Source organism: Cygnus atratus, chromosome 14 (assembly GCF_013377495.2).
Source record: "Cygnus atratus isolate AKBS03 ecotype Queensland, Australia chromosome 14, CAtr_DNAZoo_HiC_assembly, whole genome shotgun sequence".
Classification (NCBI taxonomy): Eukaryota; Metazoa; Chordata; class Aves; order Anseriformes; family Anatidae; genus Cygnus; species Cygnus atratus.
The window spans coordinates 11,393,867-11,464,895 of record NC_066375.1 but is presented as its reverse complement, the minus strand read 5'-3'; the positions used below and the strand labels follow the sequence as shown (position 1 = coordinate 11,464,895).

The 71,029-nt window shown below is 49.4% G+C and overlaps 2 protein-coding genes and 1 non-coding gene across 3 annotated transcripts in view; 2 read left to right on the top strand and 1 right to left on the bottom strand.

The window, feature by feature from the left end:
- NRG2 (neuregulin 2) overlaps positions 1-13,876 on the bottom strand; it is a 174,378-nt gene extending 160,502 nt beyond the window's left edge. Inside the window, exon 1 of the mRNA XM_035559706.1 lies at positions 13,444-13,876. Within this exon, the coding sequence (XP_035415599.1) occupies positions 13,444-13,876 (433 nt within the window). The remainder of the gene's footprint in view (positions 1-13,443) is intronic.
- Positions 13,877-46,074: 32,198 nt separating this feature from the next.
- On the top strand, positions 46,075-47,067 carry PURA (purine rich element binding protein A). The gene has a single exon (XM_050713594.1). It carries the CDS (start codon positions 46,075-46,077, stop codon positions 47,065-47,067), a length of 993 nt encoding a protein of 330 aa, XP_050569551.1.
- Positions 47,068-47,096: 29 nt separating this feature from the next.
- On the top strand, positions 47,097-67,411 carry LOC118254520 (uncharacterized). Its single transcript, XR_007708850.1, has 4 exons — positions 47,097-47,295; positions 64,037-64,102; positions 64,189-64,244; positions 65,250-67,411. It is a non-coding gene; the product is annotated as an uncharacterized LOC118254520 (transcript).
- The last annotated feature ends 3,618 nt before the right edge of the window (positions 67,412-71,029 follow it).

The window sequence follows — 71,029 nt, the reverse complement described above, 5'->3', positions numbered from 1 at the left end:
CTGACCCTGCTCCTCACACCCTCAGCCCAAAGGAGACAGAGGAAGCTCTTTGCCTCCAGCTCTGCACCACTGTCATCTCTGAAGTGGCCCCCAGACCAGCCCACCTAAGAAATACCCGAGTGGGTCAATATGGACCCTGCAGCCTCTTGGGGCCAGAATCAGTGACTCTGCAGAGATCTACGTGCTGCATTTCAGCACCTCACAGGCTCAGGAGGTGAAGTGCCAGGGACTTCAGGAAACCAGGATGGCTGAGCAAGGACCTGCTGGTCAAAATGAGTGTAAGAAGGAAATGCACAGGCAGTGGAAGCAAAGAGATGTGGCCTGGGAAGAGTAAAGGGATGCTGTCCAGATGTGTAGGGATGGGATCGGGAAAGCCAAGGCACAGATGGGATTAAACTTGTCAAGGAATGCAAAGAATAACAAGAAGGGATTTTATAAGTATGTTGCTCAGAAAAGAAAGGCCAAGAAGAGTGTACCCCTTCTGATAAACAAGAAGGGAGAACTGGTAACGACAGACATGGAGAAGGCTGAGGGACTTCTGTAAGGCCTTTGACATGGTCTCACACAACATCCTAATCTCTAAATTGAAGAGATATAGATTTGAAGGGTGGACCATTCGTTGGATAAGGAATTGCCTTGAAGGCCACACCCAGAGAGTTGTGGTCAACGGGCCTATGTCCAGGTGGAGGCCAGTGAGAAGTGGTGCCTCTCAGGGGTCCATCTTGGGACCGGTACTCTTTAATATCTTTGTCAATGACACAGACAGTGGGATCGAGTGCACTCTCAGCAAGTTTGCAGATGACACCAAGCTGAGTGGTGCAGTTGATACAATAGAAGGAGGGGATGCCATTCAAAGGGACCTAGAATCATAGAAACATAGAATATCTCCAGATGGAAACATAGAATCATAGAATATCCCAAGTTGTCCCTGACCTGGACAAGCTTAAGAAGTGGGCCCAAGTGAACCTAATGAGGTTCCACAAGTCCAAGTGCAAGGTGCTGCACCTGGGTCAGGGCAATCCCAGACATGAGGACAGACTGGGAGAAGAATTCATGGAGAGCAGCCTTGCAGAGAAGGACCTAGGGGTTCTGGTGAGTAAAAAGCTCGACATGAGCCAGCAGTGCACACTTGCAGCCCAGAAGGCCAACTGCACCCTGAGCTGCATCAACAGAGGAGCGGCCAGCAGGTGGAGGGAGGTGATGGTCCCCATCTCCTCTCCTCTTGTGAGGCCCCACCTGCAGCGCTGCATCCAGGTCCCCGGCACAAGGAAGATGAGGACCTGTTAGAGCAGGTCCAGAGGAGGCCACAAAGATGATCAGAGGGCTGGAGCACCTCTCCTATGAAGAAAGGCTAAGGGAGCTGAGGATGTTCATCCTGGAGAAAAGAAGGCTCCGGGGACACCTCATTGTGACTTTCAGTTCTTTAAGGGGGCTTATAAAATAGATGGAAAGCGACTTTTTACTTGGGCAGATAGAAGTAGGACAAGGCAGATTTTAAACTAAAAGAGGGGAGATTTAGATTAGATGTTAGGAGGAAATTCTTTTCTTAGAGGTTGGAGAGGCACTGGAACAGGTTGTCCAGAGAAGTTGTGGATGCCCCAACCCTGGAATTGTTCAAGAACATGTTCGACAAGGACCTGGGCTACCTGGTCTAATGTGTGGCATGCCTGCCCATGGCAGGGGGGTTGGAACTACATGACCTTTGAGGTCCCTTCCAATCCAAGCCATTCTGTGATTCTATAACTCTCTGAGCAGAGAAGGAAAGGGCTAACACTCCTCTCCTGGCTCTGTGGCACAGTCTGACCACTGTGTAAGTTAGAGGGGTGGAAAATTTCCCAACGGCAGGGCAAAAAGGGCTTTGAATTATGAAAGAGCTGATAGGAAGGGAAACCCTACAATGAGTCTCCTCCCAGCAAGTTGACATGATGCTTTCTAAACTCTCAGTAAATCTTTTGCAACATAAGAAAACATCCAAGAGGGAGACCAGCCCTATCCACAAAGCCTCACCATCCCTCATCCCAAACAGGAGTCCAGCAGTGAGCTGTGCAGAGCAGGGACTAAGCAGCCTTTCACAAAGCCTGTCCTACACTGCTGCACCCACAGCCACACGTGTGCCAGGAGCAAAGGAGAGAAGAAGACCTCTCTCTCCAGCAGCAGAGCTCCCCAGCTATGGCTTGGGGAGCCACCTCTAGCCCCAGCAGCGCCTTGATGGCACAACCCCAGGGCTCAGCACCAGCACTTGCAGCTGTGCAGCTGGCACCCAGCACAGGCAGCTGCAATCCTGCAGCCACCCAGGGCTGCCTTGGCACCAGCCACAAAAGGGAAACCATGGCCACTCTCCTGGCAGGAAAGTTTTAGGTCACAGTTTCCTACTAGAACCATCATATGTGCCTATCTGCCATTCTGAAGCCAGAAACCACTTAATGTCTCTGATTTAGCAGTCACCAGGCCATTTCCTGGATGTTTTAACATCCAAATCTGAGGTTTGCTGCTCTCATCAGATCATTGGCCAGTTTCAAAGCTCACCGTGGAGTTCTCTCCTTTGGAGAGATGGAGAACCATCTGGAACCTTATTCCTGCAATGGCCATAGTGCATGGCTACCAGTGTGATTACAGAGACAGCATGCACTTTGTTGGCAAATTCAGCTGTTTTCTCTACAGGTGTGTCAACACCACGGGCAAGATTTCCTCTACTTTCTTGCACCTGTGTTGTCCTGATGTGACTGCTCTGGTCTCTGTGCTTTTGCTCTGATGACATTGAGAAGAAGGCACTTTAGCCCACAGTGCCTTCTTGGGAAGGAAGGAGAGGCCAGATATCTTCTGCAACCTGAGGCAGGAGGACTCTGGATAAACTATCTCAGCACAGGTGGTGAGCACCTTTTCTCTCACCAGGAAGTCTGCAGAAGTCAACCAGCACACACAGCCCTGCCTGTCCGGGTTTGGACCACCTCCCAGTAACATTTACTGACACGTAGCATCCCAGAGGGCTGCAAAATGAGCCTTGATGGCAACTTTCAGAGTCATTTCAACACACAAGACAACCTAAATTGCTCAGACCCACACAGCAGCTACAGATTTGCAGAATTTCACAAGCATCAAACAGACCAGCTGCTCAGCCCCCATTACCCAAGCATCCTCCATCACAACACACACCACAAAGTTGCTCAGCCCTCCAACAGCTTGGGAAATCACTCCACACCATCATGCAGGATCAAGTGCCCTCGGGGATCAGTGCTCGCTGCCAGCACTCCCAGCTAGTTCTGAGAATGAGAAAAACAGTCTAGATGCCAAGAGCCTGCATGTCACCACGCGATGGACTGACAGAGATCATCTCTTGACACGTCACAGCTCCCCCACACAGACAGAGCGTGCCGCTGCAGATCAGAGACAGGTCTGGGGACCACAAGTTTATGTCTTTGCAAATGTAGCACCTTTGCTGTGCACTGAGCTTGGCTGGGAAAGCTAGATGGCCACCCATGGAGAGTCGACAAACTGCTGGCTGGCAGCAGGCAGGTCCCTTGCAGACCTGTTCTGGGAACAAGCCAGGGCTCCTCCACTCCTAGCCACCCACTCAGATCCTCCCAGCTGCGTGAAGTACCACCACAGGATCTGTCCTATTTTGAGCAGGGTCTGCTATCCCCAAGGAGGAGCGGTCAGCTGCAGACACAGCCCTGCACCCAGGGGGATGGATCACAGACTACTCTGAGATCCATCAGTGGCAGGCACTGGAGCAAGGACAGGCTTTCATTGCTATTTCTGCTGATTTCCAGCACTGATACACTGATACATAATCCAGTACATGACCAGTTTCCGCCTGCTCCCTAGCAGAGCATGCAAAGCAGCATCCTGCCTGCTAGTCAGGCAGGGAATCACAGCATGAGGATGCTAAGAAGCTTTCCTACTGTCAGTGGCACAGATGGGAAGTGAACCCAAATCTCCATGCACGGCTCCCTTGCCTGCACCCATTCCCTTCAGAGCACAAAGACACACAAACACAACTCCATGCCATGTGTGCAAAGGCACAGCCACCCACACACAGGGCTGGGACAAACCCACACAACAGCAGCTGGCTTTCTGTGCTGCAGCCTCCAGGTAGACTGACCATCAGGTAGAAACAAGGCAGATGCTCTACAGAGCTCTTTCTCTGGAGCATGGCCCAGGTGAGGGAGATCAGGCTCCACAAAATAATTACTGTTCATTAAAAGGAGAAACATGTCACTGCCTTACTGCACCGCACAGCCCTCCTGGGGCTGCAATCACAGCACTGCTTGACACCCATGTTGTGCCTCTCCCCTGGCACCCCACCACTTCTGGCAGTGCTGTATCTGGGGAAATCCAGAATCAGTGGCTGCACCCCAGCTATCCCATACACGCAGACACAACCCCTGGGAGCCTGCATAATACTTCTTCCCTTTGGCCTCAGCAGCACCATGCAGCAAGGCAAAAAAAGAACATTCTTCGGGTGACCCTGTGCCTGTTGCTTCCCATCACCCTAGTTCTTGTAGGTAGAGAAGAATACATCCCTGTTTTCTACCCAGATTAAGCTGTATCTCCTCGTACGTCCAATTCAGTGCCCCAAAACCTCAGGGCCTTTCCCAGCTTCTTACCTGCAACTCATCATCCCAAACCTACCAGGCCACCTCACCCCCCTCTAGGTTTCCCCTTGGGCTATGAGCCCATCTGGACTCTAGGGCATGGTCAGGCCTCGGGCTCCTACTACATTTGCCAAGACCTGCAGTTGCTGTTGTGCCTGAACATCCAAGAAAGGACAGCTTAGAGAATCAGCCTACAGACCCAGCCTCTCCTGTTCACCATACCAGGGAAGACCAGCTTAAATCACCAACCTTGGAAGAAAAAGTACCCAAAGAGCGATCCCGCCTTATAGCAGACCTCCACTCCAGCTGCATCCCCACTTTCTGACATCAAGGCATCTTTCTGGGAGTGCTCAACATCAGGGCAGCACTGGGATGGTGGGACGCACATTTGATGTCTGCCCCATTTGCTTGGGGCCAGCAGTGCTGCTGGAGAAGCAGGGTTGGGTGTGCAGACACTGAAACAGGCACTAGCTCCTCCTGCCATGTACATGGAGCATGCCAAGCCAAGCCAGGAGCTGCAGGAAGGTCCAGAACAGGAATCCCTGTCAAGCAATTGTCAGCTTGGCTCAAGGCAAAAAACAGCCTAGGGGAGACTCAGCCACTCCTCCACACCAAGGCACGCAGAAGGGCAGCCAAGGAAGACTGGTGGGGAGGAGATAGGAAGGAGGGAGCACCCAGGGCAGTGAGCCCAGGCAATGGCTGGAGGCACCTCTTCCCATCACTGAGGTTACTACCACCCCACAGACCACGGCGAAGACCCAAGCCCCAAGGAAGACATCCTCACAGCCCACTCATACTCCTTGTCAAGTCCCCAAGGCAAACAGACGTGTTGCTGATTGTCACACCCAGTGCACTGCATGTTGGGAAAGGCCACTTTACATTTGGTAGAGGCTTACAGTACAGGCCATGCCCGATCCTGACCTCACCTTGGCTTGACCCAAGGCCACCAAACAGCGTCAGCGGATGGCACAGCAGCAGGGAGCCCGGGTCCGACTGGGCCAGGCTCCTTTGAGTGCAGCAGCCAGGGCTGGTGCATCACTGCCAGCTCTGAGACAGCCCAGAAAGCACAGCTGATTCCAGTCCCCACCCTCCCACCAGCAGATCCCACCAGCTCATTTCCAGTACCTGAGACCATTTGGGTTCCCAGAGCCCTCATCTTCATCAAGAGGTCAAAGAATGGTCTCCTCCCAGCCAGGAAGGGTGAGATGGGATGAAAAGGGTGGGAGCTGGGGGCTCTGTCATGAGCATGACACATCCCCACCCATCGAACATGTATGTCCCACCCCAGAGGGATGCTGAGCCTGGACACCACAGCAGCCAGCCTGCCACCAACCATTCCTGCGAAATCGGGACACACCAGACAACACAGCTGCCCTCCACAGGGCAGCAAACAATAAGAGTTGGGAATATAGAAAAGTCTGGCACTGTCCTGCTGTGGCCAACAGGGCTTGGGGCAGGTGGGGGGAACAGTAAGAATCATTGATGCCACACAGCCCAGGCAAAAGATTTTAAAGGACTGTCCTGGCCAGGGACAAATTGTGAGCTGAAGTACCTTGTCCCTGGGTTACAACAGAGCGGGACTGGATCTGAGCAGCTCTCTAGTCCCTATTCCTGCCCGCAAGGAGGTCCCCCATACCAGGGTAATTACTGATGGTTGCCCACTCAACCTACTGTCAAAATGCTCTGCTGATAGCTCTCACACAGCTCCAGACCAGGCTACCATTGACAAAGGGACAGATACCTCTTGTTTGCAGTTCCCACAGCCTTGTCAAGGCTGTTGCCATCTTCTAGCCTCTTTTTTGCACACAGCTTCTTCTCATCAGCCCACCCAGCTCCATCCTCAAGGTGCCACACCAGCTGGGGCCACTGGTGGCTGAGCCCATACCAACACCGTGAGGCCGAGATGACTTTCAACCCTTGATTCATCCTGAGCAGCATTTCTAGGAGGTCATGCTTTGGTCATGGTTGGGACTGCAGAGATACCTTAAGGGAGCAATTGCTTGCCTTTACTACCTCAAGGCAGTAAAGGCAAGAAAACCAGAAAGGATTCCCTGAAACAGGAAATCAGCCAGTAATACCAAGACATGGCTGCAATCTCAGCTAGAGCTGGTTAATCCCAACACACAGAGAGGCAAGAAACCCCTGCTCAGCTGATCACCAGTGGCATGGGTCTCCAAGGTGGCATCTCCTCTCTCTCACCAGCCCACTGAGTATCTTTTCCTGTTTCCTTTTTCTTCCCCTAATATGAACCCTCCCCACAACATTTTCAGTACTGTCTGCTGCGACTTTCATACAAAATTTCTCTTCAAATCGTCTGAGCACAGAGGTGAACCCCCCCTACCTGATCACATCCCATGTTTGCCTGTCTGTAGTTGCACACATTATTTTGATTCAAGTTGCAAATCATCTGCTCCCCTCTAGTACCCCATGTTCTGGTGAGCCTCACATTTTGCCTCCTCCACATTGGTCACCCTCTTATCCAGGACAGAGCTGGACCACAGGAATTAAGTGAAAGTAGTTTTTACTGACCCTTCTGGCCAAGCTTTGCAGCACACAGCCCAGCATCTGAGGCCACAGCAGCCAAGCACTGGAAGCACGGTCATTCAGCAGAAGAGCAGCACAGTGATTCATCTTCCTTTTGATCTTTACCCCAGCTTTGCCAGCTCCACACACTGTCCCCAAAATTTCAGGCAATTGGCAGACCTCTCCACATCCTCCCAGACCTGAGAAGAAAGCACCAAGAGGTGCTTGCACCCGTTGTGGGGGGCGGGGGGCGAGTGCTGCATATCCAATTCAGTAAGCAAGCAGATGCCTGGCTACCAAAGTTGCTAGGGAGATGAGCTTATTCTGGAGCCTCCCCTGGCTGCACACAATCTCCGAGCTTCCACTGAGGACCTGAGTCCTCCACCATCTGCACTGGACAGAGCATGGCACAGCATAGAGAATGGCTCCCCAGGGATCCTTCTCCTTTAAACAGTACCACTGGGACATGAAAATGCTCCAGCAGTTTTGAAGGATGCGTGCTCACATCTTGGCAGCCTGCTCTGGTCAGCAGTGAGAGCATGGGGAGAGGCGGAATTACTGACATCTCTCATGGCCCTTTGCTACAGCCAGCCCAGCTCCCCACCAGCATGACCAGCACCAAGCAAGCTGCTGTATCCAGCACAGGCCCCAGCAGAGTGACAGGAGCTGCTAGCCAGCCACGGTGCATCCTGGTTCAGTGGACACACTTTATCCCTTCTTGTCACTTTATCACTCAGGTTTCTCCACAGAGAGAATTCCTCAGGCAATCAGAGTAACCCAGAGGCTCACAGACTTGCAAGCCCTTTGGAAACCTGCTGCCCACCACTGAACAACTTCCTGCAGCTCCTCTGGGCCAACCACACCTCTCACCTGTGCCCTTCTCACTGCATCTGCACTCTTGCCTGTCAAAGGCAGGCACAGATCTCTGGGGAATCCTGCACACTTGTTCCAGGACAGCTGAGCTCTCCTCTACGCTCAACAGTGCCACACAATGACTCAAGATGGGAGACAGAGACAAGGTGCACTCCAGCACCAACATTCAATGTCCCAAAACCAGCAAAGCAGCAGCCATTCTCCATAGGACCCAGGCCATGCTGCTCAGGGAACCGGCAACCCTGTCTGATTCGGCTGGGAGAGGCTCCCTCACCCCAGCAGTGTGGTACCAAAATTTAGGGTGTGCTGCCTGTGCTGCAAAGCCCATATACCTTGAGGGACTTTATAGCAGATTTTGAGGTGTGCCAAATGCTTTAAGGCCCCAGACCCTGGTGATCATGGTGCATTTTGCCTTTTCCAGCCCAAACCAAGTGGGGAGCTCAGCTGCAGTAGAACATGGCTCCCTTTCTGCCTAGTGATGGAGTTTATTGCCTCTGTGCTCCCAAGCATGCACCAGTTTCTGATCCAGATCCAAACCCAAGACAAGGTGTTGCCTGTGATTTAGAAAGGCCGTTATGCTTCAGGGCCCATATCTAAGGGTTATTAGCTAGCAGAGCACAAAGACAGCCACTGGGCAGCAGCTGGTGTCCAGGGGCTATGTATGGGGAGACCCTCAATACAGAAACCAGAACTCCTGGGATCATTCAAGAGCCTTTTTAGTCTCCTGTTACTTATAGAGATCCTCGGGGAGATGCTTCATTTAAAGTGTTTCTGAAAGGGGGACCGAGAAATCAGCCAGGTTTTGCTGTATGCACAGCATGTGTCCAGGTGGGTGTATCCTCGGGTCTTTCAGGTACAGCTGAACCTGCAGCACCAGCTGAGCAAAGCTTCAGTTGCCAGTTTCCCTCATGGCTGATTCAGCTGGGAGACAAGGAGATGAACTGGCCATGGGGGCACAGCTATCCCAGGCCCATGCCCAGGCAAAACCCCTTGTGCCAGCAAACCAGGAGCAGAGAGCAAACAGAAGGGTGCCACCCTTGGAAGGGGTAAAAGCTTTTCGCAGCTAAGTGACCACTCCCCATCTGCAGAAGCTCAAGGAAAGAAGGAAACAAGTTTTCACTCCTCTGTGAGCCTAAGAAAGTGTGACTTTTCTGAAGGTGGTGAGAAAAAATTTCAGACAACTCTAATTAGCAAGGTGGCACAGGAGAAAATCCAACTTTTTTGCTCCCCGCCTGGGATAAAGGGAGAGCCCTGGCTGGAGCCCACATCCTTCCCCTGCACCTGCCCCGTCTGGAGCAACTGAGATGATTTGCAGGATAGAAGAGAGGGATGTTTTTGCATGAGCTTCGCGTCCAAAGTTGCCGGTGCTATTTCAGGCAGCAACACCTACACTATAATCCAGAGGGCTGTATTTTCCTGCGGGCACTTCAAAATCAGTCCTCCCTACTCTCCTCAAAGGCCAGCTAAAACCACCCTGGCTCTCAGAATCAACAGATAAAGCTGCCAGCAATGTGTGGTCCCCAAACCCAATGACACAGCCACAGCATGTTCCTGATTCCCATTGAGTTCAAGGTACCTTCTGACCAGGAAAAAAAAAGAAAGGGGGGGGGGAGGGTTGATCAGGGACCTCATCTTATACAAAGTACCTGCTGCAACAACAGGTCCTGTGCCTGCAAATCCTCCCAGGGATCTGCCACCACCAGATTACCCGTTCAGACTAAGCTAACTAATCCTACAGGCTAGTCGTGTACTTTGTCCTGGAAATCTGCAGCATTTTCAGTGAAGTGCTCCAGGAGATGTACAAGATCTAATTAAATCTACTTTGCAATTTCCTGCATATGGAGGCAGGAAGATATTTGTTCCTCTGTGGAAGCAGAAATCAGTGCCCAAAGAGGTTAAATCTCAACCATTCAAGAGCCCCTCCTGTATCCAAAATACCTACCAGTACATCTTTTTCACAAGAAACATCAGTTCATGTAGAGTGGAAAGCAAATTATGACACAAGAGAGCCTTGAGGGCGAGGAGGATCAGGACCACAACGCCCTTTCTGGACTCAAATCAGGAGTGGTCCAAGCAGGGATATCATGCCACACAGACACACCACTTGTGAAAGCCAGCGCTGGGTTTTGCACCTATTCCTTCCTCCTGATCTGTGCATTTAGGCACAGAGGAAATAAGAGACCATCCAAAATTAAGGAACTGAAGGATGTAAAGAAAAGAGACAGGAGGAGAAGCAGTAACAGGAAACATTATATAACAGCATGAAAAAAACAATACTGCCAGTGCAGAAGAGGTTTTAAGATGGCCAAGTGAGTGGTGAGACCCATACAATCCTGGGACCACAGACCAGCAGTACTTTGCAGGTTGCTCCTTGTGTGCCAGGGGAACACAAACACTCACTCATTTCACCCATGGCTGTGCAGCAGAGATGCAAAGGCTGCAAACCTCTGGATTTTGCAAGTAGGAAAGTTCCAGCCTCCAGAGTCTGCCCAGCAGTGAGACTGTCCAAAACGCGAATCCCCCTTTCTGGACCTCAGCATGGGGGAGACAGACACGAAGCAGTCCAGCTGAGACCCGCAACAGATCCCCAAAGTTCACTGGCTTCCTGAAACTCTGCACGTACCAGCTGCACAGACTGATTTTCCCATTTTGCCTCCCATACCCCATGCTGTCCTTCCCTCTCCTTCAGCCTTCCCAACACTGCCCAGCAAGGGTCTGGACCCCTGAAGACCCTCACCATCTACCTTCTCTTCTCCAAGCAAGAAGAGCAGGCAACAGTAGAGATTGTCCCTTGGAGAGAGACATAGGTGCTCCAATCGCAGGCCTGGTGCTGCAACGCATCCTGGACCTCAGCAAGCAGTGAGAGCAGAGGACACAGCATCTTAGCCTGTGGGAAGGGTATGAATCACTAGAAAACACCCAGGCACAGAGCCAGAGCAGGGAGAAGACGGTCCTGCAAGGCCTCCATCTTTTGGAAGTGGAGGGATAGCGATCAGAGCCATGAGGTCCCTCTCTGCTCGTTCAGCGGTGGCCCCAGCATCTCTCCCCCTTGCTCTATAATATCATATGCAGGCTGGCTGCAGCCTGGCTGTCCCTCAGAGATCACTTTGTGTCTGGACACTTCACCTTCTGTTAATTTTAGAGTTGTCCACTGCCCCCATCTGCAGCAAGAATGAGAAATAGACTGGTGTCTCTTCAGATTTCTTCTCCCAGCTGAAACCAAGGAGCAAGAAAGCAGACCATGGCCTGGTTTCCCAGTCCATGCACCTTCCCAGCGGCTCAGATGCCACAAATCAGAAGATCCTGCCAGGAATGTCACCTTCAGGACCAACCTCCTGGTGCCCCAGCCGAAACAAGAGCATGAAGTGCTTGGGGAACTACAAGTGCAGCATGCTGAGGCTCCCATTTAAACTTCATCACTTGACAAAACCACAGTTATGACAGTTCCCAACCACCAGCTTTTTTTTCTTTTGCATCTGCTGTATAGCTCTGCTGAGATGATGTTCTCGACAACCTGCAGAGTCCCTTAGCCAGGGAGCCTATTCAGACTATCAAAAACACAAAAACAAAAGCATCAGCTCCAAGAAGGTGTCACAGCAGAATGACATCCTTTAACTTGTTGTTACATCAGCCTACATGATAACAATTTGGGCCTGATCCAGAAAGCAACGGAGCAGCCTCCATTCCTCTTAAAGCCATACCCTGCTGCTCACAGATACACAAGTTTGCAATCCTTCCTGCTTTAAAAAAAAAAAAAAAAAGCCATGTACCTTTTGTCGTGCTTTCACCTGACTGTGAGACCGCAAACCTGAGAAGTTCCCCGTTTATCTTTCTTTTAACTTCACAATAGCTATTTCACTAAATCCTCTATGTCCATGATGGCCCACATACAGATGTACATGAAATTAGTGCCTTCCAAATTAGTTTTCTCATACGCCGTCCTAGCCCATTTTCCTCAACAACATATTATGATGTGCAAGGTTCCACCTTTCTCCCAGGAAATGCAATCTTCTAAATTTATCTTTTGGATGGCTAAAAATAGAGACAGGTCTGGCCTTCAAAATCTGGGGTCAGCAGCCCAGAATGGCAAAGTATTTGCTCCAGAAACACCTTTCTGATAACAACAAAGCCCACATATGTTCATTACGGAGCCAAGAATTACCGGTGTAGCACCTTGCCTCTAATGAGGCAAACGGCCAATTAACCCCATGGGCAAGTGCAGCATTCTGTCATTGAGTGGAGAACCAGAATTCCCTGGAGACAGGCCCTGTATATCCTTGCAAGCCACCAAACATGAGAGACTCAAATTTGTTTCTAATGGCACAGTACAGCTCTTGGAGCTCCATTTCACACTGGCCCCGTTGGGGTTTTATGACACAGGATCTGAGCGCTAAAGCTGGACTAAGGGCCAGCCTTGCATTTTTGTAAGCTCAGATCCTAACCCTGGGAAAATGCAGTCATTGTCTCCTCCTGGTCCCCCGCCCCCAGCCCATCGCAGGTATTCACCCTGCCGGAGGACAGCAGAGAAAATCGGGCACAACACGAGTAATGCTGTGGCAGGCATTCCCCTGCTGAAGTAATTTCATAACCGCATTTAGAAAGGCAATGAAGGACCAGTACACAGCACATACAAAGAACCGAGCAGGTACATTAAAGGCAGAAATCTAAATGCACCAAACAAAGAAAAAAAAAATAGTCCAGAAAATGAGAACATTATTTTGAAGGAGGCAAAACTTCCCGGCACTCACAGCACACCTGGGAAGCCAGCATCTGCTCCAGGCCCCTCGGCCAGCTCGGGGAAAGGCCCGTCTCTGCATTAGTAAACACGTCTGGGGAGAGGAATGCACCAGGCAGCACCAGTGCGCGCAGAGTTAACGGAGCCACCACCGCATGCCGGTAACGGCTCTCCCAGCCGGGGGCTGGCCGCGATTACCAAGGAAAACCGGGGGAAGCAGCACCCGACGGGGTGCCCGGGGGGACAGAAGGCGCCGAGAGAGAAGGCTTCGGCGGACCGAACCGCGCGGCCAAAGCCGCCGGTAAGGGCCGAGAGGAGCCGGGGCACGGGCCCTTCCTCCGCGCCTCGCACCGGGGCTCGGGGCTGCGCTGCCGGCGCGGCGCCCGGGGACCGGGGCAGCCGGGGCAGGCCGGGACCTCGAGCCGGGGCGGGGGGGGGAGCGGGGCCGCCGCAGCCCGCACCAGGACCCCAGGGCCGGGCCCGGGAGAGCGCCCCGGCCCGCTGCCAGGCAGAGCCCCGGTGCCGGCCGGCGCGGGGCGGGGGGGCGATGGCGGAGCAGCCCCCAGCCCGGGCGGGGCACGGTCCTGCCGGCGGCGGCTGCCCGGGCCGCCGGTACCCGCCGGGCACTCGCTGCGCCGGCGCCGCCCCGCTGCCGTCCCACGGCCGCCCGGGCCCGGCGCCCCCCGCCGCCCCCGCCGCCCCCGCCGCGGCCCGTACCGCAGTCCGCGCAGAGGATCCGCGCCACGTCCCGCTTGAGGTTCTTGCCGCTGGTGTCGAGCGGGGCGAAGGCGGTGCGGAAGACGAGCGGCTCCTCCGTGGGCTCCAGGAAGAAGATGTAGCGGTGGTTGCGCTTCACTTTGAAGCAGGGCGCCTTGGAGCCCACGCTGATGAGCTGCTCCCGCTGCAGCCCGCCGCTGTTGAGGGGCCACAGGTCGAGCACCTTGACCAGGACCCCCCCGGCGGGGCCAGCGGCGCCGCGGCTGTCATTGCCGCCGCCGGCGGGGGGGGGGGCCACGGACTGCACCTTGCCCTCCAGCACCACGGCCGCCGTGTACGCCTGGTCCTGCACCGACTTGAGGCTGGGCGAGTAGCAGGCGAGCGAGACGCCGAAGAGCAGCATGGAGAAGCCGGGCGCCGGGTCGCGCCTCATGCCGCCGGCTGCCGCTCGCTCCCGCCGGCCCTGCGGCGGCGGCGGCCGGGCTGCGGGGCTGCGGCGCGGCGGGCGGGCGGGCGCGGCGGGGCGGAGCGGCGCGGACCCGGACCCTCCTCCCGGCGCGGCGCCCCTAGGCGTGGAGCCGAGCCGCAGCCGCGCTGCCGCGGCCCCCGCCGTGCGCCCAGCCGCCGCCAGCCGGGCCCCGCGGCGAGCCGAAGCCCCCGTGCCTCCCGGGAAGGACGGGCGGGCGCGCCCCGTGCCGCGCTATGGGGGGGCGGGGGCGGGGGGGCGGCAGTCGGCCCCGCTCCGAGCGAGGGAGGTGGGGACCCTCCCGGGATGCTGCAGAGGTAACCCCCCCCCCCCCCCCCCCCCGCTCCCCCGGGATGCTCTCGAGCCCGGAGCCCCCCGCCCCCCGCGACACGGCTTCCACCGGGCCTCCTCCCCCAGGATGCTCTGGCGGCTGGATCCCCCGCCGTAGCCGTCCTCCTCACCGCAGAAAGCCCCTGCGCCCCCCTCCCGAATGCTCTCGCAGCCGGAACTCCCACCCCCCGGCATGCTCCCTCTGCCGGTCCTTCCCCCACGTTCCCCCCCCCACTCCCGCCCCGGATGCTCCCGCAGTCTGCGTCCCCCGCGCCCCGGGATGCTCTCCCGGCCACTCCCCACCGCCCCTCTGCTCCTTCCTTGCTCCCCGCCCCCCCCACCCGCGGCATTCCCCCGCTCGCCGGAGACCCCCGCATCTCGGGGGGGCGCGGGGCAGCTGGGCCCCGCGGTGATTCCCTGCCCTCGGGGGCAGATGACGGGGAGTCCCCTGGGGATGTCCTCTGCAGCCTCCCTCCCCAGCACCCAGCTGCACTCTGTTCCTGCAGGGCTTGGAGGTCCCCGGGAAGAAGACAAATGACGTTCCCTCCATCTCAGACACGGCGCAAGCCCCTCCCTAGGCCCCCAGGCGTTCGCAGCCCCCAGCCCAGAGTCACCAAAGAGGCGCTCATCAAAGGGTTGCTGCAGGTGGCAAGGGCTTCCGTGACGTGCAGGGCCCGGGAGCAGGGGTTTCTCTGTGCCTGATGCTTTTGGAGGTGGGAGATTTTTGCCTGAGATTCCCTGCACACCAGAATAAAAAGCATTAAAATACTGACAAATGGAGTAAGGTAATAGCAAAGGAGACAAAGCCTCCTTTCATGTCCTGATCCCTGCTGTCGCTTTTTAATAAACAAGTGCTCTTCCCCTGCAGTGGTTTCCAGGAGGAGTCAGTTTAATCTCCAAAAAATGGCTTATTTGGGTTTATTTTCAAAGCTGATCCTAAAATATCTATACTCCTAAAGCCTTGCTGCTCATCTACTATAATGTGGAAGGGATCTGAGATAATTAATTAGCGGCAGAGGACTTCATATTTGTTGTCACAGTAGATTCTGCATTGAATGAGAGCCACTATGGTTCCGTTATGATGGAGGTGACTCGGAGGCAGGAAGGCTGAGCTCAGCCCAGGCGAAGGGCTGGGGCACACAGTTTGTAGCAGGGATACACAGCCATGCCTGTGCTGCAATAGTGACCCAGGTGAAAGGCACAGCCCCTGCCCCAGTGGCTTTACAACCTCAAGGAAACACCCAGCACACCCTAAAAGATGGTGAGACAGGTCTTTGAGCACAGCAGTGAGAGAAGTGGAGCACAGATGGCAGGATGAGGGATCACACTCAATTTAATATAATGAAGCCAGAATAATTGGAAAAATATGAAAGGGAGCAGAGCTGCTGCACCCAGGTACAGACACAGAGCACTGCCTTTCCTTGTGTTGCCCAGGGCTGGAGCCAGCGTCGTCTCACCACTGGCACGTGATGGCACAGCCCCAGCACACACAGCTAGCTCTCCAGCCATGAAGTGACTGTGGCTCTGCACAGCCAATGGGGGCACCTGCATTTCCCCCTCACCTGGGAGGCAAACAGCCATCTGAATATCTCTACCATTGCAGAACCATGGTGCATTAGAAGCAGCGCTGTGTATTAACAGAACGGGTTGGGAAGCATTTCGTGTGTGCATTTTCTTTTGCTAACTGTGGCTTTCTGTTTTCTTATGTTTCTGAAAGCATTCTATTTTGCCATGTTTGGGCGACCATGGGTTGGTTTAAGGTTCAGAGGGATGTTGCATGAAGCTGCAGAGGCCTCAGGTTTGGTTCTACCGGGCTGGGCTTTGTCTCTATATTTTTGGTGAACAACAAACCCAGTGGCAAAGTCCTGCTGGGACTGCAAACCTCCAGGGACAGGCATTACTTAGCACCCAAATGGGGATTCCTGGTTTCTGTCCCAAGTGCCCAGGCAGTGAATTCGACAACAATAAATTGTCAAATTATATATATGTCAAACATATGACTGTAACAAATCCCTGTCTGGATCCTCCCTGCTCATAGAGATGGGGTAAATGCGGCCAGCTCTATAGAGCAGGGGGCTGCCCACCCACCTGCTCTGCACCATCCACCCTCCCCCAGAGCAGTGGTCAACTGGTGGCAGCGCAAAAGCCAAGGTCTTCACCATGGTCCTCACACCCTTCTGTTTCAGGCAACACTGAAGTCTCTACAAGGTCCCCTGTGTGTCCCACATGCAGCTATAGAGAGCAAACCTTCCAGTCCTGCTAGCACCTGACAACCAAGAAGTTGTTCTTCTAAAAACAGCTGACATGAATTGCTGTTGCTTTCAGGAGGCACATGAAAAAGTATATGAAAGAATAGATTAACCATTTAAGAGAGCAATAGAGATACTTCACAGTTGGAAGAGGGGATGCAATAGACAGCCTCGGCATTAGAGACGTGCTGCAAGTGCCCAACATGCGCCCCACCACAGGAGGAATCTGCATGCAAAGATCCTGTGAACAGGGAAGCCAGACAACACGAAGCCACAGTGCTGGGGAAATGCAGTCTTGCGACACAGCCAGCAAGTGACCATGCACAATAGAGGAATACAGGTGAAAGCAGAGGGGGTAAGAAGTGTTTCCCATAGCAGGGAGGATGGGATTTTGGCTTCATCAAACTGCTTGAAGGAGTGGGGAAGTCACCTGTCTTCTCTCTTCTATCGGCACAAATCTCTGTGGAAATACGCCATTCCCTAATGTTTTGTTGAGACAGCAACACAGACTTTGCCTAGGGGCAAAGGCAATACCTGATGCCATAATTTGATCCAGAGCTGTCCTTCTCTACCCTGCACTTAACCAGAAAATATGGTTTAATACCCAGGCATTTGTGTTTGTAACCCATCTCCTTCCTGTTTGCAGGCTGAAATCCCAATGGGACCCCAGTGGTTCTACAGCTGAGTGAAATTCGGCACAAGATACCTGTGAACCCTCTGGGACAATTGTGAAAAGTGAGGTTTTTCTGCCTCTGGAACATTTTGGGGCCTAGGACACATGACCTTACAAAAGGGCACTGTGCATGTGTCCTTTTCGCAGTATTTTTCCTACTGTTCAACTTGGCTGTTTTGGAGACAATTAGCCTTCATCTCCAGAGACGCTTGCAATTCTGTTATCATTTAAGATCAAATTATTTTGGGTTAAATTCCTTCCCCCTTCCCTGCTGCTTCTGGAAAATCATTCTCTTCTATACACCAATAGATCCCTGAGCATTTTGACATGTGAAATGAAGAAGGCAAGGCCCTAGGTGTAGTCACCAAACCAATCTGAACTCTGGTTTTGACAGAATGAAGCCTAAATTTTATATACATACATATATATATATATATATATATATATATAAAAATTTCTCTCTTTAATTGCCTTGCAAATACTGGACCCTCATTCACATGATAATGGGATGGCTAAGGTTGGTAGGCACCTCAGGAGGTCTGTGGCCCAAGCATTTGCTCTAGCATGGGCAGCTGGGGCAGGCTGCTCAGGATCATGCCTAGCTCAGGCTTCTCTGTCTCCAAAGACGTAAATCTCACAACCTCCCTGATGGACCTGCTCCAGTTTTGGCAATCTTCAGTGTGAAAAAACTTCTTCTTATCTTTAATGGAAATTTCCTGCAGTCCAGTTTTTACTTCTCACCCCTCCTTGGTCCAAGAGGAACCTGGCTGCCTCTCTGTCCCACTGGCTGCAGCCACCACCTTCATCTCCCATTTTCCTCTTCTCTTCCAGGCTGAGCAAACCTAGCCCTCTGAGACTCTTCTCCTGCCTATTGGTCTTCAGACCGTGACCTCCGCTGCACTTGTACCTGTCTGACAGCACCAGTGCTGGAAAGCCCCAGGCTGGAGACTGCGTCCAGCAAGGATTTACAAATGCCACGCAGAGAGGAAGGGTCCCTTCCCTCACCCCACTTGTGGCACCCCAACCATACAGCAGTTTTTGTGGAGCCAAGGGCCCTGTTAGAGATTGGTTTGGAGACCTGCGAGGGACCAAAGGACTCCTTCAGTCTGCTGGTGTCAGATGGCTGATCCTCATCTGCAAATCACCCATCAGTTCATTGTGGGTGCCCAAAGGGATGGCTGGCAGGAAAACGTCCTAATTCTCCACCCAGGGCTGGGCTGCCTTTCTCCCAGAGGAATGTAAAGGATGCACAAGGAGACAGCCCAGAGTGTGCAGGGACAAGGCTGGCCATCATGCACTGAGGGCAGCAAAGGCAGGCGGGAGGTGGTGTGATTCAGCTGGTAGAAAGCTGCACAGCTAGAGAGTGATGGCTTCCTTCCAGCGCGCCCATGGGCTGGTGAGACAGACTGAGTCACATCATTTTCTAGTATCTTCTTTCAAGGCCTTGTGCTGCCTGATGGCGTAGGCAGTACTCTGTCTTTCCCTGCCTCTGGGCTGTAGCATGTATGCGGCATCCTGACCACAATCATAGAATCACAGAATGGCTTGGGTTGGAAGGGACCTCAAAGATCATCTAGTTCCAACTCCCCCAGCCACAGGCAGGGATGCCACCCACTAGATCAGGTTGCTCAGGGCCTCATCTAACCTGGTCTTGAACACCTCCAGGGATGGGGCATCCACAACCTCTCTGGGCAACCTGTTCCAGTGCCTCACCACCCTCTGAGTGAAAAATTGCCTCCTAACCTCTAATCTAAATCTCCCCTCTTGTAGTTTAAAACCATTTCCCCTTGTCCTGTCAATATCTGACTGAACAAAGAGTTGCTCTCCATCTTTTTTATAAGCCCCCTTTAAGTACTGAAAGGTTGCAATGAGGTCTCCCTGGAGCCTTCTCTTCTGTAGGCTGAACAGCCCCAGCTCTCTCAGCCTTTCTTCGCAGGAGAGGTTCACCAGCCCTTTGATCATCTTCGTGGTCCTCCTCTGGACCCGTTTTAACAGCCCCACATCCTTCTTGTGCTGGGGGCTCCAGATCTGGATGTAGTACTCCAGGTGGGGCCTCACAAGGGCAGAGCAGATGGGGACAATCATCTCCCTTGACCTGCTGATCACTCCTCTGTTGATGCAGCCCAGGGTGCAGTTGGCCTTCTGGGCTGCAAGCGTGCACTGCCAGTTCGTGTTGACCTTTTCATCCACCAGAACCCCCAAGTCTTTCTCTGCAGTCCTACACTCCCAACTGTTCTACATCCTCCCACCCCAAGCAGCACGGGAGAATGGGGAATGGGGGTTACAGTCAGTCTGCAGCTGCCTCTCTCTTCCACTTCTTCCTCCTCACGCTGTTCCCTTCTCCACTGTGGCCTCTCCATGGGCTGCAGGGCAGACAGAGCTGCACCGCTGGGAGCACCTCCTCCTGCTCCTTCTTCTCTGAACTTGGTGCTCATGGGGCTGTTTCTCACTTTTTCCTCACTACGCACTGCTGTGCATGCTTTGCTTTTTCTTGATTGTGTTCTCAGAGAAGCACCACCAGCATCACTGTCGGGCTCAGCTCCGTCCTGCAGTGGGTTCTCTGCAGAGCCAGCTGGACCCACCTGGAACGCCTTGCAGCCGGCTCTGCCCAGCAAGGGCAGCCCAGGCCTCTCCTCCTAGAGGTGTCTGCAGCCCCTGCTTCAAACACCTCTCCACCTTCACCCGATAGACCGTCCACCCAATAGAGAAATCTTAGCTCTTTTTTGGTGCTTCATAATCAATAAAATAGTATTTTCTACTTTTGGGGTCTGTATATCCTGCTTCAAGAGTCTCTGTGCATGACAAAGCCACCTGAACAGACTGCTCTAGAGTGGTGTTGCTCATGGGTCCCCAGCCTGCACAGTGCAAGAAGTTAGCCTTCCTAGATGTGCCATTTGAACTTGTCCATGCTGCATTTGGTGAGGTCTCCAGTGGCCTGTTTCTCCAGCCCTTCTGCATCTTGCTGAATGTCAGCCTAACCATCAAGCATAATACCAACAAATCCCAGTTTGGAGTCCTTGGCACACTGTATGACCTCCTCAGGTAATTGTTGCAGATTCGAAACCAGAGAGGTCCCACAAGGCTAAGTTGTTAAACAAAGAAAAGAAGCAGGGACAATAATAAATTATGCATGCCAATGTTGCAGTGGGTTGGCTTTCTCTCCCATGACCAAGTTCACATTACTGGGTGAGCCCAGAAGAGAAATGTTGATCCCTGACAGCAGTTTGGGGGCAAGTTTCTATAAGCAGGCCAGGTTGTGCTGAACCAATGCTCTTTTCAAAGCTTTCAGTGATCTTTTTAAAGCCTTCTAGAAAGAGCTCAGAAAAGCTAAAGTGCTGAAGCACAAGGGTTGTGCCTTGATCAGGGACTTGCATTGGTTTTACCTGCATGGGGAGGGGAGAGAGGGGAGATGAAAAAAATATTTGGGGTCCAAAGCATGTTTGCCAGATAGTACTTTTTAAATCTCACCCTTTGCTGTTAAATGCATGTTCTGCATCTCCCATGTCTGTTCCTCAGTGTAGGGGCTCCCACCTGCCTCAGCAGCTATCACATCTTTTTGGCCTCTTCTGCTACTCATTTTGACTCAGAAACATTTTTTTTCCAGCTTTATCACCATGGTTGTTAGCTGACACCATCCCTGCTTAGTCTCAAGGCCGACACGTATTTTCAGATTTTCACCTCGTTTAAGGATGGTCAAAATGGTGGCAAATTTAAAATACTTCCCAGTTTCCTCTCTCTTCTGCAACATCCGCTGCACCTGTTAGTAAAGAGGTTCTGTGTTTATTATCCACCAACAGCCAGACCTTTCTGCACCAAACCATCTCAATGCAACTGCTCTTGAATGCTCGTGTCTCTAACCCACTCAAACTCTTTCCCGACTGGGTTTTTATTTATTCAACTTTCATATTTTCCCCTTGTCATCCAGTAAAGTCAGTTCATTCTGCATTCAGGAACAAGCTGGCATCCCTTGTGAAGACCCACTGTTTCAGAAAACAACTGTTTCATTCCCCATCTGCTTTAATTGCAGCAAAGGCCATCTGTCCCCTACCTTCCCGCTGAAAAAAAAAGTAAAAAATAAAAAAATAAAAAAATAAAAAATCACATTTGCCACCCTACAAGAGAGGGGGAGCCTCTGAGCTCAGCCCAGGTTCCCCCCTGTCTGGAGAATCCCAAGGGCTCAGCAGCATCCTCAAAGGCCTCTACCCCTCAAACAACTGCTGAAGGGGGCAGGTTTTCATTCACTTTTTTTAAAATTTTGCCCCTGTGGTTTCCCAGTGATGCCTTTAAAGCAAATCACTACTCTGGTTTCTGTCTCCCTCTGCAAAGAGAGCTCCTGGCATGAAGAGTCCCGTCCAGCTACAGATACCACAGAGCTCAGCATCTCAGGGACAAAATCCCTCCCTGCCTTGGGGAACCTGTGGCTCTTCTGCCAGGTAACAGTGACCCCCAACAGCATAGGCAGGCAGTCTTCAAATCCCCAGCATCTTCCACATTAGTTGAAAACACATTCCAGCAGACCCTATCAAAGTCCTGTCAAAGAAAGTTGTCTTCTCGTATAATGAGGAACAGATCCTGCAAGGCTTTTCCAATCCAGGGTCCTCCGTATGGGCTTGTGTTAGCCAGCACGGGGCTGTGCTAAGCTTTTTCCTGCTCCAGATGAGGCTCAGAAGCATGTCCCAACTATTCACGAGCCTGCCCCCTACCCCCCATCTCCATCCCTGGGTCTGTCCTGGTGCCAGCAAGGACCCCACAAGCCCTGATAGTGTGAAGACAGCAGGCTCTGGAAATGCCCACCCATACCTCAGTCAAGGGGACATAGCTTTCCTTCACTGTGGGGCGTATCTCCCCTGCAACAGTCAGGGGTTCTAGAAAGGTTTAAAACATATCCAATACCAAATGCACTGCAAACATTTTTTTTCCTACCTCAGGCTTTCATCTGCAAGAAGATGGCTTGTTAAATTTGGGGCAGTACAGCAACAGGGGGTATGTAGTCCACAGAGAGCACCAGTAGGAGGGCAGCAGCCAGCCCTTTGCCAGGACATTCCAGATTCCTGGCACCACAGAATCACATAATCACTGAGGTTGGAAGGGACCTTTGGAGATCACTGGTCCAACCCCCCTGCTGAGCAGGATCACCTAGAGCACGCTGCACAGAATCCCATGCAGGTGGGTTTTGAGCATCTCCAGAGGAGGATCCACAGCTTCTCTGGGCAACCTGTTCCAGTGCATTGTCACCCTCACAGTAAAGAAGTGTTTTCTCATATTCAGATGGATCTTCCTGTATTTCACTTTATGTCCATTGCTTCTTGTCCTGTTTCTGGGCACCACTGAAAAGAGTTTGGCCCCACTGTCTTGACACACTAAACACATTGGTAAGATCCCCTCTCAGGCTTCTCTTCTCCAAGCTAAGCAGGCCCAGCTCCCTCAGCCTCTCCTCATACGAAAAGTGCTCCAGTCTTCTCATCATCTTAGTAGCCCTCCTCTGGACTTGCTCCAGTAGCTTCATGTCCCTCTAGTGCTGGGGAGCCCAGAACTGGACACAGTACTCCAGGTGTGGCCTCACCAGGGCTGAATAGAGGTAGAGGATCACCTCCCTCGACCTGCTGGCAACACTCTTCCTAAAGCACCCCAGAATACCATTGGCCTTGTCCACAATGGCACATTGCTGTCTCATCGTCAGCCTGCTGTCCACCAGGACTCCCAGGTCCCTCTCTCCAGGGCTGCTCTCCAGCAGGTCAACCCCCAGCCTGTACTGGTGCTTGGGGTTATTCCTCCCTAGGTGCAGGGCCCTGCACTTGCCTTTGTTGAACTTCATGAGATTCCTCTTGGCCCAGCTCTCCAGCCTGTGCAGGTCCCTCTGAATGGCAGCACAGCCCTCTGGGGTATCAACCAGTTTGAGGTGGCATCCTCAAACTTGCTGAGGGTGCACCCTATTCCATCATCCAGGTCACCGATGCAAGTTGAACAAGACTGGACCCGGTACTGACCGCTGGGGGACACCGCTAGCTACAGGCCTCCAACTAGACTGCACCTCTGAGCACAACCCTCTGAGCTCTGCCATGCAGCCAGTTCTCAACCCACTTCACTGTCCACTCATCCAGACCACACTTCCAGAGCTTGTCTATGAGGATGTTATGGGAGACAGTGTGGAAAGCCTTGCTGAAGTCAAGGTAGACGATATCCACTGCTCTCCCCTCATCTACCCAGCCAGTCATCCCATCATAGAAGGCTACCAGGTTGGTTAAGTGTGATTTCTGCTTGGTGAATCCATGCTGACTACTACCGATCACATTCTTCTCCTCCATGTGCTTGGAGATGACCTCCAGGATGAGTGATTCCATCACTTTTCCAGGGATGGAAGTGAGACTGACTGGCCTGCAGTTTCCCGGGTCCTCCTTCTTGCCCTTTTTGAAAACTGGAGTGACATTGGCTTTCTTCCAGTCCTCAAGCACCTCTCCTGTTCTCCATGACCTTTCAAAGATGATGGAGAGTGGGCTAGCAATAACATCTACCAGCTCCCTCAGCACTCATGGATGTATCCTATCAGGTCCCGTGGATTTGTGGGTATCAGATTTGCCTAAATGATCTCTGACATGATCCTCTTCAACCAAGGGAAAGTTCTCCTTTCTCCAGACTTCCTCTCTTGTCTCTAGGGTCTGAGATTCCTGAGGGCTGGTATTAGCAGTGAAGGCTGAAACAAAAAAGGCAGTCAGCAAATCTGCCTTCTCTGTATCCTTTATCACCAGGGCACTCACCCCATTCAGCAGTGGGCCCACATTTTCCATAATCTTCTTTTCCTTATTGATATATTTGAAGAAGACCATCTTGTTGTCCTTGAAATCCCTTGCCAGATTTAGTTCCAAGTGGGCCTTGGACTTCCTCTTTGCATTCCTGCATACTCTGACAATGTTGCTATATTCCTCCCCAGTGGCCTACCTATTTTTCCACTTGCTGTATACTTCCTTCTTCTGTCTGAGTTTTGCAAAGAGCTCCTTGTTCATCCATGCAGGTCTCCTGCCCTCTTTGCTTGCCTTCTTGCTCATATGGATACCTCAATTTTGAGCTTGGAGAAAATGATGCTTGAATATTGACCAGCTCTCCTGGACCACCTTTCCTTCCAGGATCCTAACCTATAGCATTCCTCCAAGTAGGACCCTGAAGAGGCTGAAGTTTGCTCTCCTGAAGTCCAGGGTTGTGATCCTACTTTTTGTTCTGCTTCGTCCTTGCAAGATCCTGAACTCCACCATATCATGGTCACTGCAGCCCTTCTTTGTCTGTTAATACAAGCTCCAGCAGCACACCTCTCCTTGTAGGCTCCTCAACCACCTGTGTCAGAAAAACATCAGCAACGCTCTGCAGCAACCTGCTGGACTGCTTGTGCCTAGCTGTATGGTCTTTCCAGCAGATGTCAGGGTGGTTGAAGACCCCCATGAGAATCAGGGCTTGTGATTGTGAGGCTACTTCCAACTGTCTGTAGAAGGCTTCCTCTACTTTCTGTTCCTGATCAGGTGGCCTGTAGCAAACTCCCACAATAGTATCAACCATGATAGCCTGCCCGTTAATCCTTTCCCATAAGCTCTCAACTTGCTCTTCATCCACCCCTAGGCAGAGCTTGATGCGTTCCAGTTGCTCTCTCATATAAAGTGCAACTCCATCACCTCGCCTTCCTGGCTAGTCTTTCCTAAAAAGCACGTAGCCCTCCATGACAGCATTCCAGTCATGTGAGCTATCCCACCATGTTTCGGTAATTGTGATGAGATCATAGTCTTGTGACCGCACACTGATCTCCATTTTGTCCTGTTTATTCCCCATGCTACGTGCATTGCTATACAAGCATTTCAGGGAGGTGATCGAGCCTACAGGTTTCCCAGGAGGGATGAAAGAGGATCCTCCATAGTCATGTCCTGCACTCACTTCCCTGTCAGGATGCCTCCAGTGAGGCAACATACTGAGGAAAGCATATTGAGGAAAAAATAACATGGGATCCCAGGCCCATCATGCCCAGAACTCTAAAGTCCTGTTTGACGGTTTCTAATTTACCCTTGGTGTCATTAGCACCCACATGGAAAAGCAGCAGAGGGCAATAGTCTGACTCATAGACAAGCTTTGGCAGTCTTTCCATGACATCTCTTACCCAAAACCACGGCAGGCAACAAACCTCTCTAGACAAGAGGTGAGGACAGCAGAGAGGTGCCTCCATACCCTGCAGCAGGGAGTCACCCACAACAATCACCCACAGCTTCTTCTAGGCGTTACTGCTGGGCATGGGATCTGTCGGTCCAGTTGTCTCCCTTGAAGTCTTGCCCAGCTCTTCCTCAGCCTGGAGGGTACTGACCCTGTTCCTCAATGGCAAGGCTTCAGAGGAGTAAGAGCCTTTCTCCTTCTATGAGAAGTGACCAGATTCCAGCCCTCTTTTATAGTGTTATGTTGACTGCTTCATGCAGCAGAGCCCTCTGACAACTCCACTGCTGTATGGGGTTGGGACTCCCAGAGCTGTATGGTCTCCATGTACACACTGTCTATCTCTTGTTCATCTTCCTGGACGCTTCACAAAGTGTCTCACCAGGGGAAACACTGCTACAGATGTGGGTGAAACAAGAAGGGCAGATGATAAATGATGAACTCAGAAATTCTGTGGAAAAAGCAAAGCTCAAGACCCAATCTGAAACGCCAATCTGGAGACTGACAAAGCAGGACCACATCAGGCATTTCTCTCAGGTAGACGAGGACTGGGATAGAGGTAGGCCTCCAAAATCTCCAATTCGACTGGCTTGTCAAAGGCTCCAGTGAGCAGCATGTCTGCCCAAAGGAAGCCAAGATTCACTTCAGTTCTCCATCAGCAGAGCTGTCATGGTCTGGGGGTTTTCCTTGGCTTACCCGTCTCACTGTGTTCCTGTATCTCCTGCCTATTAATGTCACCTCCCTGGCCACTGCCAGTAGGGGAGTGCAGAACTGAGTGATGCAGCTGTAGGCACCAGTGCTGCCTCTCCCAGAGGGCAAAACAGTTTGGAGGCCTAATACAGCTCTCTCCTCTGCAGAGAGCCTTCCCCTAGCTGTGTGAGCATTGTCCTACTGTCTTTTTGCAAGATGCTCAAGAGTCCAAAGAAAAGAAGTTGGGCACATTCACTGTTTAGAGACAAAACAGTACTTTCACCAGAGGGATAAAACCCATCATGGAAAGCCTTTTCTCTCTTGGCACATGCCAATCAAAGGGACAAAGACCCAACGAAAGTCAAGAGTTAAGTGGTTTCTTGCACATGGGAGAAAATCTGCTAGGGTTCTCTCTAGCCTCCTTTATATCGTATTAACCTAGGAGCAAGGAAGAAAAAAGCCAGTCATCTTTTGAGAAAATGAGTGCCTCTTTTATTTGCTGCCCTCCCCAGGAAACTCATTCTCTCCTTGTCCACCCACACAAGCAGGAATGATGAATGGAAACAAAATATAAACAGATTAGCCTTTCTTTTTCTTCCTAGCCTTCCCAATCAGATGTTTTGGTCCATGCCTTGGTACCCAAATTTTGCATGTCAATAATTCTGATCACTTGCCTGTGTGGCCTTGGCTCATAGCGCCTTTAAAATGTTCTGTTTGTTAGATATGTACATAGGTATCCATGACATTTATAAGCAGCTCCAGCTTCAGAGGGTCTCACGCCACTCAGTGTGGAGGAGGCAGGGGGGAGCCTGCTGCTGAAGAGCCACTGCCACATCACACCTCTCTGCACTAGGGTATATTTTTTGGCTCCCTGCTTCTACAGCCCCCAATCTCCAGGCCATCAGCCATCAGGCTCTGTGAAAGAGACCATTCAGTCTCAGAGACTCTCCTCAGGACTGGATTTCTCTACCAGCTGCCAGTGCATCAGATATGTCTATGTACCCCTTGGTTCCCAAAGCCTCTGGCAGACCAAACTGCGTCATGGCTCCCTTGGCCTGGAAGTCCTAATCGGTAAGAGAAGGTTGAACCACTGCCATTCACTGGGTCAGGAATCGTTTAGAAAATTCTGCTTTTGGAGGTGTCATTTCAAACACTGAAATTTTTGCTGCGAAAACAGATGGAGCAACCTGGAGGGCTGTGTGACAGCAGGGAACCCTCCCTGTGAAGTAGCACTGTGTACTGACAAGAAACTCTTCATCTGTAGCCCCACCAGTTCTGCTTGGGGCACTCCTACCTCCACCCCAAATTTTCATTAATTTCATTTCATTTCTTTTCAATTAAAAAAATAACAACATCAGGTAAAGGTGAGTATATGTGGGTTTTACTCAACCTGAAACCATTTTCTGACCAACAGTGGTGAAAAATCTTTCACACTAAGCTCCTGCCAGAGACAGAAGAATGCACACAAAGGGCCACCAAGTGATGCTGACACAGGAGCAGCCATTGCAGACAGACCATAGTCCCCAGCATGGGCAGTAACTTCCTTAATATTGCACTTTAACCTCATAGTAACACTCCAAATTCTTCATGGCAACTGCATGTCACAACAGAGCAGGAATTCTTTGCTACTACAGCATCAGCCAGGCACAACAAGGTAGGCTTCTAATGAGTTCAAGGTGGCAGCTAACAACCCAGGCAGTGCAGAGGTTTCATGTTATCAAATTCCATACTCAGCACCTCTACTTCTCCTTTCAGCCCACCCCAGAGTTTGGCATGGGTGACACATTGCAGAGATTGGGTACTGGCTGGGGGGGCAACAAAAGAGGATGATGGCAATGGGGTGATGCCAGCAAGTTTGAAATTGGGGTGTGTGCATAACCACTGAAAGGCTGATGAAAGAATTTACATTAAAACAGCCTTCTGCACTACAAAATACATGTGTCATTGAGGTGAACTCTTACTGAGCGCTGAGGGCTGTCTGCAGAGTCAGGAAAATGTTCTCCCTTCCCACTTCTGCCAGTTTGATGTATTTTGTTGTAAAAATATGCTGAGTGGGTATATACCTTATTACATGTATGGAAAATAGAGGGAAGGACTTGAGGCACCATGAGAATAATAGAGACACAGAAGGCTCCTTGTCTGGCTTGGACTTTGACTTCCTTTTAGGTTTAAATGTTTGCAGGCAAGAGACTTTCTCTGAATGACTTCTGAGATTCAGGAGACCATTTCTGCTGTAAAAAGTTAATGTTTACAGGCACCCCGTGGCTGGAGAACACCCTTGATATTGCGGAAGTGGTGACTTGTTTAATGGATTCAAATAAATTGAAAAGCAAAGCCCAGGAGCTGAAGTGGCAGCATCTAAGCCCTGTACTGAGAGGTGCAGAGACCTTACAGTGAGATTAAATATAGGTCTCACAAACCAGAATAACAGTGCTTTTACTGAGAAGATAATCAAGCCCTGGAGGAAATTACATGATATAAAGCTTAGATTTAAAATAAATGTGAAATGAGTTGGTGGATTCGGGACCAGTTCCTTATGGAAAAGTTTTCACATCAGAAAAATCACTTGATGAAACTGGCTTTTTAATTAGCAGTTTTGGCAGAAAGCCAGGAGGATGAAAGGGGTGGTGGAGCCTCAGTCCTCATCTAGCCCTTTGAAAGGAGGGCCAGGGACAGTGGAGGGCTGGGATCAGGAGAGGGGTGGACTCTGCATAGGCCAGGCCAGGACACAGGCTGTGACTCTGCACAGAAGGAGCAGCCACTGCAGGAGTAGGGTTGACAGTCATCTTGGGTCTTCCCCAGTGTGCCACGTGCAAGCTCTCTGCTCTCGCAGCCTGGCTTGCAGTTCAGCTGATGCAGTATCAAGGAGATGGGTGAAGGGATGAATGTTCTGTCCTGAGACAGCTGCTACAAACATGTTTGTCCTGGCTTAATTATCTGTTGCCTTTGCTATCTTTTAGTCTGCTTTGTCACTAATGATCACCCTAGGATTTTTACTTGTGCCTATGGATGAATCTAAGGTCCCTGGTCTTCTCTCCCTGCCCTATGAACTGTGGGTTGGTTCCTCCATTAGCTCCCCAGTTCCATCTCCTCCCTGCAGGACAGGTTCCAGTGGAGCCCAGGGCTCCTGCAGGCTGGTGTCTCGTCATGCACCCACTGGGGAACCTGAGGTGTCCATTCCAAAGCCCAGCACCAGGCAGGCTGCACCCACCTGGAACAGGCCCTCTGACGGCATCAAATGTTTTGGTAGTAAGGTCCCAAATGCAATCTCCCTTCTATGACGCCCAGTCAGAGACTGGCCACATGACACGGCCACCGTCCTGACCAAGCACTTCTGCAGCCAGTTCAAAAGATACAAATAAAAAAATAAAGACCAAGCTGTTTTTCCTTCTCCTTCTTCTTTCTTTTCTTGCTTCGCATCAGACTAATCCTCTACTTTGCAGTTTGTGTCCTTATGTCTCCTTCTCCCAATGAGTTAATGTGAATGATTTTGCACCAAGGTGGAACATGAAGTCTTGCCCCATGCTGAGCTTGACAGCAAAATGCAGGGCCCAGGAGACACATGATATCCTGCTTCTCTTGTGAGTGGTGAATTGAAAAAAAAAAAAAGAAAAAAAAAAAACCTCCAAGCATCTGAGACTCAGGTTTCAATTTTCAGCTCAATTTTCATCTCTCTTTCCTCCCTGCAAAGTCTGTTCAACAGCAGTGGGAGGTTACAAATAGAGCAAGGCAGCTCATCTGCTGCGTCTCACTTGTGTGATCCATGAGAACACACACATGCACGCAGGAACCATCCTCCACAGGCACTTGACTTTCCACAGTGTATCTGTGGAGTGATCATCATAGGTCTTTCCTGGTTTGCAGCTCCCTCATCAGCCCTTCACTGTGCATCTCCAGGATGGAGTTGAGGATGCAGGCAGCACCATGTGTCTGCACTGAGATTAACCCTGCAAAGTCAGGAACAACAATTTGTATTTCCTCATCCAAAATTCATCCTCTGGGAAGGCTGTCAGGCCAGCTCTGCAAAAGAAAGGCTTCGGTGGTAATATCTGCTCTCCACAGGAGTGATGGGGTATGGATGTCAACAAAGCTTACCTGGGTGAGTGACCACTGTTACTGCCTGCTGTGACCCCTAATGAAAAGGTGGCAATAAGGCATCACACATATAAGCTAGTTGGGTCAGGGATACAGGGACTGGGAGGAGGGATGAAGGGAGGTGATCACATTTAGTCTGGCCAAGGGGAGGCTAGAGGCTGAATTAATGGTGGCATAAAACTACCTGAAGAGCATGTATGAGGACAACAGAGAGAAACTCTCCTTGGTTGGGGCATATCACAGGAGAGGCAATGTTCCTACACTACAGCTTGGGGTGTTTAGGTTGGACGCACAGAAAATTTTCCTTCACAGAAGGTGGTGTATCCCTGGGAGAGGCCACAGCAGGGGGTGGGTCTCCATCACTGGGGGTTAACGAGGATAAGCCCAACGAGGTCGCAGTCATCCCACCCCAGCACTGGCAACAGTCGTGCTGCAAGCAGTCGCTGCCCAAAGGCGTCCCAGGGCTCCCACCATTTCCACTCTGGGCCGCCTCCCTCCCGCCTCTCTGCCAGGCCCAGCCGGCCCAGCAGGAGCCCGGAGGGCGCTGGGACAACGGGGAGCAGCGGCCGGCCCTCCACGGCCGGGCCCCGGGCCGGGCCCTGCTCCGTGCTGAGGCCTCTGCGGCGGCGGCCGGGCCGCGTCCTGCCTGTCCCCGCCAGGTGGCAGCAGCAGCCGCGGCGCCGCCGCCAGCCCTGGGCCCAGTGCGGCCCCTGCAGGGCCACGGCACGCTGGGCTCGGTGGGGAAGGCCCGGCCGCAAGTGGCCCGGTAAAACAGGTGGTTTAATAAAACAGGAGAAAATGGAGAAATGCAGATCGCACACGAATCTTAGCTCCCTCCAGATGCTCCCCCCATTCGTGCAGCATCAGACAGATCCCGGATGAATTTTCCCATGGTGCAGAGCAGATCCCGTTGCTGAAAAGAAGTTCCTCTTTTATGGTCCCTCAAGCAATTATTTGTCCCTCTTTCTATTTTAGCTTACTAAAGCAACTACTTTATTAAGACATTTGTTGTCAGGGCTTTCTCACTGAGCTCCAGAAATAACCCTGCCCCTGTCCCTCCTTCTCTCACCTCACCTCACCTCATCTCACCCCACATCACCCCACATCCCCTCACACCACATCACCTCACCCCCTCCAGTGCAGAACAACATCTCCCTTGCACTTGCTGGAGCCCCTTCCTTTTCCTAAAACATTCCAGTAGCCAATATCCTCAGTTGTAAACCATAAAAACAAAACAGACCCTATATATAGACACACTGTGAGAGGTTGAAACCACCCTAATAATGGTCCCTGGGGAGGGAGAAGGACCTGTTGCTGTGCTGGCTGCATTTCTTATCAGCTCCAGGTGATCCCTGCTCTCCCCAGTGGCAGGATTTGGGTGAGCTATGAAACTGCTGTGGTTCTCTCCTCCTAGCAGGAGCTTGAGGATCTAAAAGCATATGGCCAGCAAACAACCCGCACTTGATAAAAATACCCCCACAGTAGTGCTCAGTGGGCTGCCAGGACAGGGTGCTGCTATTACTCTTTTAGGAACTGGGGCCCCAAAGCGTCCCTTTGTGTTACACCAAGACTCATCCCAGCACATGCCACCCTCCTTTACTCCATCCCCCTCCAAGACACATGGAAATTATTTCATAAAAGTGAAGCTATTTCCCAGCAGACACTATGCCAGCATGGACCCTGCAGCCTCTCTTGCACTGCTGGAAACAGAACATCATGAGTGCCAGTACCTTTACAGGGTTTTTCGCATTGCATCTTGTGGAGAAATGTAAAGGGAGGTTGCCTCTGCAGTGAGGGTCTGGGTTAAGGCCTGAGAGATTTTAAATGTCACACCTCCTCAGCAAGATCCCAAGACACTGAGACCCGTTATGGGGCAACATTCTCCAGCTGTTAGCCTCCACCTATGCTACAGACAGCAGACATCCCAGGTTTTCAAACCTTGACCAGGTCTCAGTGAGACAGGAAGCAGTAAAATCCTGGCAGCTCCCAGGGCCATGACAATGCAACAGGCAACACCCCAAAGGCAGTTCTGAAAGAGATGAAGGCAAATATTTTAAAAATAATAAATTAAAGGAATTGCAATTTAAAAATTGAAGTGACTGCCTTATTCCTCTTACAATGCAACATTTCTTAATGCTCCCCATGGTAAGTCACTTGATAACAATGAAAGGAGGTGTTCTCTCCACTCCATGCCCGACTCTTCCTTGTCACAGCACCCATGTTGGGTACACAGGACTTCTGCTGTCAGTGCATGAACTGGGCCTCTTCATCTCCCCAGGGCTCATAAGTATCCCCATCACAAGTGACCCTGCTACCCTTAGACAATCCCCTTGTCACAGCCGCCTTTCCTCTTGGTGAAGTTTCAAATCATATAATCATAGAATATCCCAAGTTGGAAGGGACCCATAAGGATTATCGAGTCCAACTCCTGGCACCACACAGGTCTACCCAAAATTATAGACCATGTGACTAAGTGCACAGTCCAAACGCTTCTTAAACTCCAATAGGCTTGGTGCAGTGACTATTTCCCTGGAGAGCCTGTTCCAATGTGTGACCACCCTCACAGTGAAGAACCTCTTCCTGATGTCTAGCCTAAACCTCCCCTGCCTCAGCTTGACACTACTCCCGCGGGTCCTATCACTGGTGATTAAGGAGAATAGATCGGCGCCTGCCCCTCCACTCCCCCTCGTGAGGAAGCTGTAGACTGTGATGAGGTCTCCCCTCAGCCTCCTCTTTTCCAGGCTGAACAGGCCAAGTGACCTCAGCCGCTCCTCATACATCTTCCCCTCTAGGCCCTTCACCATCTTTGTAGCCCTCCTCTGGACACGCTCCAACTGTTTTACATCCTTTTTGTACTGCAGTGCCCAGAACTGCACACAGTGCTCGAGGTGAGGCCGCACCAGCGCAGAGTAGAGTGGGACAACCACTTCCCTCGACCAACTAGCAATGCTGTGCTTGATGCACCCCAGGACACGGTTGGCCCTCCTGGCTGCCAGGGCACACTGCTGGCTCATATTTAGCTTGCTGTCAACCACAACCCCCAGATCCCTCTCTGCGGGGCTGCTCTCCAGCATCTCGTCACCCAGTCTGTACGTATAGCCAGGGTTGCCCTGTCCCAGGTGCAGGACCCGGCACTTGCTCTTGTTAAACTTCATGCAGTTGGTGATTGCCCAGCTCTCCAACCTGTCCAGATCTCTCTGCAAGGCTTTTCCACCCTCAACAGAGTCCACAACTCCTCCAAGTTTGGTGTCGTTAGCAAATTTGCTCAAAACACCTTCTAGTTCTACATCCAAATCGTTTATAAAAACATTGAAGAGGACTGGCCCTAAAATGGAGCCTTGGGGGACCCCACTAGTGACCATCCGCCAGCCTGATGTGGCCCCATTTACCACAACCCTTTGAGCCCTGCCCATCAGCCAATTGCTCACCCACCATATGATGTTTTTGTTTAGCTGTATGCTGGATATTTTGTCCAGTAGGATCCTATGGGAAACTGTGTCAAAAGCTTTACTGAAGTCCAAAAAGATCACATCAGCTGGTTTCCCTTGGAAATGGAAAGCCAAGTTCACTCTTCTCTTCCTCCAGGTCCAGAAATAGCCTTTAAATGGTGGTAGCACATCTACTGCCCAACAGCGGTGACCCCCCTCATACCTTGTAGGAGGATTGCAGAGCTGAATGCTGGCCCATATTTCCATCTATCCACAAGGTTGGTCCGTGCTTCCGGTCCTCTTTCTCATTGAAAGAAAACTGTGAATTCTACCCAGGAAAGGCACTGGAGCATGGTTCTAAGAGCAGATTTATCCCCTCAGCAAAGACAGAGTCTGTGGACAGAGGGTCTCCTCCCAGGTGTGGGCAGCACCACTGAAGGACAAGTCAGCAGTCATTAATGTTACAATAAATGATGGATGGCTTCAAACCCTTATCCTGTTTTCCCCCACTCCATCAAACCATACTTAGGGATCATCTCTTAATATCCTCCAAAAGGGCTTTGTTTGCTACCACAGTTGCTGTGAACAGCCTATAATGAGATGCCTTCATTGTTCTCATATACATGATTACATAATAAGTAGTCCAGAAGTTACAAGCTATAAATTCTTTAGGGCCAAAGTTCCCATGTTCTCCAAACTGCCTGCTAGGCAGAGGGGCGACTACTTAAATAGGTTTGTTTACAGTCAACCAAGTGCTTGCATCTCAGGAGATCCAACCAAATTCCTTTCCTGATGGCTGCCAAACACCATCAGAGTGAGCTCCATTAGCACTTGGTGGAGCAGCAGATGTCCTTCTTGAATCTGTGCTCAGCCTGGAGGCTTGCAGGGTGCCCAGAGGTCCATGTCCACTTGAGGGTCCAGACTTCTGGGGAAAGGTCAAGCTCATGGGACAAACCATCTATCTCAGAGAGATAAGACTGAGCCCAGGGCTAGTGTGAAAACTCAGACCCAGCTCCAGAAGCTGTGATAAGTCTTTCTGACTTCAAGCTTAATTCAAGCTTAATCCAAGAAACACAGAAACGATTGGGCATCAAAGCTGAAAAATGCCAAGAGACACAACTGCTTCAGCTCTTACCCACTGATTTGTCTCTGTCCCCTGCAGCCACAATGAGGAGCTAACTCCCTTGTGGCACTGGGCCCAGCATTGCTCTGGGGACAGAAATGGGCTCCTCCCTGTGCAGCTCCAGACCGGGCACCTCTGGCACCCCAGGGCTTCCCTCAGCTCCATGGCGCATCCTGGCCATAAGAAGCTGCAGAAATGCCTTTGTGTCCTTTCTGTTCATCTCTGGGTGGGCATCAATGAGAACTTCCAGGGCAAGAGTTTTTTTTCCACTTTCTTTGGAATTGGGGGGGGGGGGGATTAGAAGTGTTTGTATTGGGCTTGCATGACAAGGTTTTGGTAGCAGGGAGGCTGCAGGGGTGGGGGTGCTGTAAGAAGAGCCCAGAAACTGGGGCTCCCGCTGGCTGCAAAAGGGACCCGGCACCGGCCAGTGCTGAGTCATGAGCGTGTCCGGTTGTGCCTCTGGGAGAGTGGATTTAAGAAAGGGAAAAAATGCTGTGCAACAGCAGCTGGGAGAGAGAGGAATGAGAAACAGGCTTGCATCCACCAAAGTCTGTGAAAGAGGGCAAGAGGTGCTCCAGGCACAGAGCAGAAGTCCCCCTGTGGCCCACGGAGAGGCCCCTGGTGGAGCAGGCTGTCCCCCTGCAGCCCATGGGTCCCACATGGAGCAGATCTCCCCGCTGCAGCCCGTCGAGCAGTCCCCAGTGGAGCAGGTGGATGTGGCCTGGAGGAGGCTGCGGCCCATGGAGAGCCCCCGCAGGAGCAGACCCCGGGCCGGAGCTGCAGCCCGTGGAGAGGAGCCCACGCAGGAGCAGGGGGTCTGGGGGGAGCTGCCGCCCACCCGTGGGGGACCTGTGCTGGAGCAGTTTGCTCCTGACGGATGGACCCCAAGGTACAGGCCTACATTGGAGCAGTTCTTGAAGAGCTGCTGCCTGTGGGAAGCCCAAACTGGTATTTGAGAATGACTGTATCCTGTGGGAGGGATCCCATGCTGGGGCAGGGGAAGAGAGTGGCCATGAGAGTGGCACATAATGAAGTGTTATGGACTGATCACAATCCCCATTCCTCATTCACCTGTGCCACTCAGGGGGAAGAGGTAGAAGAGGATGGATGGGGGGAAGGTGGTTTTAGTTTGCTTTTATTTCTCACTGCTCTTGTCTGTTAATAGTAGGCAATAATTACATTAATCTCCCTTATGTTGAGTCTGTTTTGCCCGTAACAGTAATTGGTGAGCTATCTCTCTGTCCTTATCTCAACCTATGAGCTTTTTTTTTCATCATATTTTCTCCTTCTGTCCTTCTGAGGAGGGCAAGTGAGAGAGCGGTGTGCTGTAGTTGAGCTGCCCATCATTTTTTAAACCACTACAGTGTTTAAATTAATGACACGTGCACAGCCCCACTGCCTCTGCTCTCCTCCAGGCCGGTATAACTGTATTCCTGGTTTTATCTAGCACCCTTTCAAATTACGGCTTTGGATATCAGCTATGTGTCTGCAGGGCTGCATTCACTCACACACAGATACATATATATCCTCGCAACCCAAAAGGCAGGTCCTGAACTTCTGCGATGAGTGGATCTACTAGCCTACACTGCTAGAACAAGCTTTGAACACACCCATTTGCCAGTGCTGGTTGCAGTTTACCTCTGCAAGGATCAAGGATTCGAAGTCACAGTCTGCAGCATCAGCAGATGGGTGCAGGGTGCAAGAGGTGGCAATTATCTGAATGCAACAAGAGGTTCCATTTTAAATAGGGACACGTGAGCTCAACAGCATCAATTACTCTCAATCCAGTAAGGAATCTAAGCACTTGTCTGTTCTGTATAGGTTGATCTGCACGGTTGGAGTTTGCTCTTTATGGTGTGAGTATTGGAGGTTTCCTTTCAGAGCTATGTAAACAACATCTCACAGAAGATGGGGACGCAGCAACGTGCCACACTGGCAGCAGCCAGCCTGCTTGAGAACAGAGGACTTGCTGCATCCTCTCAAAGTTGGAAGCAACAGTTGGGTGAGCATCCTACCTCAAGATCCATGCCTCTGCTACCCTGTCAATATGTTCTGATAATCCACAAGTATTTTATGCTAAACATAAGAGCAATGATTTCATCCGCTCTGTGAGGGATTCATTGCTTTTAGTCCAACATAGCTGATTTGCAGTACCTGGCTGAAAGCACATGCGATGGGGTTATGTTTGATGCTTCCTTGCATGTTTTTGAGGGTGGGTAGGCCTTTAAGACCTTGTGGTGGTGTGTCTTTTGTTTCATGCAGTGTCCTACCCTGCATTCCCACAGCTCTGATGTCTTCTCCAAAGTAACAGGGAACTTGTCCCTCTCTGTCCTCTGACACAAAGAATTGGGCTCACAGCTCAGCATCGTAAGAGCTCCCAACTGAGCACACCACAAAATCTACAGGCACATCTGATGCTTCAGGTGCTTGCTGGTGCTGGACGCCAGATCCTCATCCTGGTAGGGAGCAACTGCTGAAATCTGATTCAGTTCCAGATTATGGTTCAATTAGGCATGTTCCCTGCAGCCCTGCCTTAGCACACACTGCAGGAAACCTGTCCTGCTTTTAGCTGGGATAGAGTTAATTTTATTTGTGGAAGCTCATATGATGCTGTGTTTATGATTTATGATGAAAATAGTGTTGATAACACACCAATGTTTTAGTTGTTGCAGAGCAGTGCTTACACAAAGACAAGGACTTTGCAGCTTCTCATGCTGCCCTGCCAGCAAGGATGCTGGGCGTGCACAAGAAGCTGGGAGGGGACAGAACTAGGACAGCTGACCCCAACTGGCCAAAAGGATATTCCATACCACATGGCATCATGCTAAGCAATAATATCTGGGGTAAAGAAGTAAGAAGAGGGGGACATTCAGAGTGATGGCTTCAGCTTTGGACCCCCAAGGGCTCTAACTTCCATCTATTTACCATCTCATGTGCTGCATTGGATTGGGAACATTCCCGCTAGGAGCAGGAAGAGGCAGTTTCCCCATAGGGTGATGGGAAGCAGTGTGTGGAGACCCCTGGATTGATGAGGAAGAGTGATCCCTGAATGGGAAACATCCCACAGCTTTTGACAAGGTGGTCACAAACTGTCACTGTGGTGTTGGTGCCTGGAGCTTTAATTAGAAGAGCCACTGCGGGCAGCAGAGCAAATCTGACTGCATTTCAACATTCCTCATGGATGAGATGGCCGCAGTAAGCCACAGGGCACAAATGTGCCTTCCTCACACCTCCTTGGCCACAATGAATCAGAGTAGCTCTGAACAAGAGCTGTGGCAGAGCAACATCTGTCCTCCAGTGCCAGTCATAGCAAAGCACCCATCAGGAAAAGCGATGAAGAATCTGAAGGAATGGTTTTACCACCACCAGATCATGGTCCAGCTAGGAAGAAGTCTCCACAGTGCAGACATCCATCAAATTCCAGCTGCACAGCCAGGAGGCTGAAAGACAGGCTCAACCACAAGCTGTTTTCACAAAACAAGCATGTCACCTAGACATCCACAGTTGCTTTGTGCCAGCAGCAAAGCATGCATCGACTACAGGAAACTTCCTCCAAATGGATTTCAAGTTAACACACTGCACTCCTGCAGAGAAAACACTGCAGACAGCAAACCAGAAGGAAAGAAATCCCAAAACTTTCATAGCTTTGGGCTGGCATCTGGGTACCAACCAGATTAAAGTGGTGAAAACATTTTGGATTAAGGGTTTGCATAGCAATCAGCAGGTTGTCTGAACAGTGCAGAACACCACTTGGACATGCGAATGCACTGAAGACATTTCAAAGGACTGTAAAATATCTAGTCCACGATCTAGGAGTTGCTGACACCCTCATGTGCTCTTTAAGCAAAGTGAGTTCAAAGTAGTGGGGAAGAATTACCTGCAAGAAGCTGAAGTGGGGAAGGGCTGTACTCTTACCCTCAGAAACCAGATGCTACAGAAGACCAGAAAGCCCCCCTGGTTTTTGCCTGGACTGAGGAATGCTTAGACCTGGAAGTCTCCAAAGACTCCACTGTACACAATATGAGACTACTGCCTTCTCTCACCCCATGTTTCTGTGAGAACCTACAACGTCTGGACTGCTATTGAGCATGCCAGTGACCTAATTCGTTGTGATCCAGCACCTTTTGGAGGCAAGATAAATCAGGTGTTCTGGCATAGAAATGGGCTGCATTTCTGTCAGATGGGCCTGCCAGAATAGCCTGGCAATATCCTGGGCTGGGAAACCCAGGTGAGCTGCAGACTAAGCCTGACAGTGCTTTTAAAAGCACACTTTCCAAAAATGTGCCTGAGGGGATGAATTCACAGTGCACAAACCCCAGCACATCTGTAAACCCAGAAGGAAAAGCAAGAGTGGAGATTGTGTCAGTGGGCTTGCTGCATGCTGTAGAAATCAAGGACGAGGAGTCATGCTGGTAGGAACAGCACTGCAGGAACGCCCAGGCACAGTCAGCCGCAGCTCTGGACACACCAAAAAGGCAGTTGAGCAGGAATCATCGGCAAAAAAACACAAGACTGACCTCACAATAACAAAAGGAACAGCTGGTGTGCCAAGAGCCAAAGGCGGCTGTCCACAGAGCCAGCTGTGCCATCCCTGGGGACTCAGCACCTTCCCAGAAAACGCCACATGGGAAGAGGGAAGGGAAGCTGGAGGCCCCACCAGGTATCACACCGCTTCAACTAGAGGCAAACAAGCAAGCAGGACACTGAGAGACATGCCATAGTAAAGCGGGGTGTATGTAGCCCCAGTTCATGTAGGGTACATTTGCTGCTGTTGGACAAGGGCACAATTCAGTTTAGGGGATGCAAAACCTTTGCTAACAACAGTACATGATACTGGGCCTTACTTCTTACCTGAGAAGGCAAGGCACAGCAAGCCCTGGTTTTACAAATTTTTGTCACTGAAAACCAGCAAGATTAGAATTTGATGGCCATTTGTTGCTAGTTTTCAAAAGAAGAGCAGCCAGCACTTCGGTCTCTGTTACTGGATTGTCTGAGGAGCTGGAGAACCATGCCTCCCCCTAAATTCACAGGGAACCAAGGACTGGCAAGGCAGCTCCATCTCTGCAGGTGGCAACACTGCACAGTCCTCCGAGGTTGGAAAGAGAAAGATTCAATTAGGTGGAAGACAGCTTGCTGAGAAAAAGACAACAGGAAAACCTACAGGCCAGTCAAGGGAGAAGAGAAAGCATGCTGCATAATTGGAGCAAGGCATCATGAAAACAATCCCAAACTTAATTTACTTGGATGGATCTGCTGATTCACTTTTTTTTTTTTTTTTTGAAAAGTGAGCAACAAAGGCATCTTTATGGCTTGCCATGGGCGCTGCAGCTGTGGGCAAGGAGTGGTTGGTGAGTCCTCAGGACGTCTGTAGCAGGTGGTCAGAAACACACAAACCCTGTACCTGGGGACAGCCTGGACCCCATGGTGCCTGGTACCAGTCTCCCAAGAACCTGGAGGTCAGGCTCCCCTGCAGGCTGTCCCCCAGCACAACAAGAAGGGAACATCACTCCAGTGTTCACCCAAAACAGAGCATCAAAAGAGCTGGAGCAACTTTTCTTAGAGAAGCGGTTACAACTGGAGGGCTGTAGTTAAATGTGGCCAAGCTTCTCCATTGTTATTTTACAATCGCTTGATGTTCTGAAAGATACTTAGAAAAATGACTTTAGCTGTCCTGTGCCAAACTGGGCAAGGGTAAAAAAAATGAAATTTGGCAAACGTTATTCATTCAGTGTGTAGTTTGGATGACGTCCAGTGACTAAGAGTTTTAACGGATCTGGGAGACTAAAAACCATTCACAAATAATTTGATTTAGGGTCATTGTGATTTCTTTTTATAAATAATTTTCATTGAGAAGTATTTTTTTAATTAGAATCGACAGACCTAATAGCAACTCTATTGTGTGCACAGCTCATCATTCCTGTCTTCATAAATGACTTACATATGTGGTGTGCTAGTTTCTTGTTCACTGCACATGATGGGGCTTGTTCACGGGGCAATGAAGTTCTTGCAGACAGTGTACAAGCCATGCTGAACTCCTCTTTCCAAAGGCATTCTCTGAAGAGGACCCATGTGGAAAGCAAGGGAAGCTTTTGCCATTCTGTTGCACACTCCAGCTTGAGGGTTGGTCTCAGCCTTTGCACAAATCAGACACCCCCACACTGCTGTAATTGCTTTCTAACTGCTCCACTCCAAGATCATAACAGCAACTTTGTGTTGACTGCTCTCCAAGCCCCAACATGGTGCAGGAAATACTTGATAGAGCAGAATATATTATAAAGCAGAATATGCTCCCTTTTCCATGGTGGGAGCAGTGAACAAGGACTAGACCCATGCACAGACCTGACACGTTCTGGCATGAGGGAAAAGATTTGTTCAATGGCACATCAAAACTTAATCACCTCCTATTCCAGTAGGTAGCTCAACTAGAGCTCAACTGAATAGATCTGGAAAGACTGAAGGAGAATTCAGACAATGACTGGGAGAAAAATGGCTCCATGGCTCAAATGCATGTTTCTTGGCAACATTCTCTGTGTGTGACAGTCTTCTCTCTTTGACTTGCACATTAACAATTGCATCTCAGCCACTTTTGGTACTAATCTTATCTGTTGTTTAAATGGCTCTTAGATTCCCTCCTGTTATTATAAATGTTCATTCAAGGTCTTCGAGTCAGCAGAGTTGTTGCTCTGTAGTTGAATAACTGGCCTGGACTCCAAACTTTGAGATGCTCACTGTAATGGTCAGGTATGTTCTTAAGAGCCCTCTGAATTGGATTTTGAAACAAAAGTCCCATTGATCTTAAGCCTCAAGTCACAGCCATGACTCTGAAAACTCTATCCTCTGTCCTTCAGAGGAACTGACATTGGTGCAATAAGACTACTACAACAGTCAAAGAAAGTAGAATTTATCTCATGAGGGTAAACTACCAAAAATTTGTCTTATTTAGACTAACAAAACAGAGGCCGAAGGGGATATAATTGCTACTGTGAGATAAGTGGAAGAGGAGAAAACATGAGAAAAAGTTGTGAAAGCTCGAAGATGAAAGTTGTGCAAGAATCAATAGCTGCAAAGAAGTTATTGATACATTCAAGCTGGAGATGAAAAGATTTCTGAGCTCATGAGCAAAGAGGTCTGGGATGGTATTCAGCAGAACCAAAAGAAGCCCAAAGTGGAGTTTTATAAGCATATGGAACGTGTTGGCATGACTGCAACACCAAGATACAGCAGCATGTTACCCAGAAGGTCTCTACAAGATCCTTGTCCAATCTTTAAGCCATCAGTACCTAGACAAGGTACTTAGAGAGTCCCCTGGCTCCTGCAATTTGCCTGTTGTCCACCTTTGCCACCTTGGCTTGCCTTGCTCGAGCAGTCAGTCCAGACTAGTCCACTGCACTGACCTGCCTTGGTCACCTCCTCTTAGCACTGGGCAGATGGACACAGGTCTCCAAGGCACAGCCATAGCCTGCTGCCTGTGAGGTGGTGGTGTATTAAAGTTCCCATCCAAAAAGATTATCTATCAGGAAGAAGAAATGCACTTTTGCTTTGTTCTGTTTATTTAAATAAAAAAGGGCCTGCATTCCAGTCGAATTCAGACTCGACACTGAGCAACGTTGGGCAGACCAGGCCATCAGTACCTTCCTACTGAAGAGGAAGTATCATCCAGTATTCCCAGGTCAGGTGTATCCACTGAGCGCATACACTCTGGAAGTAATAATGCTGACCAGTGTTTGAGAGGAAAATAACCTCTGCTGCTGGCCCTCCTTGAACAGCATCATTAGCACCACCAATTCTCACCCCACCATGGTCAGAGACAGACAGACTGGACACATGCTTCCAGGGCACCAGGTTTTCACCAAAGGAATTTCGTCAGTAGTTATATATTTAGTTATATATTTACAGACCTTCATGCACGGATAATCTGGTGGTTTAGACACCATAAGGGCACCTGCTGGCATTAGCAAGATGGCTTAATGGTTAGGTCTCCGGTGAGGTTGGTTGTTGCCATTCCTCATCACAGCAAAACAGGAGAGAGACTGGCAGAGCACCAGTGCTCAGCCTGCCCCAGGGGAGCAGGGTGGCAGTGCCAGCCTTGCCAGAATGCCCCTTGCTCACTGCTGCAGCCCCACCACCGAGCCCTGCCAGGACAGGCTTTCCCACTGCGCCTGAGGTGCCTGGCTGTCTCAGAGCAGCGTTTGGAAGATCAGACCCAGCACCTGGGCAGCTCTGTGAGTCCCAGGCATGCAGGGCAGTCCTGCAAGCCTAAAAACAGCTTCTTGCAAGCTGCAGCAAACTGCAGCTAGAGACCATTGCTTCTGTGTGAACAGTAAATTGTTTTCCTTTCTTTTTTGGGGATTATTAGCCATGTAGTCACTAATAACTACGGCTTTGATCATAACTATGGGGCAGACTGTTTTTTTTCCCCATGACAGCTGAGAAACATTGAAGACGCAGTTGTTTTAGCAATTTAATCTCTTTCTCCTCGACGAACCTGTACGTTATTTACTCCAGCACAGGGCACGTCCTGCAGGCAACTACGGAATCAGCCTCCTAAGCGGCCACGCTGCATACCATGCTGGCAGGTAGGTTTTTTTGGATGCTTTAGGTAGCGCTGATGTTCTCCACACCAGCCTGCCCTCGCTGTCCTGGGAGCAGCAGGCAGACAGGTAAGGGAATCGCAGCCAAACGGAGCCGGCCACGTTGCTCCCCGGCCCACAGAGCGGGCGGAGCAGAGCGAGGAAAAATCACCCTTCCTTAGGTTGGAGCTGACTTTCGGTTTGGGAGTCGCGATTCAGAACTCGGCGTCTCCACCCCCGCTAATAACGGCTGAGAGGCTCTCCGCAGAGGGCAATCTGACAGCAGCGCTTTACCGAGGAGCTGGCAGGACACCTGCAGCGGGATGCTCCGGGGACTGCCCGCCCGCAGCTGCCCCCCGGGCACGGCCCCGGCTCCGGGTCCCCCCCCGGAGCGGCCTCAGGCCCGCCCCGCCCCGCTCCCCCTCCCCGGCCGCCTTCTACCTGCGCCCTCCCGCGGGGCCGTCGCTCACCGGCCCGCCGAGGCCTGCGCCGCCCTACCGCGGGGGCCGACGCTCGGGGCGGAGCGGCTCGGCCCGGCTCGGATCCGCTGGGCCCGGCTTGGCCCGGCCCCGCGGCGGCGGACGGGGGCGGTGCCGATCCCGGAGCGCCGCGTTGCGTCCCCACGGCCGCTGCCGCCCCGAGCACCGGGGCCTCTCTCCGCAACCCCGGCGGCGGAGCGGAGCCCAGCGGGTGGCTCGGCGGCTCTCGAGACCCCTCTCGGCTCCGCTGCCCCGGATAAATATAAATAACTATATACTTAGTTAGCGGCCCTGAATAAATATATATCCCCCCCCATCCCCAACCCTCGCAGCCCTCGGCCCTCCTACGTGCCCCGGGTCCGGGAAGCCCTCGGGAAGTTCAGGTCCCGCCCGGGCCCTCCGCCCGGTGCCGCGCACTGCCCCCCACGGGAGCACTGGCCCTCGCTCTCCGAGATCTTCTGCTCAGCCTGCTGCCGTCACCCCCAGGGGTTTCCGTCAGGAGCCTGGCGGCTCTTCCCGGTCCTACCTGCAGAGCCCGGCCCGACGGCAGCACGGCATCAGGTCCCCTCACGGAGAAGGCAGCCGTGTGCCCCCGTTGGCTTGGAGCCGCGCCGTCGGGCCGGGCTCCGCCAGGAGCCGCCGATGAATGGGAGAGCCCGAGCGGAGGAGACCCGGGCATCTGCTCAGCCGCAAACCTCCCCCGCTCGTCGGTGTCCGGCGGGCCGGGTCCCGGAGGAGCGCGGAGGGGAAGCCACGGTGCCGAAGTGCTCGTCCGGCACGGCCCCGCCGACCGGCGCTGGGCCCGGGCTGAAATTTTGTTTTCGGCATTTTCGTGCCCGGCGGCGGCCAGCCCCGAGTGTCTCTCCCTGTCGCCTCCGGCCCCGGCACGTTTGCCCCGTCTTGCTACGGGGCTTGGGACGGACGCTGTCCCCGAGCGGACCGCCCCGACGGTCCCGCAAATCTTCTCGCCACAACCTCTTCCCGCTACCTGCGGTCACCGCACACCCCGACCCTGCGGACAGCGGCGCCGGGTCGGTTAGGAGCCGCCGCCACCCGGGACTCGCTCTAGCACCGGGAACCGCACCACCGCCGGCCCCGTTGAGGGGGGAAAGAGGCTCAGGCGCGGTCGTAGCGAGACAACGAATTTCCGTGGGGAAACCACGGGGCATTTCACGTGCGGCCAGCAGGAGCCGTGCGGCGGGGAGGGCCGCCCGCCTCGACTGGGCTCCTCTGGGTGGCCCGGGAGCCCGAAGGAACGGCTGTCCCGTTAAGGTCGGGTGGATGGAGGGACTCCCCTGGCCTCCCGGCCCCGACGAGAGGTGCCCAGGCCGTCTCCCTCCATCTGGGCTTGTCCTTTCGATGATTTCCCAAAAAGTAACCCTCGCAGCTGCGCGAAACGGCGAAAGACGGATTTTTTTCTTTCTTTGGAAAGAAACAGGTGGCAGCACCTGGGCCGGGAGCGGGACCCGGCGCCGGCCCGCCCCGGGAAACCGCAGCCGTGCCCGGCCGCAGAGGCGCGGGGTCCCGGGGAAGCTGCCGACAGCGTTTCCTTCGACGGCCGGGGCCGGGAGCTAAAACGCTCCGTGCAAACCGTGGGAGCGGCCGGTGCGGTGGCCCCGAGCCGCTGTGCCGGGCAGGCGGGAGCCGCCGGGTCCCCAGCTCCCGCAGGGCTGGCCGGGGCGGGGGGGGGTCCTCCGGACCGTCCGCGCCGGCGACCTCGGGCGCCGCGGTCCCGCCGCAGGCACTCGTCCCGCCGCGGGTCCCGCTCCAGCCTCTCCTCGACGGGGCGGCGGCGCTCGGGACTGCCCGCGGGGGGCCGCCACCGCCAGAGCCGGGGAGCCGCTGGGTGCCGCGCCCCGGGGCGCCGCAGCCGGCGGCGGGGCAGCACTCACGCCCGAGGCGAGACGGGCCCGCGCGGCCTGAGGGGCGGGGGGGGGGGGGGGGCGGCTCCGGGGGGCGCCGGGGCGGCGCGGTGCGGCCCAGGCCCCGGGGGCGGCCCCGGCCGGCCGGCGGCGGCGGCGGCTGCGCGCGGTGCGCGGTGCGGCCGCCCGTCGGCGCGGCGCTGCTGCCCGCGCGGCGGGGCGGCCGGCGGCGGGGCCGCTCTCTGCCGCCTCCCGCGCCCTCTCCTCGCTCCCGCAGATCTCGCGAGAGCGGCCGGCTGGTGGCCGCGGGGGCTGTTGCAGCAGCGGCGGCGGCGGCGGGCGGAGCGGCGGCGGCGCGGGCGGCGGCCGGGGCGGCCGAGGCGGCGGCGCGGGCGGCGGCGCGGGGGCGCCGGGCGAGCGGCGGCGGAGCGGCGGCCGAGGCGGCGCGGCCGGGCGGCGGCGGCGGCGGGCGGAGCGGCGGCATCATGGCGGACAGAGACAGCGGCAGCGAGCAGGGCGGCGGCGGCGGCGGCGGCGGCGGCGGCGGCGGCGGCGGGGGCGCGGCGGGCGCCGGGGGGCCGGGCTCGGGCGGCGGCGGCGGCGGCGGGCCGGGCGGCGGGCTGCAGCACGAGACGCAGGAGCTGGCCTCCAAGCGGGTGGACATCCAGAACAAGCGCTTCTACCTGGACGTCAAGCAGAACGCCAAGGGCCGCTTCCTCAAGATCGCCGAGGTGGGCGCCGGCGGCAACAAGAGCCGCCTGACGCTCTCCATGTCGGTGGCGGTGGAGTTCCGCGACTACCTGGGCGACTTCATCGAGCACTACGCGCAGCTGGGGCCCAGCCAGCCGCCCGAGCTGGCGCAGGCGGCCGACGAGCCGCGCCGGGCGCTCAAGAGCGAGTTCCTGGTGCGGGAGAACCGCAAGTACTACATGGATCTGAAGGAGAACCAGCGCGGGCGCTTCCTGCGCGTTCGCCAGACCGTCAACCGCGGCCCGGGGCTGGGCGCCGCGCAGGGCCAGACCATCGCGCTGCCGGCCCAGGGCCTGATCGAGTTCCGCGACGCCCTGGCCAAGCTCATCGACGACTACGGCGTGGAGGAGGAGCCGGCCGAGCTGCCCGAGGGCACCTCCTTGACTGTGGACAACAAGCGCTTCTTCTTCGACGTGGGCTCCAACAAGTACGGCGTCTTCATGCGGGTGAGCGAGGTGAAGCCCACCTACCGCAACTCCATCACCGTCCCCTACAAGGTCTGGGCCAAGTTCGGCCACACCTTCTGCAAGTACTCGGACGAGATGAAGAAGATCCAGGAGAAGCAGCGGGACAAGCGCGCCGCCGCCGCCGCCCCCGCGGGCGCCGGGGCCGGGGCCGAGCCGCCGCCCGAGGCGGAGGGCGCCGCCGCCGTCGCCGCTGCCGCCGCCGCCGCCGCCGCCGGGCCGCCCGGCGCCCTGCTGCAGGCCGAGGAGCCCGAGGAGGACTGACCGCCCGCCGGCCGGCCGGCCGGCCGCCCCCGCCGCCGCGCGGACAGAGACAGAGACTGCGCCCGCCCGGGCGGGCGGCGGCCGCGGGGAGCGGCGGCGAGCAGACGTCCCCGGCCACGACCCCCCGGGAGCACCCCCCCGCCCGGCAGCCTCCACCGACCGACAGCAACGCCTCCGACCCGCCACCCATCGCTGGATGTTCCTCCACTTTACCCACCGTATCAAACAGTAAGCAGCTGCTAAAACAAAACAAAAAACAAAACAAAACAAAAAAAATCAAAAAAAGTAATAACATTATATATGAACTGTGTTTCCTACTTGATTAAAAATATAAAGAACTGAGTGTTTATTTCCCTAATTAACCGAGAACTTTTGTACACGTTTAAGCTATTATTATTAAAAGTGTTTGCAAAAATGGTCAAGATTATAATATTGCTGAATTATATAAAAAAGTCCTTTTCATGTTGAGCTAACATTTGACTTTAGCACAAAAAAAAGAGATATTTTAGAACACGTAAAATAATATTTTTAGTTTTTTCTTCTCATTTTGTTACCAAATTTCGAACCTTACATGGAGGTTACTATAGTATATTTGACACCCTATATACCTGTGATTAGAGATGTGTATATATATATGAGGGCTAGGCATGCTGTGTGTCTGAGCTTTGTCTAAATGTTATGCAGAAGTTTGTAGAGTTAAAAGGTACGTAGGTTTAATTCATGCAAGGTAAACAATAAGTGCTCTCTTTTATACAATATGCATTGCATCTGGACCTTAAACATATAAAAATGGTCAGTGAAACTTCTGTGAACATGAAGAAAAATTATTAAAAAAGGCATTTAAATGAAATTTGCTAACTTGTGATTTTTACGTTTGAACCAAAGTTATTCAAATAGTAAAAAAAAATATATATTAAAAAAAAAAAAAAGAGGAAAAAGAGAGAGAGAAAGTAAAGAATTTCCTCCCATAATATTTTTCTGCACCTGTTTGGTTTACAACTAAGTAGGCGTATTGTCATTATTGTGTATATGAGATGTACTTGTATTGTTCATAATATATTTTTTTTATTATGTGTACTTAAAGTACTTACCTAACGTGCAGCAATTTCCAGTAAACCTGGTTTTGGACAACAGGTAGCAAGTCTTTTCTGTCACCACTGGCACTAGCGCTATCTCCTAAACTTGTAAGAGGTCTGAACCGATACTTTGGTCTGTGCCAGTGCTGTTAACTTCTGTAGGCCTGCTAAAAATCAGTGCAACGCAGTTGTAGAGCGATCCTACTGAGCCATGGGATTCTGAGTTTCGTTTAAAAGTGAAAGCCAAGCTGGTGTTTGTAATGGATTTCCATGTAGCTGTGGTGCTAGCTATTACTGGCTACATACCCGACGAGCGTAGCTGTGACCCTTCCCTCCCCGTGCCAGCCTCCTGTCCAGAGCGCATACTCGTGAGCTCTAGTCGAAGCCTAGGGTAGGGAAACGCAGAGTTTATCCGAACACTAATCTGTCCAGTTTGCGTTCTCCAAAATGAAATTCTTTGTAATAATAGACTTTTACAGTTTTTTTTTCTTTTTAAAAAAAAGTTTGTGCTTTTAATTGACTAACTTCTTGCTGCTGTATAGTAAAATATTAATATATTTTTATCATTAAACTGCTGCATGACTATCATCATGACGAGTGAAGAGAAGATGTTATAAAAAAAGATGCCTTAAACAGTAAAAAAGCAAAATATTATTTTTTTTTTTCTTGGCTGGAATTCAGTAGAAAGCATTTAAGAGAAACTAGGATCTCGTTCCACTCAGAAGTTTTTTGGGATGCAATCATTTTTCTTAACCTTCTTGGCAAAGTTAACCGTGTCATAGACCTAGCTGTTGTATGTAGAAGGTACCATCTGTAGGAAGGGGAAGCTGTCGGTGCTTCTTTGCTAATTGTTAAGGATGGAGTTTCAGAAGGGTGGGGAAAAAAAATCTTTTAAATCATTTTATTTTCTACTGTCCTTTATTTCTATTGAAAATTATAATTACCCCCCCCTTTTTTTTTTCTTGTTTTGGAGATGTACTGTGAGTGTCAAAACAAGCTGTTTCCATTGTACCATGCATTTCCCTTTAAATAAGTTTTCTGTTAGTATTAACAGAAAGTTGAATATGAGATGAACGTAGTTAGGTGTTTCTGTTTCTTTAACAATCACTGGAAATGTTTAAAATTGCTTTAATGTGCACTTTCCTATTTCCAAGTAGTAAAATAAGCTTTCAGAGTGCATAATGTGACATTTGAAATGGTTCTCAATTGCATGTAAACATTGTCTAATAACCTGCTTTTTAATTGGAGGGTCTCGATGAGCAGTTTCGTTTATTACTGTTGTACTTCAACTGTGATGTGTACAGGACTGCATTCTCCATGCTGCTAGACGTAGTTAGGAAATTAATTGCTTTGGTTTTGCTACTTGATTGTCTCGGTTCTACTGTTTACTACAGTTTTAAAAGTTGTACTGCGGATTGACACCCATTGCGTAGAGTTACAAAAATGTTTTGTGTTATCAGCAATAAGTAGCGCGAGTCAATGAAAACACAGCAAAGTGCCCTTCCTGACTCCCGAGCTGGGGCGCGGGGCCGGCTGCTGGCGGGGCAGTACCGGAGCATCCTCCTCCCCGGGCAGCCGGATCCTGCCCGGGATCCGGCTGGCTCGGGACGTGCACGGGCCGCGCAGCTCCAGCCAAACCACTGCAGCGTAACACCCCTCTGGCAGTTTTGTGAACAGTGTCTGAGAGCTTGTGGTCAGTTTTTGTCTCATTTGTTTGTTTTTGGGGGCTTTTTCTTTTTTTTGTGTGTGTGTGTGTTGGTTTTTTTTTTTTTTTCCTTTTAATGCACATTATATATGTTCTAGGACTTTATGAATTATGATAATGAAAGACTAAATGACTGTAAAGGTTTGTGGGATTTGAGCTTGTTTTGGTTTTGCTTTTCTGTTTGGTGTTTTTGTTTTGTTTTGTTTTGTTTTCTCGGAGGTGCTCGGTACTTTACCAAGGCTCTAATATCTCAGTATTTAAAATAAAGTACTTAAAACCCTGTTTAATGTTGGAAGATTAAAGGTATATTTGACCATATGTGTTGTTTTTAAAAAGGACAGTATGCTCAAATGTGCCAAGTTATCTAATTCCTGAGAAGTATGCCTTATATTTTCCTTGGTGATATGCTTTTAAATGTCTTGTAGAATAGGTCCAAGAGCATGATAAAAACTACTTTATAATGACTACGTGCAAGAAAACTTGAAATTCATTGCAATACTGACATTATTTTATTTTAAGTTAAAGGGACACTGTCAAGTAATTTACCGCTAAAATATGACCTCCCTGTAAGTGGTTCTGTACTAACGGAGAAATGTCCTCCGAAGTCAAAGTCTAATTTTTGTTTAAAAAACAAAAAACCAAACAAAAAAAAATACAAAAACAAAACGAAAAAAAAAATAAAACCGCTCTGTCTCTGAGAAGTTCAATAAAAAAAAAAAAAAAGAAAAAGAAAAAAAGAAAAAAAAAGCACCAGCCGCTTGTTGGTTCCTGCCTCTTCTTTGCGGTCCGGCTTGCGGGCTGCTTTGCGGCCGGGAGGCGCTGGGCGGGCGCCGGTGCTGCCCGGTCCCTCCGCGGCCGCGCAGGGGGCAGCGGCCCCAAACCGGGCCGGGAGCGGGTCGGTGCCGGGGCCGTGCCGGGGCCGTGCCGGGGCCGTGCCGGGGCGGAGGGGCGGCGGGGCCCGGAGTCCCGGCGCGACCCGGCCGGCCGCGGCGGAGGGCGTTGAGAGGAGGGCAAGAAATACTTGACAGTGTCGCTTTTCTTGCGCGTCCCTTGCGGGGGGCTGAAAGTGGCTGCGCAGCGCAAGCCGCCCCCCGGCTGCCGCCCGCCCCGGCTCCCGGCTCCCGGCTCCCGGCTCCCGGTTCCCGGCTCCCGGCTCCGGGCAGGGAGCTGCGGGGCGCCGGCCCCGGCTCGGAGCTGAGCGAGCGACCGCGTCTTTTGGGAGCAATGACTTTGTTGCCTTGAAAAATAGCACTGTAACCACCTTTTTTTATGATTAGCTGTAGTATGACCTTTGTCCCTTCAAACTATGCAAGCTCTTAAATGTAAATTAGGGATCACTTAGAGATAGTCGGTTATATTCAATCAGATGGCATTCGTGCACTAACTGGAGTATATACAGATAAAGCTATTAGAGTGACTTGTATGCTAACAGCAAAATATACCTACCTATTCTAAAAAATGGCTATTAATATTGTATAACAGGACTGTGGGGGGTCGGGAGGGGATGTTATCTCTTACCTTCTTAAAAGGGGATTTACGACTTTTATAACTGTTTTTTCCATCAAACTTTAATATTTTTGTCAAATTTTTAGGTATTTAATTTGTAAAATAGATTTTACTTTGTACTGGCGTACAGAAAATAGGGATTGATTTAAACTTTTTGAAGCCAAGTGATCAAGTACATTTGTAATAAAAAGTCAATGGATCTATATCAGTTGTACTCACTGTTTTCATTTCTTGTACGTTCTAATGCAGTGGCGCTGTATGTCTCCCAAGGAAAAAAATCGGGGAGGTGGGTGGAAGGAGAAGGCAAAAATGTCAGCATTGATGCTGCAAATTGATGCAGCTTTTCATATGCAAGTGGCCTGGGTTAGTCAGTGGTGATTTGGTTAATATGCATTTTTGCTAAAAACACCGGCACTTTTTCGAGAATGGTTTGTGAAAACCTGAAGTTTTTGGCATGTCTTCACTCCATGCTTCTTCCGCCTTGATGTACCCGTAAACTCAAAAAATGTCCTTTGGGATATGTTTCCCTGGCATTTAAAAAAGAACAGAGCAAAGCGAAACTCTGATTTCTTATCAGGTGGTGAACTACAGCATGTTATATTTTTGCACCTGCGCACTGTCTCCCTTCCTCCAAGGTCTGCCACTTTCTTCTTTTCTCTAAGTTGAATGGATTAAACTTTTTATTATTATTATTATTTATTCTTATTTTAAGTAAAATTTCCACCTGTTTAGACTGAAGAATTCAGAGGATCCAGTGAGTCTGGATCCACCACCTTCCAGAGCACCAACTTAATTTTTTTGTTTGTTTGTTTGTTTGCTTAAAACCTAGACTTCCCGTTTCCTATTTCAGGGCATATACCAAATCTTATTGACTTGTCTGTTCCAGAATTTGTGGGAGCTGGAGTGGAAATCCTGACATTAATGTACAAGAATGCTAAAACAGGTTTACATTGTGGGGGACTCTCGTGAAATGTGAAAATTCAGAGTATAACTAGAACCAACAAATTTCCTGATTTTTGCTAGTCTAACATGCAGAAAATGAGTCTCCATTTCTCGTAGGTGAGTTGGAAATAAGACAGTGAAAGCAAGTTGCACCGTTACTGTGCATTTTTCATTTTTCTCATTCAAAAACCTACTGCTTCTTACTGGCTTGGATTGCTTTTTGAGAGGTAGGCGTCTGCCTAAAACGTGAGAGAGTTTCACTGTTAAAAGGACACTGTCAATGATTTAATGAATTTTTTAAATTGCAAATTTAAAATCCTGGTTTGTACCTTTTTTTTTCTTTTTTTTTTTTCTCACTTTGCTTTGCTTTTTGTCAGGCTTATTCAAACTTTCCTTTTATTTTCTTATTATTCTCCTCTACTGCCTGTCCGCTTCATGTTAACTCAGCTTGTGTAATTGAAGGGTCACTGTTCATGTTGATGTTTGTACTATTTTGAAAAGGAGTCGAGCATAGTTTTAAGTTTTTGTGCCAGCCTTTGTATTTCTTGCACACGCACTTAAACTTTTGCTCTCTTCGTTTTGTTCTGTAACATGTAAAGATAGGTGGAAGGATCTGAATTTTTGGTAGCAGAATAGAGAAGCTGACTGCATGCAAAGTGTTGTCAAAATGTTTTGACAAAACTGACAAGGTAAACAAGCTAGTTCCATTTTTATTCTTGATTCCTTAAGCTGTTGCAATCTCCTGTGCCACTTGTAACAATGAAAGATAATTTCAGCCCAGAGTGTTTTTTCAAGCCTGTGGTTCCTTTTACTCTGGTTACTTTCACATGAGTTAGCTCTCTGCACCGCAAAATGTTGTGCGTGGGTTGTGAATGTGGCAAGGAGATGCATATATATAGTTTTAAGCTAGTTAAGGTTAATCTAATGAACTTTCAAAATGATAACATTTTTGAACAGACTGCTTTAACCAGAGCCTAATCTTTGGACCTGAAGAACACGGCATTTTTTCTTTTGAGCTGAATCTCTTGTGTTGAAATTACTGAGAATAATGGGCTGATGGCAAATAAAGAATGCTTCTCTAATTTGGCAGCTGAAGTTCCTGTGCCGGAGTGGGGGAGCCCTGAATGGGCTGTGTGCTTGGCTCAGATGAGTGATGCTGTCTCCCTGCTATCATATTGTTTGTGCCAGATGGTTGTCTTGGGTCCGCTTTGTGAGCTTCTTTTAACCTGCCTTCCCTTCTTTTCTACTTTTTGTCTTTTTGAAGATTTTCAGTTCTCGTTCAAACTGTTTTAGCAGCATCTACAACTCCAGGGTATGTCAGCCTATGGAGTAGCCGGCCATGCATCCCACTTCCTGCAACGTACCGGTGGGATATCAGGATTTGCTGGGCCACGCATTGTTTGTAGTTAATGCAAATCTGAGCAACTGTAGGTATCACACAGAAGTAAATACCAAAGGGCAGTTTTTAGGTGATAACAAAGTTAATCTATCAACGGTGTACTGGATATTTTATTGCAATTTGGATCGTGTAAAAGTCGTTGATGGAGAAATACATGGGAAGGGAAAAGGTGAAGGAGTTTGCATTTCTAAGTGCTTGCCTGCGGGCACGTGGCGATGCTGTTGTCAGTAATGAAGACCCATGCTGAGCTGTGAGCGGGAGGAGGCTGGGGACTCGCTCGGGTACTGAGCCGGGTACAAAGACCTTGTTCTGGGGGAGAAGATCCTACTAGCCAGTTAGAGCCGCAGAAGTGGTGTCCTTTCCAGAGCCGTCTGGAGGGTGGGAAAAAGAGAGCTCAGCAGATTCCTGGGGCTTTCAGAGCGCGTGTAGTAAGACAGGAGGGTTAGGCTGGCAGAAGCGGGTGATTAAGCTATGCATTGGCTGCATTTGGGATGTTTCAGCATATAAACTGGCGTTCCTTGTGGAGAATAGGTGGTGGTGCTTGGAATTCATTTGCTGAGCATCCTGGCCCGCAGGGCAGGTGCAAGCCATGGGCAGGGGGGACGTGGAGCCAAGCGGGATGGGCCCGGTCAGGTGCCAGCAACACGGCTGCTGTGCGTGCCTGGGGCCAGAGAGGCAGCAGTGCTTGTCAGGAGAGGCAGAGCACATCACGCCTGCGTCTATAAAAATAGTAAATAGTTGTGTGGCCCGTTTGAGGCAAAATATCACAGAAGAGGGAGAGTTGAATTCATTTCACAAGGAATGAGGTGTGTTTTCACAGAAAATGTTAGCTGGAGATTAAGTGCGAAAAGATAAAGGACTTCTGACCCTGCTATCTGTTTTTGAGTGCTGACTGGTTAAAACAAGACAAAGTGAATGGCTGGATGTTCCTGAACAATGCTTTGCTGTCCCCATTCAGATTGATACCACTGGTGCGCGTGTGTCTGGAAGGAGAATCTGGTCCTGAGCTTCTACTCTGGAGGGCCACCAGTCCTTCAAAGATAGATTCCCGCTCAGGCTGGGTTTAGGAAGCACATGGATGTCGTCTCTTTCCAGATGACATGGAGCCCCCCAGCACACGTCTCAGGGCAGCAGGGGCTGTGTCTGCATTACCTTGATAGCTTAGATCAGGAGCACGCTTGTACAGTCTCCGTAAAAAAAATCTGAGAAAATCTGAGACGATGAAGTCTCTGTCATCCCTGCATGATGTACCTTGGTTTTGATCATGGAGCAGTCTCAGAGCATGCAAACTGTTTCATTGTGGGTTAAGCACAGACAAAATACAAGTCCTAACAACCAGTGGGACCAAGCTGCAATTCGTGGGAGAGTAAAATCTTCAAAACACAGATAATGCAGCTGTCAGATCCTGAGCACCAACCTTTTTGCTGTAGAGCTCCACTTGGCTCATGCCATACTGATCACTGGCGTAGACCTAGTCCTAGATCAAACAGGAGACTCTGTCTGTGTAAATTGCTGGCCGTTTTTGCTCCTTGTTGTTTTGAGGCTCAGCTGGAAGAATGCTTTTTTTTGAGCATCTTCTGGATCTCCTTCAGCAGATAACTCTGTCTTAACTCAGATAATTTTTTGGCTTTGTGAGTTGTCAGTTGGTTTGCTGTCCATCCTGCCTTTAGCTTTGCAAAAATATGTCTTTGTCTTCTCTTCAGCTTAGTACACGTAGGAAACTGAAGTGAAAAGAGGACTGGCTACAATGCTGGTAATGGAAGTTTGTTCTGAGCCTTCCTGGCTGTGGTGCAGTGGTGTTTGTGTGTGTGTTTGTTTGTTTGTTTGTTTCTTTGTTTTGTTGTTTGTTTGTTTGAAACATGATCTTGAAATACGCAGAAAGTTAAGAAAAGCTTAATTCTTTCTGCTGCAGATCAGAGAGGAGAGAGGTTTGGAGTTACAATCGCAGTGTAGAAGGCTGTGCCCCTCTTGGCTGGTGAAAACTTGGAGGGAGAGAGGCTATTACAGGAGCTTATCTGCTGCCCACCATGGGAAGCCAAAGTTAAGGGTTTCTTAAGACGGTTAGACTACTGTTCAAAGAAAAACCTCTATATGTTGAAATATGCCGGTCAGCGTGTTGACTTCTATGTAGAACTATTTGTAAAGATGACTTTGTATGACCATGTTAACCCAAATGAGCTTGGGTTTCATACTGGACATGGTGAAGGGACCGCTTTTTCAGTCTGCATTGATGACTGTATTGTTGTAAGAGGTTGTGTCATTACTGAAGTCATCTCAGAGGTTTTGACCATGAGGTGGCACTGCCTCACTGTCAGTCTGTGCAGCTCATGTGCCCTCAGAGGGGTCTCGCACGGCCACGCTGGGTGTGTGGCCCGTGACTCAGGGTGGGTCAGCACAGGTGCCTGAGGTGCAGGGGTTGGCGAGTACCAACATCTCTGCAGCATGGGTCTCCAGTGCAGAGCTGACCCCGATCCTGTGTTTGCAGCTCCTCTGGGTTGTTGGCTGTGATGATATTCCCAGGGCTGAGATGAAGATGTAGGCTTTGCATGGAGGCTGCAAGAGGCTATATCCATATAAGCGTAGAATCACAGAATTGTTTGGGTTGGAAGGGACCTTTCAGGTCACCTGGCTCAACCCCCTGCCACGAGCAGAGACATCTTTCACTAGATCACGTTGCCCAGAGCCCCATCCAACCTGACTTTGAACACTTCCAGTGATGGGGCATCCACAGGGTAGCCTGTTCCAGTGTCTCACCGCACTCATTGTAAATGTGTGCCCCTGGGTAATTCATACTCCTGGGAGCAGAGGGTGGAGAAAACGAGTGGTGGTGGTTTTTCTTTCTTTCTGTCACTGGTGAATGTCTTGATATGTGAATCAAGCTCAAATCACCAGGTTCTCATGAGGTCTTCAGCACCCTTCAGCCAGTGTCAAGTGTTAGATCTGATCAAAGGTTGGGGATAAGGGTGCTTTTTTTCCTTCTACCTCTGCCTGGGTAGAAAGGCATATTGTTGTGTGCCAGAAGGCAGGACAGCAAATGTGTGTCTTGTGCAGTACCTGTCTGGGTAGGACACCTCAGGGTATTGTTGTAATTCAAAGGTTAGCCATACTGGTTTGCATATCTTTCTCACCTCCAGGTAGGACTTGCCGTGGTGTTTCACTAAGGAGCATCTTTTATTTCTCTGTGGTCTGTCCTAGTTGCACCATAGTTTGTGAGTGCATTGGAAGCTGTTGGCTCTATTGCTTGTGGTCTCCTAACATTTGAAGCTTGCTTTTCCCAGGCTTGCCTTTTACTCTAGCATTTTATATAGGCAGAGGAGCTCAGACAGGCTGTTCTTTGGGAGCACGTGTCACCTCATCAATGTCAGCTGATCCAAGCTCCTCAAGACTCACGTGAAACCTAAGGATGGACAGCGGGAACTTGGTCTCCAAAGGCCACCTCATGTCTTCTGCATTGGTCCAGCAGAAGCCAGTCCAGCTTTCACATTTATAGGCAAACTGTGAAAGCTTACTGATCTGTCAGTGCTTCAAGAAATCATGGGGTAGGAAGTGTGCATAAAGGATTTTGTGAAATCTGGTATTTAAACCACCCGCTCAAGTGATGATGAGAAGAGCTGGCAATGTAATATTGGCTTATCAGGAACCATGTGGGTAGGTCAGCTTAAGAAAAATTTTGTGTGAAGAGCACCAGAAGTTTAGAAGAGAAGCCAGTGTCTTGTCAGGTACAGGGTTATAAACCTAGTCTAAATTTCTTTTCCTTAAAAAAATTATTTAAATAATAAATGACGTTCATCGTAGCCAGGGGCTGGTGAAGGACAGCTAGGCAAACCAAGCAGGTCTCTGAGTAAAACAGTAAACAGCAAAACAAAATACTTTGAATTATTTTTCTAGCATTAATAATTCTGAACTAAGCACTGCAAATTAATGTACTTGTCATCTCTGCTTTCATGAATTCAAATAATTTGGTTTGTGGATAGGTCTTTTGACAATGCTGTGTTCAGGAGCTCTTTCGATCTTGCTTAAAAAAAAAAAGTTGTCTTTCAAGCTTCATCTGTCAATGAAAGTCCTGTTAATTGAGTCCTTGCAGGTTTCTGCAAGGGCGTATGTAACTTATTTTGTCCAATGAAAGTCTCTAATTGGTGGTTTAAAGTAATTAAAAAATAATCAGTTAGCAGTCACTCTAAAGATGGACTTTATATGGTCATAAAGTAAAAATCCTTGCTTTGTTATGGAAATTAAAGAATATCAGTTTAATTGCACTAGGTACAGCACACTGGAGTGCAGAAATGACACATTTTATAAGTGATTATCTTGTGATAAAATATTACATAGTGCAACAAATGGTGGCACTGTGAGATCCAGAAAGCATCTTGAGACCGGAGTTGTTGAGCTATTGTAGAAGAGGTGGGATGAAATCATTTGCAGGTGGTCATTGTCTGTCCTCACCTCTGTACTGGCTTCTTCATCTTTTATTTGAGGAAATGTGACTTGTAACTGGACAGGACCAAAGGGGCAATTTATGATTTTGGAAAAGACTTGGTTGAGGAGTTGTTCTCTGCATGTTGAAGAGCTGCCTTCAGAAGCTGGGGAGATGGCTTTGGAAGGTTTGAATGGCAGAGGATTTAATGGTGGGAAATACAGGCTGAGCTCCTGATGATTATGTGGTCCAACTGATGAGTGGAAAAATAGATCTAGGAAGATATCAGAGTGCTTGGGGCAGTCCTGGGGCTGTCATCTTTGCATATGAAAGAAGTTGAAATACTTGAGAATCCAAATTTGGTTGCCTGGAAAGAAGACAGTATATAGGACACGGTGGTACCTCTATCCAAAAGTCTTTATGTGTACCTGAGAAAATGATAGAAAGGGAATGATAAATAGGTGAATTCTCATTACTTTGTAGTGTAGGCTGTTTTCCACTTCAGCTGTAGTGGAACTAGACTGATGGCACAGAATGTGGACAGGGTTTTGGGAGGACTGATTAAACTAGCGCTGATGGAAGGCTGAGGCTCTCAGGGGTTGAGCTGAGGTGCTGAGCAGGAACACCAGTAAAGTATGACCATTTCAACTGGAGGGCAAGGGGTGAGTTTCAGTGCACACATGGTACGAGGAGCTTGAGAGCAGAGCTGCGTATGCTGGAAGAGCGACCAGGTGTTGGACTGAAGATTTGGAAGAGAAATAGGCATGTGGTCAAAACAAGGAAAAAGTCTGTATACCAGTGCGGAAACGTGAAATAAAAATAGTCATAGTAGACTGCCTGGCAGTTTTAAAAGACCCTGATATAGCTAGCTTGATTGAAATGTGGTGGGGGGATGATAATGAAAATCAGTAAGATACTGTACTACCTGCCATCAAACGATACGGGATAGGCATGCTTGGTCATAAGGTTGTGAAAGAGCACTAGATTTAAAAGTTCCCATAAAGTCTGAGAGAAAATTGGAATAGTGATGACCACACAGCCAAATCTGTGTTGGAGATAAATCCCCCATTTTAATGAAATAGGGGCATTCAGACATTTTCTATTCCAGACAAGAAAAAGGTTATGGATTTCATGGGTCTTCAGGGAAAACCAGGTTCATACATCTTCATAAACCTGTTGGAAAAAGCAAATTCAATTATGTACATGCTATCTGGCCAGATCTTGGAAGGAGCTGGCTAACATTTTGGTGAACAAACATTTTGATTTACTTAAAGTATCATTTATTGTAACAGCCTGTTGTAGAGCTAGCCTTGATTTAGGACTAAAATGTAAGAACAGGTTCAAGATATAATTACAGCTGAATCATTAAATAGCAGTGACCACAGTACAATTACAGGTTCAGCATCCTCAGGGGTGGAAGATTCTTTACTAAAAATGAGTCTTGTGTTATAAAACTTTGCAGAGGCGACTATCAGAAAAGTAAAATTCTTAGTTACACAGACTTGTCATGAAGGAGCTTCGGAGTTGAAGTGTAAAGCAATCCAGTAAGGTAGTTACAAAGGAAGGGACTTCTGGAGCCCAGCAACACTCTTTAAAGAGGTCCAACTCTAATGAAGTGGACTGAAAGAGCCATGTAATCTTTCATAGTGGGTAATTTGTGATCTGGAAATTAAACAGTGTAGGAGGGGCTTTGAAGAACTGGAAGCCTTAGGGAACAAATGTTATTTTAAGTCTATCAGAGAGAAGGCTGGGGGGAAAATTGGAGCATGCAGGACTTCACACAGGTAATTTTATGCACTACTTCATATTACTTAAGTGACTTCTCAGCTTTGTTCGGGACCACAGGGCATACTGGAGAGCCCAGCTATCTGTCATCTGGTCCTTTTGGATGAGAAACTCTGAAACTCAATCATTTGAGGCAAAGATTATGGAGCAAAGAAATAAGTGTAAGTGGAGGAGCAACAAGTGTACCTGTACAGGAGTTTTAAAAGAGCTGGAGTTTGAAACACTGAAGTTACTAGCAAAAATAGGGACTGTTGAAAAAAATAGCTTGGTATTTTCCATAATTAGATAACATCCTAATGTCAGATTATTATTATTTTTAATTAAAATGTTAAGCAGGGCACTGGGAATTGCATATCTGCAGTTTGAGAAGGAGTAGCTGAATGAGTATCACACTTTGTGTATGATAGGTTGACAGCAACATACTTTCTGCAAGGAAAGGATCTTTGAACACATTGACAAACATCAGGAGGCAGAGAATCAGCTGATTTTTATTTGGATGTTTTAAAAGTTTTTGGTTGAGTCCTCTCAATAAGGTCTTAAAAATTATGTTTGGAACAAGAAGAGAAATATCATGGATGCTGCCTTTTGCTACAGCTGATGTTGATCACTTGGACAGTACAAGGTAGAAAGAAGTCTAGTTTGAGATGGAGACTGAAGGTTTCCTGGGTTTGGAGGCAGGTCTACTTCTTGAGTAGATCTGCAGTCTTTGAGCAAGCAGGTTTCCTCTGGAAAGTGCCGATTCACCAGAAACAAAGTTGCAGGGTGGAGAAGGATAGATTTTTCTCTGGACTTTTCTGGTGAGCACATCTAGGTCAAAGTCTGGTTGGCCAAAGAGGAGACACAAGCGCAGAATACTTGGCAGCATGACATCTAGATTCTACCCCAGTGACAGCCCCAGTTTAAATCTCTACCCTGAGCTCAGTTTGCAGGCCTGCCACATCCCATAGCATGCCTCAGCAACGAACAGGTCTGGATGCATTCATTTTTCTTTTGTTTTTAACAACAACAAAAATCTAATAGGTGTTGGTTTTGACAATGGGCAGAAAGGCTAGGTGAGGAGAGAGAGGTCTACAGGTCTCATCCAGCTCCGTGCTTGAGGTTGTCCATGTTACGTATACATGTGTGAGTCCTATGCTGTCTCACTCCCAAGGGACCCAGGAGGAACTGTAATGAGCTGGTGTGAGCTAAAGCAACTCTTTGCTGCTCTACCTTAGTTTAAGGCTTCTTAAATGTCTAAAGGTCACAGTGAATCCTCTTGCTTTTACCGCCTTCCCTGTCTTCAGTAAGTCATGGCAAGTGCTGTGCTAAGTCAACGGGTGTTGTGATAGGAGCCGGTTGACAGCAGGCTTACCTCCAGGCCTTCTTTTAAAACTACTATTTAAAGGTGTGAATTGGTGACTGAAAGCATGGAGAGGTTGGTTCATACCAGCAAAGTGGCTGCACTGCAGCTGGACGATGGCAGGGAGAGTTCAGGGGGGCATTCCTGCACCAAAGCTGGGTGCAGGCAGTATGCGGCAGCGGGGACTGCCCTCTGCAATGCAAGACAATAGACAGAGAAAAAAATAATAATGCTCCAACAATATTGTTGGGCTTTAAATGATTTGCTCATTTGGGAGTAAGAGTGTTTTTCCCTCAGCATCTGATTTTGGGTAGCAAAAGTAAATGAACCAAAGGTGTATAAAGTGCCATAGAAAATAACTATGTTTTACAGATTTATGTGCTAAGATCTTAGAGGCTGCTGTGTTTGAACTCATAGGTAAAACAGTTCGTTAGATTTCCAAGATGTTCCTCAGCTATTTTCCCGTGGTAAGCTGGCAGTTGTCGCTGACACAACCTTTGTTCCCCTCCGCTAGAAATACCAGTTTCATTGTATTGCTCAATTCTAGTGAAATGCTATCAGCTGACTTTGAAGTACACAGTATAAAAATGTTGTAGTATGCTTGCATGATAGCTATTTGATGTAAGAAAATGCAAAATCTCTCGTGCTTTCTTTTTAGGAATTTGGGCTTTGAGTTTCATTGGGGAGTGCTGTATGTACCCAACTGCATGGGATCAGGCCCACCTTTTTAAAAAATGTATTTCACATCTGAGATTAGAAATGTTCCAGAAGACAAATCACAAGAAAAAATTGTCTGTTCCATGCTCAGATGATATTAGTGACTTGTACTAAAGGCTGTCCATCCACACAGAAAACTGCACGGCTGCTTCTGTTTTAACTGCTGTCAAAGGTCTAGCATTTTGGTAATAGTATTTTTTTCTAAATGTACTGAATATATTTGCCTTTAAATCCTTCTAGGTACAGATAATTATCATTGGTATTCTATAAATTAGCTCTATACTAGCATTCACATTGGACTAGGCGTAATATTCTAGGCCAAATATTTTCAAGTCAAACATGACTTGAAAAAGGAAAACGAACTTATAACCTTTTATGTGGTTCTGCCCCACATAGCGGTGGGCTGGTTTATTTGTAGAAGTATCAGCAGTGCTACATTGGTCTTCCCTGTTTTACTTTCTGTGATTCTCTGCAGGAGAGCCCAAATAGGTAGACTGGAAGCCCACTCTGCTTTTAGTTGAAAGTTTTTAACTGCAAGATACAGATTTATATTTTTCCATCCTTTGGAGACACTGAGATATTGTCATGATGAGGTCCATGGAAATACTTAGATAAACTAGGCCATAACAGAGATAATGCATCTTTTTCATTTTTTTAAATTTTGCTGTCAATCGGTTATCTGAGCTTTTTTCAATGTAAAATGTTAAACTGTTTGAAAAATCACTCGTCAGTTGGATACTACTCCTTCCTATGCCATAAATCCAGTTAGGCCTGATTATTTGTAGTCTTCCGGAAAAGGTAGACAGGATATGAATTCCCAAAATCAAAAACTGTCCACGGTGAGGGAAGGAAACCCTTATTCTCAAAGCAGCACCCCCGGGCCCATCTTGGACACTCTGGGTTACCCATACCCACGCTTCTCTGCTCCGGGGGACCTCTCGGAGCAGCGCAGCCCACAGCAGGGCTGGGTGAGGTGGGGGCAGGCCGAGCTGTTGCAGGGTGGGACAGAGGTCCTGTCCCGCAGCAGTGCCCTGCTCAGGCAGAAAGCGCACAGTCCTGGGGCTGGGCTATCGGGCGGCTTCTGGCAGGCTCCGCGCACCAGGCACGGGCAGTCCCAGGGCTACCACGCTGCCTCATACCAGCCCTGCACCAGCGCTGCATCTAGCATACATCTGACCTGTCTGTCCCAGGGAAGGTAAATCAGGAGTTTTTCCGGTCAAGAGAATACAACAAAAGTGACACCAAGTCTCTGGAGAGAGGTGTTTCCCTGTGGTAGTGACAGCCGCTCACACCTGCTTCTTTTCAACCATGACCCATGGTTCAGTTCTGCTGGGTTTTTAGCCATCTTGACCTCATGTTTGCAAATATTATTGGTAATATAATGCTATATGTACAAATGTCTGTGTGGCTCATGTATGTTTCTGTGGTTCAAATGAGCCACAGAATTCTGGAATTTCATTGTACTTTGGTTAAATGTTGGACTTTTAACTCTTCTGTATGGCTTCTTGATTTCTCTTGTCCAATGTGGACCAACTCTATTTTTGGAAATAAATAAGCATGTAAATAAAATGAATGGGTTTATGCCACTTACAAGAAAATGCTTTATTTGAAATATACACTCAGCCTTGTATATTTTATGGTATCTCAAGGAGTGGATGACCTGTGAAAGATTAGAGGCTGAGGTGAAAGCAGCCTTCGTGGTGAGATACCATATTATGTACAAATTCATTTCCAAGTGGTTTTAGTCTCCCAAGCTGCCAAACACTGTAGGGTTGTGGGGTTAACAGCAGTCTCATGGAGGAGGGGGGGAGTCCAGAAAGCGGCATGTAGTTTGAGAGGAGTAAAGAAAAGAGACCTGGTTTTGCGGTACACACACGGCTTCTGGTTTGAGGTGTCCATGTCAACAGTCGCCACCAAGTGCAGGGAGTCCAGGGCCAGCTCTTGGCCCCTGCCCACAACACAGTCCCGTGGCACATCCCAGTGGCGCCGGGCGCGTGGAGAGCAGGAGCACAATGACGTTTTTTTCTTCTCCATATAAACCAATATTTACCAGTAATCCTGTGTTTCTGTTTTTGTTTTTTGGCAGACTTTTACCAGTAAATATCGGTTTATTCCTGAAACCAGAAGCCCTAAACATACCTTTGTTTATAAGGTCAGTTGCCGTTTTGTCTCTCTTGTTCCCCGCTTCCCCCAGTACAAACCGGCAGGTGATTGAAAGGTACCAAGCTTTCTTTCTAGTTTTCCTGCTCTGCAACTCTGGAAATGGAGCCCACGAGACCTAGAGCCTTCGCTTGGTAATGTAGACCTAAGTTTACAAATTATTATTTAACATTTTAAAGTCTACTTTCAAGGACAGAGGTGTTCCTGTCTGCCTGCTATGGGACTGATACAAACTCCTGCAGATGCATAAAGTGGTTCACCTTCCCAGAACCTGTGGGCAGGTGTCTCACAAGCATCTTCAGGATTGGGCTTGGAAAGTAATTATTCCAAAAGTATGCACTGCAAAATGACTTCTCTGTTTTACAGTGAAGAGGATGGGGGTAGGGAAGGGTGGGAACAGAATATGGATATGATTTTTTCCTGATTTTTTTAATTTCTTTTTCTATTTTCTGCTAGAAAGGCTTCTCTATCGTAAAGGAAGCATAAAGTGGGAAGGAGGGAGAGAATTTGAACATTGCCCATCCTAAACTAGTTGTAAACTCTTCCCCGAAGGCTGAGAGAAAAGGCAGGTGAAAGGTCTGATCCTTAAAAGGACATTGTTAGGTATTTGGGACTTCAAAAGCAGCTGGCATTTTTAATGACTGCAATTGATTTAGGTAATTTTCAGAATTTTTTAAGACAAATCAACTTGGGAGAGTTGAAGCCTCCCTTTTTTCTAAGTATTTGCAACCCAAACACAACAATATTATGCTAATAGTTGAGAAACAGTGAAGCTGATAAGAATAGAAAATGGGTTGACTGCACAGTCCCAGCAAATTTTTTTCTTTTGAATAAACAATCTGAAAAAAAAAATCAAAACCACCCTAAGCCAAAAAAATGCAACCTCTCCAAAAGCAAGCAGTACAGACTCTCAGATGCTTAGTGTGGTTTTATCATGCATAGCTGGCAAGAGCCTTTCTGGTATAGCTGCAACCTAACTATGTCCCTTTAAGGCTAACTTCATCCCAGTGAAACAAAAGATGAGGTTTCGCACTGTAGAGCAGATCAAAGCTCCTGCAGCTGTAGTTGGAGTCCATAATGATGGGAGTCTTCCAGCTGTACACTCTGAGCTGAAAACTACCTTTCCTCCCCTTTTGCAGCCTGTGTGGTTCTGATTGCTGGCAGTTCTGTAATACAACTTTAATCTGAGCAGTTGAGGCTGGTCCCACCTTATCTTCAGACGTCTTGCGGAGGACTCCTGTTACCAGTTTGGTACTCAAAAGCTACACCCCACCATGAGAAGTCACTTATTTTTTAAAAGGCAGTGATAGATTACCCTCTCTAGCTCTAATGGGAAAATTATATTGCAATGCAACTTTATAATAAATTGTTCATATATTCATAGTTCTGTGGCAATCCCAAATTGGAGAACAGATCTGTTAAAGGTATATATTAGTCTAGATTTTTTCTTATTGTAAATACTGTAATTTTATAATACTGTCAATATTTTATTAACTTAGAAATATTTAACAGAGTTTAATCTATGGTAGTTGATTTATTTATAGGTTTATGTTGCAGCCAATATTGAATTGCATTCTAATGTAAGATTAACTTTAAGTATGTATACGTTGATTTAATATATCATTGGAAAGATTAAGAATAGAGAAAATTCTCACTCTTAATCTGTAATATTTATCCCCCGATTCCTGGCTCAGAATTCTTTAATTAAATATTACAAGCTTTCAAAAGCGCATGAAGATAACAATTGAAGTTGAATCATGTCATTTGAAAACTTGAATTTTGAAATGTACCTGGCTTTTTTGCCCTGTTTGTAGTGAATACAGTTGCTTCAATATCTAATCTATATAGTACGGAAGTCTTTATTTTGAGCAAAGGGACACTCTCAGATCAATCTTTGCTTCTTGTTTCATGAAGAAGAAAAAAATAAGCAAAACTCACCCAGTGCTTGTGTGTTAATTCCTTCTTAATCACAAGGTAAAATTCCTTTTTTTGTTGGATTGTTTATTTGGCTTAAAGCATTTCCAGAGCACCTGCATCCCGGAGCCATGCAGCCCAGCATGGAGATGCAGGCAGCCAGCAGGACCCTGCCCCAGCCGCAGCACGCAGGGTCCCTCCAGCACAGGTGAAGGCTTGGTGCCATCCTTGCCACATAGTGCAGACAGATTTGGTCTCTGGCACTGGTTATAATCTTAGCTTGGCAAGGTGGATAAAAGTGCGCTAAATGTCTAAACCTTGCCCTTTTTCGATCAAAGTTTCTCTTCACAAATTTGTTTTTTTTGTGTGTGTGTGCATTTTGTGTTTTTTTTTTCATGTATATATATTTTAGCCTGATAGTGTCCCTTTGTCTGTATAAAGATGTTCACTTTCTCTGAAAAATAAGTACAAGTTATTTTCTTTTTAAGACAGGGGGGAATTCATCTGTAATATGTTTGCAACGTAACATGCATAAAAATACCAAAAATATATCAAGGGTTTCATGAGAGGTTTTTGTTTGTTTGTTTGTTGTTTGTTTGTTTGTTTTTGAGTGTAAAAGTTAATCTTTATTAGAGATGTGCCAATCTATACTGCTTTATTGTAGTGTTGTTATATTTAGGCATTTCAGTTAACTTACAAATATATACTGTAACAGTATACTTTGTACAGATTTATTTAAAATTTATTTGAAAACTGAAATAAATTAGGCAGAAAATAAAGATATTTATTTTTCATTTGACTATGTAAGAAGGTATCATTTTTTTGATTTTAGTGCACTGGTGTACCAAGCCTCAGAACCACTGCTTTCTTCAGTTCATAGGATGCTTTTCAGAGACTGTGGATATGTGTATGTGTACTGTTATATTTATAAGTAAATGCCAACAATGGAGTTCATTGCTTTTATACATCCCAAAGAGAAGTTCTCCACCGTTTATTTTCTGTTTTCTGACCGAAAAGGCATGTGCTTTTGAACAGTGTCGTTGAAAGTTCTGCCATCCCACTTTCACATCAGCTTATGCCAATACCAGGATGGGAGGATTTGCCTGCGTACCTTTCCTAATACACCACATTCACCAGTGGCATCGGCAGGGAGCAGTTCAAACGTGTGTCCTTTGGGTTTTATGTAAAGCAAATGCAGAACAAGAAAAATCAAGATGTTAAATTCATTAGAAAACAAATTCCTTATTGTACAGTAGTATGGAAATCTCTAGTCAACATGCCATTAATAATAGATTCTTATTTTTGAATGATCTATTTAAAAGAACAGCAAGCATTGTATTTGCTAGTAAATCTGAAGTGTTTACATGGAACTACTAAATAAATTATTTGATCTAAGATGGCTCTCATCAGTGCTGATTTTTAATGCTGAAAATTAATTTTGGCAGATGCTTTTTTAGTTTGTGCTGTTCTTTAAAATCTTCCAGAGCAAAATTTTTAATGCATCCTTTTGTTTTAAGTTAGGTTCTGAGGAAGACGCAAAACATACATTTCCCTGCGAGGTCTGACAGGGGTGCCACCTAACATTTTCCAACACTCTCCACATCATGATGCTGTCCTTTTACATGCCAAACAAATGACTGTATTACCAAAACAGAGCAGGATGCTGTGAACTGAAAGCCCTGCAGCAAATGGTACTGCTTAGCTACAGTTTTCACTGCTCTGAGTCCAGGTGTTTGTATATAGATAGACTTATTTTAATTTATTTTTTTCAGCAGAAAGTGGTAGGATAGAGGCAAACCACTATTTGTCAAGGTAACAAGTAGTCCAGTTCGGTTCTGGGCAGGCTCGGCACACAGCTCATGGTTTGCTTTATTTTTTTTTCTGCAGGAAAGCCCCGTGCTCCAGGCCCACAGACACTGTTAGAGCTGGGGCAGGACGAGGTTCTGGCCGGCCGCGCTACTCCGCAGCCTGGGAAGGGGCTGGTAACACGGAGCTGCCCTGCGTTAGGTCCCGGGTCCGGCCCTGGAGCCCAGCCTGCACGTAGGTGCGCGCTGGCTTCTGGCTGCAGGTCGAAAGCAGCTGGAGTGAAGTTACTGAGAGGCCCTGTGAAAGGAGCAGGCAGGAATAGCAGGCAGTCCTTGCAAATGCAGACTCTGACCACACCGTGGCCCCCTCTAAGCACGGCGTTCATTTGTTCTTTATTAAGCGTTGAAAACCGACAAAACTGAAACTACATAGTGCAATCTATCCCCGTATTTCTCATTTTCCAGACTTTCTTGCACAGCATACGAAGCCACATCATGTTTAATATAATGCCCTCAGCACTAGGTTCTTGTTTAGAAAAACCCATCTACCATTTACATTAAACACTATTTGAATTTTTTTTTGGAAATGGATTTTACGCTTTGTTTCCAGGGCAGGATTCCCATCCTCCCCTGGGTGAGCTCATGTGGAGGCTTCTCCGCTTACATCCTCACACTTGCAGGAGATGTGACTCCATTCGGGAATAGCATACACGGACCCATTCCACATGGCCACCTGCTCCCTAGCCTGCAGAGCTGGGCCCCACTTGCCCCTGCTGCTTTGGAAATATTCCTGATCCCCATCCCCTGTCCCCTGTGCCTGCAGTTCCGTCCCAGGTTGTCACAAGCCCTTCGTCCCCTGCTGCTCTCCCACCAGCACAATGCACTATGCACTGTGCTGCTTCAACTGGAAATAATTCTGACCTCTACTTATTTTTCTGTATAGTACATTTATATGCACTTCTTCTTATATGAGAAATAGCATGTGATTATGGGCAGCATATTCCTAGTAATTTGCTTTCTGGTTTGGGGGAAATTGAGCATACCAATAAAATGTCTACCTTTGTGTGAGTGACATAGGGAAAGTTATTTGGGACAGATGTTTCACCAAGTTGATACCTATCAGCACTGACCAATAGATGGTGCTTCAGAAGAAGTTGGAAACAGCTCTCACACACCCACACACCCACCCACACACCCACACCCACACACCACCACCACCACGCCCCCTCCATTTTAGCATGAGAAATTACAAACATAGCTCAGGAAATGATTCAAACCACTGCTGAGATTCACAGCTGTAACAATGCTTTAACACAGAGGCCAGCAGACAAGAAGGCAGATGGGCCGACCTGCTCCGGTGAAGTGCCACAGCTCACATCCCACTCCCTCTGATGGCTCTTGTTCTCATTTTAATGCTTAAAACAAAATGCAGATTAAAATATCAGACAAAACCAGTGATAATAAACTTGTATTTTTAGTAATGGCTCTCATTCATTTTTGACTGGTGGGGCAGTGCTTGAGTAACTTTAAATCTCCTCATATGATGCATCTTGCCAGTCTTGAAACACATTGGCATTTCCTAATGTGATTGAATCATAGAGTCATTGAATCATGGAATATCCTGAACTGGAAGGGACCTGTGAGAATCATCAAGTGCAACTCCTGAGTCTACACAGGGCAACCTAACAGTTAAACCATACATGCTTCTTGAACATTCTTGGTGCCCTGAATATGTCCCTGGGGAGCCTGTTCCAGTGCCCAACCACCTTCTTGGTGAAGAACCTTTCCCTAACACCCAGCCTGACCCTCCCCTGTCCCATCTCCACACCGTTCCCTCGGGTCCTGTCGTTGTCCCCAGAGAGCAGAGCTCAGTGCCTGCCCCTCCGCTCCCCTCGTGAGGGAGCTGCCGGCTGCCATGAGGCCTCCCCTCGGCCTGCTCTGCTCGGGGCTGAACAAACCAAGGGACCTCAGTTGCTCCTTATAGTCTTGCCCTCTAGACCCTTCACCATCCCCATAACCCTCCTTTGGATGCTCTCTAATAGTTTTATGTCCTTCTTATATTGTGGAGCCCTTTTGGGCTGCACACAGTACTTGAGGTGAGGCTGCACCAATGCTGAGTAGAGTGGGACAATCACTTCTTTGGACCAGTTAGCTTTAGTGCACTCAATGCACCCCAGAGTACGTTTGGTCCTTTTGGCCGTCAGGGCACTCTTGACTCATATGTACCTTATCATTAACCCAAACCCACACATCCCGTTCTGAAGAATTGATCTCCAGACATTTGTCCCCCAACCTTTATGTACATCCAGAATTATACAGTCCCATGTGGGCGGCCTGACACCAGCTGCCACTCTGGGCAGGAGGGGGCTGCAGGAGGAACAGTAGCATGGCTGATCCACCTCCTCCCATCCAGGGCCAGGACAGCAGCAGCTTCCAGAAGCAGCCCAACAGTGACAGCTGCCTCCAAACCTTGCACTGAGATCCAGCTGGCAGAGCAGTAATTTGCCCAAGAATGGTCCACGCATTGGAGCCATCAGCTCATCTTGCTGTCAGTACTTCTCCATCTCACCAGCCCACCTGAGCTGCCTGTGCCTTTTCCCAGCCATAGGGAGCACTGGATGCAGACGGTCACACACAGGTCTCTGCCACTAACAAATGTATTGGCAGTCCTGACGCAGATCAGAAGAAACTCTTTACACATCACACCATTTGCCCCAGAAAACAAATCATTTCCAGATGAGGCTGCTCATCTCAGTCATGCAGAAGAACCTGCCTTAAATCTCTCTCCCAGGCAGTGCTGTGGGAAAGCACCTGCTACTAGCTTCTCACAGCTGTACAGGCAGAGGGGCAGAACGCCCTTCTGATGGTGATGAGAACTGTTGGTGGCCTAATGTCATTGCTGGGTTCCCATGAGAGCAGGAAGGGCCACTTTACACAGAGACCAAGGAGTCCCTGGTGTTAGGGGATCTTTGAAACTTCTGAGTGTGGGAGGTCAGATTTATCTCCAACAGTGAGTGATTCTCAACACCTCTAGCAGCAACACCAACAACTTTCCTTCTGGCTGGTGGTATCCCCCCACCCTCAGACCATTTCCCTTGGAAGAGGAGAGTTTTTCCTCCCAATGCTGAGGTGCTCTGGCTCAGACCTTGGGGACAAGCCCAGCAGGAGACTCCAGCCCAGCAGCCAGAGTCTCTGGCCTT

Excerpts from the sequence above, each read along its gene's own strand:
- PURA (XM_050713594.1), top strand. The coding sequence starts at position 46,075 with ATGGCGGACAGAGACAGCGGCAGCGAGCAGGGCGGCGGCGGCGGCGGC.